The 72,089-nt window shown below is 44.6% G+C and overlaps 2 pseudogenes across 2 annotated transcripts in view; both read right to left on the bottom strand.

Annotated features, from left to right (window-relative positions):
• Positions 1-26,874: 26,874 nt before the first annotated feature.
• On the bottom strand, positions 26,875-37,663 carry LOC311126326 (ferritin, lower subunit-like; annotated as a pseudogene). The gene is made up of 5 exons: positions 37,579-37,663; positions 31,916-32,019; positions 31,546-31,691; positions 28,112-28,237; positions 26,875-27,821 (listed from the first exon to the last, which is right to left on the bottom strand). The product of its transcript is annotated as a ferritin, lower subunit-like (transcript).
• A 33,936-nt stretch (positions 37,664-71,599) lies between these two features.
• Positions 71,600-72,089, bottom strand: part of LOC311126325 (ferritin, lower subunit-like) — a 9,070-nt pseudogene continuing 8,580 nt past the window's right edge. The window contains exon 5 of the transcript in view: positions 71,600-71,920. The product of the transcript in view is annotated as a ferritin, lower subunit-like (transcript). The remainder of the gene's footprint in view (positions 71,921-72,089) is intronic.

Below are 72,089 nucleotides of genomic sequence, written 5' to 3'. Positions count from 1 at the left end.
ACCAAGGTGCAGTGTGAAATGCAAACATACTTTATTATCAATAGTGATAACACGATAAACAAAACAACAAACGATAACGTGACGTCCTAGATATAACACAACCAACACGGAACAAGATCCCACAACTACTGTGGGAAAACAGCCTGTCTAAATGTGGTTCCCAATCAGAGACAACCAGCAACAGCTGACACTCGTTGCCTCTGATTGAGAACCACTCTGGCCAACATAGAAATAGAACAACTAGATAATTAACATAGAACACAAAACACATAGAATCTACACACCCTGGCTCAACATATAGAGTCCCCAGAACCAGGGTGTGACAACTACGTCACATATGTGCAGATACAGTGCCTTCAGAATGTATTCATACCCCTTGACTTAATCCACATTTTGTTGTGTTACAGCCTGAATTCAAAATGGATTAAATAGATTTTTTCTCACCCATCTACACAACATACAGAAATATCTAATTTGCATAAGTATTCACACCCCTGAGTCAATACATGTTATAGTGGTCTTCTGTAGCTCAGCTGGTAGAGCATTGCGCTTGTAACGCCAGGGTAGTGGGTTCGATCCCCGGGACCACCCATACACAAAAATGTATGCACGCACGACTGTAAGTCGCTTTGGATAAAAGCGTCTGCTAAATGGCATATTATATTATATTATTATATATAATCACCTTTGGCAGCAATTACAGATGTGAGTCTTTCTAGGTAAGCCTCTAAGAGCTTTGCACACCTCGATTGTATGATATTTGCACATTATTATTTTAAAAAATCTTCATGCTCTGTCAAATTGATTGTTGATCATTGCTAGACAACCATTTAAGTCTTGCCATATTTCTTATTTTATTTGTAAAAAAAATTACCCCCTTTTTCTCCCCAATTTCGTGATATCCAATTGCGATCCAATTACAATCTTGTCTCATTGCTGCAACTCCCCAACGGGCTCGGGAGAGGCGACGGTCGAGTAATGTGTCCTCCGAAACGTGACCCACCAAACCGCGCTCCTTAACACCCGCCCACTTAACCCGGAAGCCAGCCGCACCAATGTGTCGGAGGAAACACCGTTCCTTGCCATAGGTTTTCAAGCAGATTCAAGTCAAAACTGTAACTCGGCCACTCAGGAACATTCACTGTCTTCTTGGTAAGAAACTCCAGTGTAGATTTGGCTTTGTGTTGTAGGTTATTGTCCTGCTGAAAGGTGAATTAATATCCCAGTGTCTGGTGGAAAGCAGACTGAACCAGGTTTTTGTCTAGGATCTTGCCTGTGCTTAGCTCCATTCCCTTTCTTTTTTATCCTGCAAAACTCCCCAGTCCTTAACGATTACAAGCATACACATAACATGATGCAGCCACCACTATGCTTGAAAATATGAAGAGTGGTACTCAGTAATTTGTTGTATTGGATTTCCCCCAAATATAACGCTTCACTATGCTTGAAAATATGAAGAGTGGTACTCAGTAATTTGTTGTATTGGATTTCCCCCAAATATAACGCTTTGTATTCAGGACAAAAAGTGAATTGCTTTGCCATATTTTTTGCAGTATTACTTTAGTGCCTTGTTGCAAACAGGATGTATGTTTTGGAATATTTTTTATTCTGTACAGGCTTCCTTCTTTTCAATCTGTCAATTAGGTTAGTATTGTGGAGTAACTACAATGTTGTTGATCCATCCTCCATCACAGCCGTTAAACTCTGTAACTGTTTTTAAGTCACCATTGGCCTCATGGTGAAATCCCTCAGCGGTTTCCTTCCTCTCCAGCAACTGAGTTAGGAAGGACGCCTGTATCTTTGTAGTGACTGGGTGTATTGATACACCATCCAAAGTGTCATTGATAACTTCACCACGCTCAAAAGGATATTCAATGTCTGCTTTTTCAATTTTTACCCATCTACCAATAGGTGCCCTTCTTTGCGAGGCATTGGAAAACCTCCCTGGTCTTTGTGGTTGAATCTGTGTTTGAAATTCACTGCTCGACTGAGGTACCTTACTGATAATTGTATGTGTTGGGTACAGAGATGAGGTAGTAATTCAAAAATCATGTTAAACACTAGTATTGCACACAGAGTCCATGCAACTTATTATGTGGCTTGTTAAGCAAATGTTTACTCCTGAACTTATTTAGGCTTGCCATAACAAAGGGGTTGAATACTTAGTGACTCAAGACATTTCAACTTTTCATTTGTTATTAATTTGTAAAAAATTTGAAAAACATAATTCCACTTTGACATTATGAGGTATTGTGTGTAGGCCAGTGACACAAAATCTCAATTTAATAAATTTTAAATTCAGGTTGTAACACAACAAAATGTGGCAAAAGTCAGTGGTGTGAATACTTTCTGAAGGCACTGTATGTGCAACAAGTCATCTCTCTCTCTCTCTCTCTCTCTCTCTCTCTCTCTCTCTCTCTCTGAAAAGTAATTCTTCCCTCAGATTATGCATGTATGAACTAGACATTGAAGCATCCAGCCCAAAGTGAGAGGTTTAAAACATACTTTCTTAGTCACCAAAGTGCCATGTCTTTAAACATTTGGTTTCCAGGGGGGCAGTGCGGGCCATGAGGAAGGCCAAAAAGTGTCTCACTCCCTGGGTCAGAAAGCTCATAATTAGCTGGGTCATCGCAAGCACCAGCACCAGTGTAGATACTACCATGACCTGGTAGTATATGAGGAGCTGTAGGTCACGGGGGCATTTGCCAAAGTCGTAGGAGAAAGCAGTTTAGGGACAGGGACTGCACGTCAAACTAATTGCCAAATGTAACCAAAGAGAAAAATTAATGAATTATCTGAATTAATGAATACAATGAGGAGCAGGTTACAACATTCTGGAACTCGTGATGTTATAATCAGATTCTTCTATTACATCATGTTGGGTCCATATCTTGTGTATGTTTGACAGTGAACAGTAAACCAATTCACTTTTACAAAGCACAGCTAGCCAACTAGTAGTTTGACTTGTAATTTGTACTGCCTACTTTTGAAAGACGATTTCTTTAATCAAAATGGCACAGCTCTCCCAGAAGGGTGGGCTGTGCAACATGAAGATGTTATTGTTGGTTGTTATTTTCTGTCTCCTTTCGCCTGTTGCTGCAAATGTGTTGGTGTCTTCAGAGCACAAGACTTTGATGCCAGTGAAGGACCACCCTATTCTGAACAACCCTGATGCTACAAAAGAACAAGTTGATAGTTTACGGGTGAAAGACGATTCTTCTCCAGGTAATGTGGGCCAGTTGACAAAAGGATATTCCTCAAAAAATGTCAAAGACCCCCCGGACTTTGTAGAGCCCCTGATTTCTGTTCCAGAGCACAAGCCGTTGATGCCAGTGAAGGACCACTCTGTTCAGAACAACCCTGATGCTACAAAAGAGACCAATTTTAAGTCATTGCTGGAACAACTTGAGAGTTTACGGGTGAAAGACGATTCTTCTCCAGGTAACGTGGGCCAGTTGACAAAAGGATATTCCTCAAAAAATTCTAAAGAGCCCTCAGAGCTTGTAGAGCCCCTGATTTCTGTTCCAGAGCACAGGCCTTTGATGCCAGTGAAGGACCACCCTGTTCAGGACATCCCCAATGTTGCAAAATGGACCAAAATGGTGCAAGTGGACCAGATGCTGGAACAACTTCAGAGGATGAAAGATGATACTTTCCCAGGTAAAGCTAAAGTCCCACAGATGATTGTGGAGAAACTTATTCCTTATCTACAGGCTTACAAACAAAAAGCATTGCAAGGTGACAACAACGTCTTCAAAGAAAATCTTCAGGCTCCAGCTCCAAAAGCTCAGAAGAGCACCCTGAAGATCAAACCCAGAGTCAACATATTGACTGATCCTTCTTACTCCGAGCCACTTGTGAAGGTGAACCTGATTTTGGGGCTCGTTTTCTATGGCTTCATCGTAATAGTGGTTCTCTATGATGCTGTGAGAATCTCCAAGGAGGCTAGAAGGCGATCTGATGCTATTGCCACTGCCAGGTTGAAGAAAAGGGAACCAGCCACCGCTGAACCACAGACACTGGCATCCAGAGTTCGGGAGAGCATCTCTTCACGGTTTGGTTTGAAACAAGCATCATCCACACCACAGTGTGCCCCCATTTCTGACGATTCTGCAAAAGAGTTGCAGAAGTCAAAGGAGTTCATCTCCACTAAGGACAAATCTGAGTCGGAAAAGAGACCTGGAAAGAGTGCTGTCAGCCTGAGAGAGTGTGAGCCGCCTCTGCCTAGCATCCCAGATAACTTCCTTGTGCCTGACTCTGAGCCTACCATCCAGGTGGCATTGAACCCATTCGACACCAAGCTAGCCAAAGTTGTATCTGACAATGCTGAGGCATCCAACTACGAGGCAACCGAGAAGCCCTGCTACACACAGTCTGGGCTCACTGAGGTTTGCGTCAATTAAGACTGAGGACTACTTCTTAAACCAAGTGATATTGAATAAAAGCTGCAGATATTACATCTCCAAATGAGATCACATGGAGACTGCCACCTTTGAATACTTCCATTTTCTGTTTGTAATTTAATTTCTTTAGAATAGTAATAAAAATATATTGCATTTAAAACATATGTTTCAAGTTATTTTGGGGGTATTTTGATTTGTTGTTGTACTGTTGTGTTGTAAATGCAATAGGCAACATTATTTAATTTATAAAATACTATATTTTTCAGAGAAAAAAAAATAGTTAAACATTAGAGATTCTTCTGTACTTTTGTATACTTTTTTGCCAGTAGTTCTGAAAGTAGCACTCACGAGCCAAAAGTGTTCCCCGAGAATTGCGTACTACGTCACATATGTGCAGATACAGTGCCTTCAGAATGTATTCATACCCCTTGACTTAATCCACATTTTGTTGTGTTACAGCCTGAATTCAAAATGGATTAAATAGATTTTTTCTCACCCATCTACACAACATACAGAAATATCTAATTTGCATAAGTATTCACACCCCTGAGTCAATACATGTTATAATCACCTTTGGCAGCAATTACAGGTGTGAGTCTTTCTAGGTAAGCCTCTAGAGCATGAACCTGCAGGATTGGGTCACCGCTTTGATGTTAGCGGAGAACGACAGGGTGTTGTCCAGGGTCACACCAAGGTTCTTTGCACTCTGGGAGGAGGACACAATGGAGTTGTCAACCGTGATGGCGAGATCATGGGAGGAAGAGCAGCTCCGTCTTGCCGAGGTTCAGCTTGAGGTGGTGATCCGACATCCACACTGATATGTCTGCCAGACATGCAGAGATGCGATTCGCTACCTGGTTATCAGGTGTTGTATAGTGGCTTTGCTGGCATGCATTTTAAAAAATGATTTGAGTTTGCCCCACCAAGATTTACATGATAAAATCGCCACTGCTTGTTTTTACCATATGTTCCTGGTTTCAAGGAGCACCAAAAACTACACTAACCATGAGCCTTAGCGTTTCTGCCGCCACAGAAACAGACCATTTTTACAGTCTATGGTCTGTTCGGTCAAAGATTGTCTATTATATTGACAAGATATTCGAGTGGCCGCTCTAACAATGGAAATACATGTCCTCAAAGATGGAAGGCAGGCGGGAGGAGGCGAGATCAGGTCCAATGAGAGGGCAGATAAGTGTGTGAACAACAGGCCATAGACATAGATAGAGGAATCATCTTTGTATCTGTTCCATTAAAGAGTATGTGACCGCATAGGCAGCGCCATTGAGGCTATCTCCATTTTAAAGAAGTCAATTTTCTTCTTCTTCATTTGTAACAACCTAACTATTACAAAACTTATATTCGATCAAATAAGCCTCACGTAGCAAATTATCAATTACATTTTTTGCTGGGCGTGGACAGATTTTGGGTGGACTAAAACCTCTCGCTTTGCCTCTTCCTCTCTAGTTCGGTTCTAAGCGACAAGTTACCATGACACGGAACTACCGCAAGAGTTTGGAATTAAGTACTAATAATGTTGGGTGAACATTTGCTTGTATGCGTGTGCTTACTGTGTCACCCTGATATTGGCTACACTAAACGTGTAAAAACTGTAAAATGCAGTGCAGTCATGGACTCCGGAGCGATGGTTACAGCAAAGATATTTATAACTAACCCAAGATAGTTAATCAGTGTCGTTTACAGTGGGAGCAAATTAAGCATAGTGGGCTTAACAAGCATGGAGGTGGGCAAAGCCAAGCATGAGCTAGCAATATCCTATTGGCACGTTGTAGCATATTTCTGTTAGGGAACGCCTCCTCTCTGAAACGCAATTCGACCTTGCACTCCTTCTAAACAATGTTTTTCTTGTATTTTATTTTACTTTGGCAAGGCAGCAAGTCTATAAAACATAATGCACTGTGTTCGTAACAGATTCTAGTTTTGGGAACAGAAACATATATTGAGATCAGATGTTTCATTGTTGAGAAAATTAGCAGAATGTCGGCACAGTTTCACCTAGTTCCATCCTCTCCCACTACCCTCGACTACCATATTCTGTGGTGAGAAAACGTTCTAAACGGATGCTTCAGCTTTATAGCCCCTGTGACATGTCTGTGGTTACAGTCTGGGACAAAATACTGGACCATGGCTGTGTTGTTCGTCTCGGGCCTAACAACACCCGTGGCAATATATCCTCCAAACACCGGCTTCTCAGGCATTATTACTTAATTAGCTAGCTGACAGAAATTGGAAATGCAACACCTCGCCTAACCACCAACCACCATGTTTCTCAAAATTTCAAAGGAACTAGTCCAGTGGTTACGTGACTTGTATCTGCTCTGTGATTGGACAATACAGACTGCAATGCTGTACGTCAGGGTTCTTCAATTCTGGTCCTGGAGGGCCGAAACACTTCTGTTTTTTATTTCTACCTGGTAGTTAATTGCACTCACCTGGTGTCCCAGGTCTGAATTAGCCCCTGATTAGAATGAGAGGATGAAAAACAGAGGTGTTTCGGCCCTCCAGGACCGGAATTGAAGAACCCTGCTGTATGGGATGAGTAGTTTTTTTGCCCACAGTCTTGTACCCTTGACTCTTTTTAAATCTTTCACAGTTTTTTAAAATCCATTTCTAATCTTTTGAATGAATGGTTCACCCCGGAGATCTTTGTACCTATTCAATGTTTGGAACCACGATTCTCCAAGTGGGTAGCTGCAGCCCAATATGGCAACTGGAGTATGGGCGAGTGGGTGTGTCGAAAGGAGTGGGTGTATGGAAAGCGAATCAGACAATTGGGCAGGTTTGTTGCCACTCAAGACAGTTTGGCGTGGCTGATTGGGCTGCACGACGAAATAAGCCGGTGACCAGTGCACTGGTGTTGTATAGACGTGCCTGCCGACTTGAAGTGCTTCTTACTGGGTATCAGGGTCGTGTCGCTGGCGGTAGCTAACGTGGCCATTTATTTTTCTCTCACATGATTTTATTTCAAGTAGGATAGCAGCCTACACAATAAATAACTAATATTGGTAACCAAGGTGATAGTCACCTTGATCCATACAGTCTACTACTCAATGGGGAGGGTATGAAAGGCAACAACACCAGGACACTGTGCCCTTCGCTCACGCTTGACAAGCACTACTGTCCGGCAACGGCGTGGGAAATAGCTACCTAGTAGCCAATATCAGGGTGACAGTCACAGTAAGCATACGCATACAACGCATGAAGCAACAGTACACCCATCATAAATACTTTTAATCAAAACAAACAATCGTCAGTTTTATAACAGAAAATGTACAATTATTTGTGTAAAACTAACAGTGAAATTTGACTCAAGATTCATCCTCTCGCTTAAAAACAGAAGTACAAACTCTCGCGGTATGGTAGCTCAATGTACGGTAGTTGCCAGGTAAGAAATTGAAGAAAAACAACACCACTCAATAAAAACTGCCTAACCTACAGCAGAGCGCTTTCGACACACCCACTCCTTTCCACACGCCTACTACTTTCCTTACGACACACCCCGGTCGCCATATTGGGATGCAGCCTCCGATTACCAGCGTGTTCTTCTTTGTCTTCAGTGAGGTTTATCGGCGGTTGGCATCCAACGTTATGGTGCATTACCGCCACCTACTGTACTGGAGTGTGGGCCAGAGACAGGGAGAAACTAAATCCTACCTGCCAGCCCCGTTTCTCTTAAAAAATAACAAAATATTTTAGACTATATCTAATGACGTTTTACTCAATATACTCTTTAAACTAATTGCCTGTATCCCCTTCTCCCTCATACTAGATCTCATCCTCTCTCTTTCCCTCTGACACTGCCCACACTGTAGCGATACATGCTCCACGGTCTCTGTTTCCTGACAATAATCACACTTTCCTGTTGGATGCTTTCCTATCACATTTAATGTTTTATTCAACTGGCTGTGTCCCACCCTTAATCTTGTAAAAATAGCCTCCTCTCTTCTTTTTATTTATTTTTTATTTCACCTTTATTTAACCAGGTAAGCCAGTTGAGAACAAGTTCTCATTTACAACTACGACCTGGCCAAGATAAAGCAAAGCAGTGCGATAAAAACAACACAGAGTTACATATGGGGTAAAACAAAACAAAGTCAAAAATACAACAGAAAATAAATATACAGTGTGTGCAAATGTAGCAAGTTATGGAGGTAAGGCAATAAATAGGCCATAGTGAAAAATAATTACAATTAGTATTAACACTGGAATGATAGATGTGCAAGAGATGATGTGCAAATAGAGATACTGGGGTGCAAATGAGCAAATAACAATATGGGGATGAGGTAGTTGGGTGGGCTAATTTCAGATGGGCTGTGTACAGGTGCAGTGATCAGTAAGGTGCTCTGACAACTGACACTTAAAGTTAGTGAGGGAGATAAGAGTCTCCAGCTTCAGAGATTTTTGCAGTTCGTTCCAGTCATTGGCAGCAGAGAACTGGAAGGAATGGCGGCCAAAGGTGGTGTTGGCTTTGGGGATGACCAGTGAGATATACCTGCTGGAGCGCATACTACGGGTGGGTGTTGCTATGGTGACCAATGAGCTAAGATAAGGCGGGGATTTGCCTAGCAGTGATTTATAGATGGCCTGGAGCCAGTGGGTTTGGCGACGAATATGTAGTGAGGACCAGCCAACAAGAGCGTACAGGTCACAGTGGTGGGTAGTATATGGGGCTTTGGTGACAAAACGGATGGCACTGTGATAGACTACATCCAATTTGCTGAGTAGAGGCTATTTTGTAAATGACATCGCCGAAGTCAAGGATCGGTAAGATAGTCAGTTTTACGAGGGCATGTTTGGCAGCATGAGTGAAGGAGGCTTTGTTGCGAAATAGGAAGCAGATTCTAGATTTAACTTTGGATTGGAGATGCTTAATGTGAGTCTGGAAGGAGAGTTTACAGTCTAACCAGACACCTAGGTATTTGTAGTTGTCCACATACTCTAGGTCAGACCCGTGGAGAGTAGTGATTCTAGTCGGGTGGGCGGGTGCCAGCAGCGTTCGATTGAAGAGCATGCATTTAGTTTTACTAGTGTTTAAGAGCAGTTGGAGGCTACGGAAGGAGTGTTGTATGGCATTGAAGCTCGTTTGGAGGTTTGTTAACACAGTGTCCAATGAAGGGCCAGATGTATACAAAATGGTGTCGTCTGCGTAGAGGTGGATCTGAAAGTCACCAGCAGCAAGAGCGACATCATTGATATACACGGAGAAAAGAGTTGGCCCAAGAATTGAACCCTGTGGCACCCCCATAGACTGTCATAGGTCCAGACAACAGGCCCTCCGATTTGACACATTGAACTCTATCTGAGAAGTAGTTGGTGAACCAGGCGAGGCAGTCATTTGAGAAAGCAAGGCTATTTAGTCTGCCAATAAAAATGCGGTGGTTGACAGAGTCGAATGCCTTGGCCAGGTCGATGAAGACGGCTGCACAGTCCTGTCTATTATCGATCGCGGTTATAATATCGTTTAGGACCTTGAGCGTGGCTGAGGTGCACGCATGACCAGCTCGGAAACCGGATTGCATAGCGGAGAAGGTACGGTGTTATTCAAAATGGTCAGTGATCTGTTGGTTAACTTGGCTTTCAAATACTTTCGAAAGGCAGGGCAGGATGGATATAGGTCTGTAACAGTTTGGATCTAGAGTGTCACCCCCTTTGAAGAGGGGGATGACCGCGGCAGCTTTCCAATCTCTGGGGATCTCAGACGTTCCGAAAGAGATGTTGAACAGGCTAGTAATAGGGGTTGCGACAATTTCGGCAGCTATTTTTAGAAAGAAAGGGTCCAGATTGTCTAGCCCAGATGATTTGTAGGGGTCCAGATTTTGCAGCTCTTTCAGAACATCAGCTGTCTGAATTTGTGTGAAGGAGAAGCGGGGGGGGGGGCATGGGCAAGTTGCAGCGGAATGTGCAGAGCTGGTGGCTGGGGTAGTGGTAGCCAGGTGGAAAGCATGGCCAGCCGTAGCAAAATGCTTGTTGAAATTCTTGATTATTGTAGATTTATCGGTGGTGATAGTGTTTCCCAGCCTCATTGCAGTGGGCAGCTGGGAGGAGGTGCTCTTATTCTCCATGGACTTTACAGTGTCCCAAAACTTTTTGGAGTTAGTGCTACAGGATGCACATTTCTGTTTGAAAAAGCTAGCCTTTGCTTTCCTAACTGCTTGTGTAAATTGGTTCCTAACTTCCCTGAAAAGTTGCATATCGCGGGGGCTATTCGATGCTAATGCAGTACGCCACAGGATGTTTTTGTGCTGGCCAAGGGCAGTCAAGTCTGAGGAGAACCAGGGGCTATATCTGTTCTTAGTTCTGCATTTTTTGAACGGGGCATGCTTATTTAAGATTGAGAGGAAAGCACTTTTATAGAACAACCAGGCATCCTCTACTGACGGAATGAGATCGATATCCATCCAGGATACCTGGGCCAGGTCAATTAGGAAGGCCTGCTCTCTAAAGTGTTTTAGGGAGCGTTTGACAGTGATGAGGGGTGGTCGTTTGACCTCGGACCCGTTACGGACACAGGCAATAAGGCAGTGATCGCTGAGATCCTAGTTGAAGACAGCGGAGGTGTATTTAGAGGGTAAGTTAGTCAGGATGATATCTATGAGGGTGCCCATGTTTACGGATTTAGGGTTGTACCTGGTAGGTTCCTTGATAATTTGTGTGAGATTGAGGGCATTGTGTGAGATTGAGGGATTTTTAGAAGTAGGAGCTCAAACTGTTTGGGCACAGACCTGGATAGTATGATAGAGCTCTGCAGGCTCTCTACAGTAGATTGCAACTCCACCCCCTTTGGCAGTTCTATCTAGACGGAAATAGTTGTAGTTGGGTATGGACATTTCTGAATTTTTGGTGGCCTTCCTAAGCCAGGATTCATACACTGCTAGAACATCAGGGTTGGCGGAGTGTGCTAACGCAGTGAATAACTAAAACTTAGGAAGGAGGCTTCTGATGTTAACGTGCTACCACTACCCCAGCCACCAGCTCTGCACATTCCGGCAGAAAATCCGATGTTCTGGGTGAAAACCGCCAACAGTGGCTAATAGCAAGTAGCTAGTTATCTAGTTAGCTGGCTAGCTATTTTCAACTGGAGATTCTAGATTCAGTGATTCCGGCAGAAAATCCTAAATGCTCTGGGTCGATAGCACGCTGTGCAGACTGGCCGATAATTGTCCAGGCTAAAGCTGGCTGGTAGGTAGTGCAGGCCACGGACAGTGGTGAAGACCGCTAACGGTGGCTAATAGCAATAGCTAATAGCAAGTAGCTAGTTAGCTGGCTAGTTTCAGCCGTGGGTTCTTGATAAAAGGTATGAAGAAATAATAGAATCTGTTCCACATTGGGTGAGGCGGGTTGCAGGAAAGTATATTTAGTTAAGGATGGAAAGTGAGAGAGAAATATATATGAAAAAAGACAACAAAAAAACTGGCTATTTACACGAGGACACAACATAATACACGACGCACTGCTATGCCATCTTGGATTTTGGATCTTCTGTCCCTTCCTGCCGTCCTCCCTGACTTTCCTCTGTACTTGAAATAAATGCCTTCCCTTATTATCTCTATTCCACTGCTCCTGCCATCACTGTATATATCAATATTTTTGCCTCTGCCTTGCTCATTGAAACTTCAACATCCCCACTACTAAGTGCTCGTTTAGCCTGTTCATCTACTGCCTCGTTCCCCTCCACCCCCACATGGGCTGGGACCCAAGTAAATCTTATCTGAATACCCATCTGTTTAATCCTGCCATGGGTTTGTAGCTCATCATAAAGCAGGTATTGTCTGCTACGTGAGCTAAAGGACTGGAGACTCATTAACTCTGCACATGAATCAGAGGAAATAACTACCCTGTCTTGTTTGACTTCCTCCACCCACTGCAATGCCAACAGTATGGCCATCAGCTCTGCCGTATATACAGCCAGATGATCTGTAATACGTTTCCTGACTTCCACTCCACATTACTGCACTTCAAATGCTGACCCAGTACGTCCTGTCCTTGGATCTTTGAACCATCTGTGTAAATGGCCACAAAATCCTGATACACAGTTTCCAGATGTCTCTTAAAGAAATCAGCTGGATCAACACCCTCCCTATCTTTCTGTAGTCTCTCCAACACTTCTGGAGGCGGGAGTAGCCATGGTGGATTTACAGGAATAACTACCGTTGGACTAAACTCCCTTCCATACAGTCCCATCTCCTTCGCCTGGGTATTACCCACCCACCCAAAGCTTGGGTTTGCTCATGTTCCCAGCATGCCTGTAGAATCCCTTTCGCAGGATGAGACACCCCATGTCCTTGTAGGTTGACCCAATAATTCATTGCCAGCTGCTGTCTCCTAATCTGCAATGGCATATCCCCCATCTCCACCTGTAATGCAGCCACTGGGGATGTCCGAAACGCCCCACTACATATTCCGAGTCCTTGCCCCTGTATGACATCTAGCCTTTCCAGTGAGGTCCGGGCTGCCGAACAATATGCTATACTGCCATAGTCTATTACAGATGAGATCAATGCAACATACATGGTCTTCAATGAGGAACGCCCAGCCCCCCACTCCTTCCAAGTCAGACAGCGCATCACATTTACCACCTTCTTACACTTTCCCACCACTCTCAATGTGTTCTGCCCAGGTCAGTCTAGTGTCAAAGCATACCCCAAGGAACCTGAAGGCCCACACCCTCTCCAAGTTTCTCCCATATAACCTCAAGCATACCTAATCTCCCACCTTCCTCCTGGTAAAGAACACTGTTTTCTCTACAGAGAACCTGAATCCCCACATTAATGGCCACTGCTCTACCTCATCAATTGCTTCCTGTACCTTCCTGACTATGTATGGCACATTTCTTCCCCTCTTCCATAAGGCCCCATCATCTGCAAATAACGACCTCCCTATATCCGGAAGTACATGAGAGTAAACATCATTGATCATGATTGAGAACAACAAAGGACTAATCACGCTCCCCTGTGGTGTATCATTATCCACCAAGTAGCTGCCTGATAAAGACTTCCCCACCCTCACCTGGATAGACCTTCCAAACAGGAAGTTGTACGTTCTTCCTCCTACCCCCATATTATCAAGCTTGATTAACAACCCCTCCTTCCACATCCTATCATACGCCTTCTCCACATCAAAAAAGACAGCTACAACAGTCTCCTTGTTCACCTGAGCCTTCCTGACCTCTGCTTCTAAGCAGATTACTGGATCCATAGTTCCCCTACCCTACCCTTCCTGAACTCACTCTGATGTGACGATACTAGCCCTCTGCTCTCCAGGAAGTAAATTAGCCTTTCCGTAATCATACGTTCCATAATCTTACATACAGTTGAAGTCAGAAGTTTACATACACCTTAGCCAAATACATTTAAACTCAGTTTTTCACATTTCCTGACATTTAATCCTAGTACAAATTCCCTGTCTTAGGTCAGTTAGGATCACCACTTTATTTTAAGAATGTGAAATGTCAGAATAATAGTAGAGAGAATGATTTATTTAAGCTTTTATTTCTTTCATCACATTCCCAGTGGGTCAGACGTTTACATACACTCAATTAGTCTTTGGTAGCATTGCCTTTAAATTGTTTAACTTGGGTCAAACGTTTCGGGTAGCCTTCCACAAGCTTCCCACAATAAGTTGGGTGAATTTTGGCACATTCCTCCTGACAGAGCTGGTGTAACTGAGTCAGGTTTGTAGGCCTCCTTGCTCGCACATACTTTTTCAGTTCTGCCCATCAAATGTTCTATAGGATTGAGGTCAAGGCTTTGTGATGGCCACTCCAATACCTTGACTTTGTTGTCCTTAAGCCATTTTGCCACAACATTGGACGTATGCTTGGGGTCATTGTCCATTTGGAAGAGCCATTTGCGACCAAGCTTTAACTTCCTGACTGATGTCTTGAGATGTTGCTTCAATATATCCACATAATTTTCATTCCTCATGAGGCCATCTATTCTGTGAAGTGCACCAATCCCTCCTACAGCAAAGCACCCCCACAGAATGATGCTGCCACCCCTGTGCTTCACGGTTGGGATGGTGTTCTTCGGCTTGCAAGCACCACCTTTTTCCTCCAAACATAACGATGGTCATTATGGCCAAACAGTTATATTTTTGTTTCATCAGACCAGAGGACATTTCTCCTCTCATCTCTAGGAGGCAGAACGCGTCTCCTTCCTGAGCGGTATGACGGCTGCGTGGTCCCATGGTGTTTATACTTGCGTACTATTGTTTGTACAGATGAACGTGGTACCTTCAGGCGTTTGGAAATTGCTCCGAAGGATGAACCAGACATGTGGAGGTCTACAATTTTTTTCCTGAGGTCTTGGCTGATTTCTTTTGATTTTCCAATGATGTCAAGCAAAGAGGCACTGAGTTTGAAGGTAGGCCTTGAAATACATCCACAGGTACACCTCCAATTGACTCAAATGATGTCAATTAGCCTATCAGAAGCTTCTAAAGCCATTACATCATTTTCTGGAATTTTCCAAGCTGTTTAAAGGCACAGTCAACTTAGTGTATGTAAACTTCTGACCCACTGGAATTGTGATACAGTGAATTATAAGTGAAATAATCTGTCTGTAAACAATTGTTGGAAAAATTACTTGTGTCATGTACAAAGTAGATGTCTTAACCGACTTGCCAAAACTATAGTTTGTTAACAAGACATTTGTGGAGTGGTTGAAAGGTGTGTTTTAATGACTCCAACCTAAGTGTATGTAAACTTCCGACTTCAACTGTATTACTGGATCTTAGTTATGGTGGTAGTTCTACAATGGAATGCTTGAAGCATGTTGGCTAATGGGCAGGAGTTCAAGCAGTTCATTGTTGATATGCTAGCTAAGCCTGATGTGATTTGTGTGCAGGAAACATGGCTCAAACCGACTGTGGAGTTTATCATACAGGGATATGTAGTGGTTTGTAGGGACCGAGATATAGGGGTAGGGGGGGTGTGCCACCTTCATAAAGCAAGGAATTCCCTACAAGATGATAGGCAAAGGTATTGTGTACGAGTCGGGAGAGGTCGTGTTTTTCTCTAGCTGGAGGTAAGCAGGAGGTAAGCTTCTCATATGGTGTTGAGTAAAGCTTAACCATGTATTAGATCGTAGGTAGGTAGTTAGCTGTAGTTAGGTATTGTATTTATTATAGGTTAGTATTGTTGTTATTGTAGGTTTCCGTAGGTAATTGTAGGTTAGTATCGAAGCACGAGGCTAGCTAGCTAGCGGGTAGCTACTGGTAACGACTAGCAACGCTGGAGAGCTGGTTCCAATGTTAATGTAGTCCTAGCCAACGTTTAATTTTTTGCTTAACCATGTATTAGATCGTAGGTAGGTAGTTAGCTGTAGTTAGGTATTGTATTTATTATAGGTTAGTATTGTTGTTATTGTAGGTTTCCGTAGGTAATTGTAGGTTAGTATCGAAGCACGAGGCTAGCTAGCTAGCGGGTAGCTACTGGTAACGATTAGCAACGCTGGAGAGCTGGTTCCAATGTTAATGTAGTCCTAGCCAACGTTTAATTTTTTGCTTAACCATGTATTAGATCGTAGGTAGGTAGTTAGCTGTAGTTAGGTATTGTATTTATTATAGGTTAGTATTGTTGTTATTGTAGGTTTCCGTAGGTAATTGTAGGTTAGTATCGAAGCACGAGGCTAGCTAGCTAGCGGGTAGCTACTGGTAACGATTAGCAACGCTGGAGAGCTGTTTCCAATGTTAATGTAGTCCTAGCCAACGTTTAATTTTTTGCTGCGTTATGCGTTATGAAAGGGACTAGACACGGACTTGAATTATCTGTTTAGTGTGCTAACACACTCTTGGCAGTTTGTTGTAACCAAGTATTGATGCTAAATTGTGTGTTAATGGATGCTAGCTTGCAAGTTAGCTACGGCGTCATAGCTAGGCTTCGTGGGTTGTTGTGGGTAGTTACTGTGTCTTGGCAGTGTCCTCGGCCGTGCCGGCTGTAGCACGAAGCTAGCTAGCTAGCCGTTCTTCAAACAAAGTCAACACAGTGGCCATTGCTAGCTCCCCAACACGACCAGCTAGCTGTACTGTAGTAGCTAACTACAATATACTTGTCCTAGCTAGCCAACGTCTAATCATTGCTGCGTCATGAAAGGAACTTGACACAGACACGAATTATCTGTTTAGTGTGTTATCACATTATTGGTGGTTTGTTGTGACCAAGTGTTGGTGCTAAACGGTGTGTTATTGTTATTGGATGCTAGCTTGCTAGTTGGCTATGGTGTCATAGTTGGCTAGCTGAATAAAGTGGGTTGAGTCTATTCCTTTAAAAATTGAACCGCTGTGGTTCACAACAATTCTGATTTCTAAAGGCGGAAGTTGGGAGAGTTTTTGTTCGGGTGGTTCAGTGAAACAATTTTAGTTTCTGAGGTAGAAGTTTTTGGTGAGGGAGGCCCTGCTCTCTCCGCTCCCAGATGCTTAGCCCATTTCATTCCGATCTCCTCTGCATTTTTGTAGCCATTTGCTACAGCCTGTCAACTATGCCTCTGCCTATCCCTGTTCTCTCCTCTCTGCACAGGCTACACAAACGCACCACACCGCGTGGCTGCTGCCTCTCTAACCTGGTGGTCCCTGCACGCACCACCCACGTGGAGTTCCAGGTCGCAGGCAGCCTCTGGAACTGCCGTTCTGCTGCCAACAAAGCTGACTTCATCCCAGCCTATGCCAACCTCCAGTCCCTCGACTTCCTGGCGCTGACGGAAACATGGATCACCACTGAAAACACTGCTACTCCTACTGCTCTCTCCTCGTCTGACCATGTGTTCTCGCATACCCCGAGAGCATCTGGTCAGAGGGGTGGTGGTACAGGAATCCTCATCTCTCCCAAGTGGACATTCTCAATTTTTCCCCTAACCCATCTGTCTATCTCCTCATTTGAATTCCATGCTGTCACAGTCACTAGCCCATTTAAGCTTAATATCCTTGTCATCTATCGCCCTCCAGGTTCCCTTGGAGAGTTCATCAATGAGCTTGACGCCTTGATAAGTTCCTTCCCTGAGGATGGCTCACCCCTCACAGTTTTGGGGGATTTCAACCTCCCTATGTCCACATTTGACTCATTTCTCTCTGCCTCCTTCTTTCCACTCCTCTCCTCTTTTGACCTCACCCTCTCACCGTCCCCCCCTACTCACAAGGCAGGCAATACGCTTGACCTCATCTTCACTAGATGCTGCTCCTCTACTAATCTCACTGCAACTCCCCTCCATGTCTCCGACCACTACTTTGTTTCCTTTTCTCTCTCACTCTCCTCCCACACTACTCACTCTGCCCCTACACAGATGGTAATGCGCCGCCGCAACCTTCGCTCTCTCTCTCCCACTACTCTCTCCTCTTCCATCCTATCATCTCTTCCCTCTGCTCAATCCTTCTCCCTCCAATCTCCTGATTCTGCCTCCTCAACCCTCCTCTCCTCCCTTTCTGCATCCTTTGACTCTCTGTGTCCCCTATCCTCCCGGCCGGCTCGGTCCTCCCCTCCAGCTCCGTGGCTTGATGACTCATTGCGAGCTCACAGAACAGAGCTCCGGGCAGCGGAGCGGAAATGGAAGAAAACTAAACTCCCTGCCGACCTGGCATCTTTTCACTCCCTCCTCTCTACATTTTCTTCATCTGTTTCTGCTGCTAAGGCCACCTTCTACCACTCTAAATTCCAAGCATCTGCCTCTAACCCTAGGAAGCTCTTTGCCACATTTTCCTCCCTCCTGAATCCTCCCCCCCCCCTCCTCTCTCTCTGTGGATGACTTCGTCAACCACTTTGAAAAGAAGGTTGACGACATCCGATCCTCGTTTGTTAAGTCTAATGACACTGCTGGTCCTGCTCACACTGCCCTACCCTATGCTTTGACTTCTTTCTCCCCTCTCTCTCCAGATAAAATCCTGCGACTTGTGACTGCAGGCCGCCCAACAACCTGCCCGCTTGACCCCATCCCCTCCTCCCTTCTCCAGACCATCTCCGGTGACCTTCTCCCCTACCTCACCTCGCTGATCAACTCATCCTTGACCGCTGGCCATGTCCCTTCCGTCTTCAAGAGAGCGAGAGTTGCTCCCCTTCTCAAAAAACCAACACTCGACCCCACTGATGTCAACAACTACAGACCAGTATCCCTTCTTTCTTTTCTTTCCAAAACTATTGAGCGTGCCGTCTTTAGCCAACTCTCTTGCTATCTCTCTCAGAATGATCTTCTTGATCCAAACCAATCAGGTTTCAGGACTGGTCATTCAACTGAGACTGCTCTTCTCTGTGTCACGGAGACTCTCCGCACTGCTAAAGCTAACTCTCTCTCCTCTGCTCTTGTCCTTCTAGACCTGTCTGCTGCCTTTGATACTGTGAACCATCAGATCCTCCTCTCCACCCTCTCCGAGCTGGGCATCTCCGGCGCGGCTCACTCCTGGATTGCGTCCTACCTGACCGGTCGCTCCTACCAAGTGGCGTGGCGGGAAGCTGTCTCCGCACCACGTGCTCTCACCACTGGTGTCCCCCAGGGCTCGGTTCTAGGCCCTCTCCTTTTCTCCCTATACACCAAGTCACTTGGCTCTGTCATATCCTCACATGGCCTTTCCTATCATTGCTACGCTGACGATACACAACTAATCTTCTCCTTTCCCCCTTCTGATAACCAGGTGGCGAATCGCATCTCTGCATGTCTGGCAGACATATCAGTATGGATGACGGATCACCACCTCAAGCTGAACCCTGGCAAGACGGAGCTGCTCTTCCTCCCGGGGAAGGACTGCCCGTTCCATGATCTCGCCATCACGGTTGACAACTCCGCTGTGTCCTCCTCCCAGAGTGCGAAGAGCCTAGGCGTGACCCTGGACAACACCCTGTCGTTCTCCGCCAACATCAAGGCGGTGACCCGCTCCTGCAGGTTCATGCTCTACAACATTCGGAGAGTGCGACCCTGCCTTACACAGGAAGCGGCGCAGGTCCTGGTCCAGGCACTTGTCATCTCCCATCTGGACTACTGCAACTCGCTGTTGGCTGGCCTCCCTGCCTGTGCCATTAAACCCCTACAACTCATCCAGAATGCCGCAGCCCGTCTGGTGTTCAACCTTCCCAAGTTCTCTCACGTCACCCCCCTCCTCCGCACACTCCACTGGCTTCCAGTTGAAGCTCGCATCCGCTACAAGACCATGGTGCTTGCCTATGGAGCAGTGAGGGGAACGGCACCTCTGTACCTTCAGGCTCTGATCAGTCCCTACACCCAAACGAGGGCATTGCGTTCATCCACCTCTGGCCTGCTGGCTCCCCTTCCTCTGCGGAAGCATAGCTCCCGCTCAGCCCAGTCAAAACTGTTCGCTGCTCTGGCACCCCAATGGTGGAACAAGCTCCCTCACGACGCCAGGACAGCGGAGTCACTCACCACCTTCCGGAGACATTTGAAACCCCACCTCTTTAAGGAATACCTGGGATAGGATAAAGTATTCCTTCTAACCCCCCCCCAAATTGTAAAGTGGTTATCCCACTGGCTATAGGGTGAACGCACCAATTTGTGAGTCGCTCTGGCTAAGAGCGTCTGCTAAATGACGTTAATGTGCCCTTGAGCAAGGCACTTAACCCTAATTGCTCCTGTAAGTCGCTCTGGATAAGAGCGTCTGCTAAATGACTAAAATGTAAATGTAAATATGTGATGGTGGAGGTGTGGCTGAGAGGAGGGGTGCTAGTGGTTGTGAACTACTATAATCCGTGTCAGATATTGGACATGGAAGTGCTGGAGAGGGTGGAGGGCCAGGAAAGAAGTAAGGTAATGTGGTGTGGGTATTTTAACACCCACAACACGCTTTGGGGGTGGAAATGGGTGGATGGAAATGGCCAAGTGATGAAAAATTTGATAGAAAATAAAGATCTGGTGTGCCTGAATGATGGCAGAGGGACCAGGATTGATGTAGCCACAGGGAAAGAGTCTGCCCTGGACCTCACTTTGGTATCTAGTGCGATGGCAGGAAATGTGAGTGGGAGGTATGAGAGGAGTCGAAAGTAGGGAGTGATCATTACCCCATAGTATGCACAGTATGCTGGAGGGAGGAGGAGGTGTCAGTGGATGGCGTAGGCAGGTGGGTGTTTGGAAGGGCAAAGTGGGATCAGTTTCAGGAGCTGAGTGAGCAGGTGATGGCTTGGGTGGATATAAGAGGGGATGTGGATAGTATGAATAACTGGGTGAGAACAGCGTTAGTGGGGGCAGCTACTGAGGCTATACCTAAGAGTTCAGGGAGGAGGAGGAAAGCAGTCCCATGGTGGATGGAGGAATGTGGGGCAATGGTGAGGAGTAGGAACAGGGCATTTAGAGTACTGAAAAGGACGCATAACTTCCAACATCTGATTCAGTATAAGCAGGCCCAGGCCATAGTAAGAAGAACTATCCGTCGACCTCCACAAGTCTGGTTCATCCTTGGGAGCAATTTCCAAATGCCTGAAGGTACCACGTTCATCTGTACAAACAATAGTATGCAAGTATAAACACCATGGGACCATGCAGCCGTCATACGCTCAGGAAGGAGACGCGTTCAGTCTCCTAGAGATGAACGTACTTTGGTGCGAAAAGTGCAAATCAATCTCAGAACAACAGCAAAGGACCTTGTGAAGATGCTGGAGGAAACAGGTACTAAAGTATCTATATCCACAGTAAAACAAGTCCTATATCGACATAACCTGAAAGGCCGCTCAGCAAGGAAGAAGCCACTGCCTTAAAACCGCCATAAAAAAGCCAGACTACGGTTTGCAACTGCACATTGGGACAAAGATCGTACTTTTTGGAGAAATGTCCTCTGGTCGGATGAAACAAAAATATAACTGTTTGCCATAATGACCATCGTTATGTTTGGAGGAAAAAGGGGGTTGCTTGCAAGCAGAAGAACACCATCCCAACCGTGAAACACGGGGGTGGCAGCATCATGCTGTGGGGGTGCTTTGCTGCAGGAGGGACTGGTGCACTTCACAGAATAGATGGCATCATGAGGAAGGAAAAGTATGTGGATATATGAAGCAACATCTCAAGACATCAGTCAGGAAGTTAAAGCTTGGTCGCAAATGGGTCTTCCAAATGGACAATGACCCCAAGCATACTTCCAATGTTGTGGCAAAATGGCTTAAGGACAACAATGTCAAGGTATTGGAGTGGCCATCATAAAGCCATGCCCAAACCTATAGCAAATTTGTGGGCAGAACTGAAAAAGCGTGTGCGATCAAGGAGGCCTTCAAACCTTACTCAGTTACACCAGCTCTGCCAGGAGGAATGTGCCAAAATTCACCCAACTTATTGTGGGAAGCTTGTGGAAGGCTACCCGAAACGTTTGACCCAAGTTAAACAATTTAAAGGCAATGCTACCAATTACTAATTGAGTGTATGTAAACTTCTGACCCACTGGAAATGTGATGAAATAAATAAAAGCTTAAATAAATCACTCTCTAGTATTATTCTGACATTTCACATTCTTAAAATAAAGTGGTGATCCTAACTGACCTAAAACAGGGTATTTTCACTAGGATTAAATGTCAGGAATTGTGAAAAACTTAGTTTAAATGTATAAGGTGTATGTAAACTTCCGACTTCAACTGTACATGACTCCACCATCGGCTGATTGAGGTCATCACGAACCTCTTCCCATGTCAACCCTGTCATACTCAAATGTCTCCCAGCAGCTTTCACTATTAGCTTAATCCTCTGTTTTAGACTACTTTATCAGTGCTACTGATAGTTCCTGCTTTGAACGTCACCAGCTTTCTCTTTTCTTTCTATACCATATCGCTGCCCACCTGCCCCGTAATCCCCGGTCTAGATGCTCCTACCCATCTCTCCCTTGAACCTGTATCTCCCTGGACCTGGACCACCCTCACTGCCTCAGCATATGACACCCTTCTCTCCACTCTCACTTGTTGCACCTCCACTGCCTGCTTCATAGCCTCACACACACTATATGCCACACTATGAGCACCCCCACAGTTGAAGCACTTTGGTTGTACACCATCTCCACACTTCCCATACTCATGCTCCCCTCCACACCTGGCACACATCTTTTTCTCTTTACAGACTGGTGCCACATGCTCAAACCTCTGGCATTTATAACATCTTAAAGGCTTCTGTACATAAGCCCTCACATAATAACTAATATATCCTATTGTTACTTTATTTGGCAGTACCCGGTCCTTGAAATGTAACAGAATAGACGTGCTATCTACCCTAACTCCACCCCTTGTTGCTTGCAATCTTTGTACATTCACTAGAACGCCTCCTCTCAAATTGTCCCTTACCTCTTTAGTGCTAACACTCACAGACCATCCTGTTATCACCCCTTTAATCCACTGATTCCCTGCTTGATCAGTCCAGCTGCTCGACCTTACACTTCCCTATTTGCTTCACTCAGAGCTTTTTCCCTCTGCGCCATGTCCTTACAGAACACCAACAAGCTCCCATCTCTTAACACTTTAGCATTGACAACTTCCCCAATCAACTCTTTTATCACAGCCGTCAACCTAATCGGACTCATCGCCCCAACTCCACCTTCCTCCCTAAACTTCAGAATCACTTTATGCTCCTCCTCACCTCCATGCTCCCCTTGCATCTTATCTTGCCCTTCCTCTGCACATTCTACCTCCGAACTTCCGCTAGCGTTGGAAGCTAAGTTGCGCTCCTCAAACTTCCTTTTCTGCCTCCATAGACCTCTCGCTCCCCTTCATACCCCTACTCCCGTTCTCTCCCGCTTTCTTTTTCTCTTTCTTACTCCCTCCTTTATTTGTACCGCTATGTTCCATACTTGCTTCACTTTCTTCTCCATCACTATATCCTACCATCTCTGACCCATTCACAGCACAGCCGTGCCGAACCACCGCCACAGAGTAAAGTTTGTTTGTTTTTCAACGATTTATCCCACCTACTCTTGTAACCTTCTCCAAACACAACCTTCCTCGACCGCGCAAGCTAGCCTGAACCTGAAGTTACGACCTTGTCAACAGCCAGACTGTCTGGTTAGCTGTGCTGTTTTTCAGACAGACAAATACCTCCTAGAAAAATCGACCCTACCAGCATGTTGCGGAAATGTGTATGCTAAAACTGAGTGGGGTGTCAGTTACGGAACCATAACTGTGGGAAGATGGGCGCGGCCCGTCGGAGCCCTATTGGCCATCATTTAATTTGAGCAAATCACACGAATGCGAGGCGTGGCTCCAAATGGAGGCAGGACCCGGGCAAGAACTTGTTGTGTGCTAGCAAAAACATTCCTCCTGACCTCAAAGGGAGAAAAAAACAATACCTTCCAGCTAGCTAATGGCTTCCCGAGAAGAAAAAAGCCTGATACACCTGTAAAATCTGTGGTCGATGTGTGTCGCCCTTTTGGTGAAAACTATCCCATAAGAAGTACAAACGCCATCTCTTTATTGTTGCCAAGACGTCGGCCTGATACGATTATACTATAGGGCACTAAAGGAGATAACTGGTCCCATCGCTGAGGTGGATGATCTCGCTAAATCAGTCTGTGAAAAGTGTTGCACACTTTTAACAAGGCACTACAAAAGTAGTGGCGAGACTTGGGAGTTTATTTCGGGAGAGAGCCAATACTGTGCCGAAAATACGACAGACGAGGTGCTCCCTCACAACGGGCATACAGGAGGAACGTAAACAGAGGTGCACAAGACATGTACGGGGAGGGTCATTTCTGACTTGAAAACTCGTTGTAGGAAAATGAGCTCAGTTCCCCACTTGGAAAATATCAGAAATGACCAATAGGAAGCTCTACGCAAAAAAACATATGGCTTGTCATGACAATACGCCATGCAAGTTATACGCTCCTACGTCATATTTCCGTGTTTATGTCCCTGGTCTTTTGAATGGGCTTCAAGATTATTTCAAATTCATGAAAATGCCCTCATAAGATATACACAATTATGTTTGTGTTTGAATTTACTTCTGCCAGATGCCTTTTATTAAGTTTTTGCCACTAAAAGCCTACAAAAGTTCAACTACAAGGCTACTTGCCGAGTCACTTGCATGGCGTATTAAACTGGCATACGAAATGCAGTGTATGTAAATTAACGCTCATTTCACACTGATGTCTCCTCCCCGTGTAATTGTATTTTAGGGGGAAGGTGTTGTGGGAGATGATTGGTTGGTAGATTAAGCCAATGAGGGAGTTCTATTAAGCTGCCCTGAGTTGAACCGGGCTATGGCCTGTCACGTGACCAGGCGAAGCCAATGAGGGAGGCGCGCCCTGCTCAAATCGAACTGTAATGAGCGCCGCTCGTTCATATTGGTCGTGTTCCCCTGCTCAGACGTTGCTGACGCATGCCAGATGTTACAACGTTTTGATTTGTATTTCACGTATCAGCTAACAACATGTTATAGCAATGTGGTGCCCGACGGCACAGTCGATTATGTGGCACGCAACCATTGGTTGATGCATGGGACAAGACCATCGTCAACAATGCAGCATGGTGCATCATTCAGAAACATCTCTTTTCCATAAAACATGTTTGAATTTTCAAAATAGTTTTCATTAGGGAGGCAGAAAGCGATCACTTTTGCATGTGAAAACACAGATTCCTACGTCACTTTTGTTTTGGGACGACTGCTGTCAGCCAGAACAGGCACTTGACTCACGCCCGGGAGGCAGCCCGGTTCGAAATAGAATACAATCAACGCTAACTCTGTTCACCGGGGGCATTAATAGAATCCCCTCACTGCCTATGCGTCGGGTAGATCCTCACAATCTTTTTATTGGCTAACGAAGGCCAAGTTTGACACGTTGGTCCACCAGACCTTTCGGGCATTTGGGCAGAATTAGCTGGGAACGAGATTAGTGCATAGGTGGAACTTAAGGTGATCTTCTTGTCAAAAATTGTGCTGAATAGGGTTTGACTCACAATTTTCCAGACCTACAGTACCAGTCAAATGTTTGGACAAACCTATTCATTCCAGGGTTTTTCTTTATTTTTACTATTTTCTACATTGTAGAATAATAGTGAAGACATCAAAACTATGAAATAACACATATGGAATCATGTCGTAACCAAAAAAGTGTTGGCACTCTTGCCATTCTCTCAACCAGCTTCACTTGGAATGCTTTTCCAACAGTCTTGAAGGAGTTCCCACATATATTAGCACTTGTTGGCTGCTTTTTCTTCACTCTGCGTTCCGACTCATCCCAAACCATCTCAATTGGGATAGAGGTCGGGGGATTGTGCAGGCCAGGTCATCTGATGCAGCACTCCATCACTCTCCTTCTTGGTAAAATAGCCCTTACACAGCCTGGAGGTGTGTTGGGTCAATGTCCTGTTGAAAAACAAATGATAGTCCCACTAAGCCCAAACCAGATGGGATGGCGTATCACTGCAGAATGCTGTGGTAGCCATGCTGGTTAAGTGTGCCTTGAATTCTAAATGAATCACAGTGTCACCAGCAAAGCACCCCCACACCATAACACCACCTCCTCCATGCTTCACGATAGGAAATACACATGCAGAGATCATCCGTTCACCCACACCACGTCTCACAAAGACACGGCGGTTGGAACCAAAAATCTCTCCACCGGTCTAATGTCCATTGCTCGTGTTTCTTGGCCCAAGCAAGTCTTTTCCTATTATTGGTGTCCTTTAGTAGTGGTTTCTTTGCAGCAACTCGACCATGAAGGCCTGATTCACACAGTCTCCTCTGAACAGTTGATGTTGAGATGTGTCTGTTACTTGAAATCTGTGAAGCATTTATTTGGGCTGCGATTTCTGAGGCTGGTAACTCTAATGAACTTATCCTCTGCAGCAGAGGTAACTCTCGGTCTTCCATTCCTGTGGCGGTCCTCATGACAGCCAGTTTCATCATAGCGCTTGATGGTTTTTGTGACTGAAATCGAAATGTTCCATATTGACTGCCCTTCATGTCTTAAAGTAATGATGGACGTTTCTCTTTGCTTATTTGAGCTGTTCTTGCCCTAATATGGACTTGGTCTTTTACCAAATAGGGCTATCTTCTGTATACCACCCCTACCTTGTCACAACACAACTGATTGGCTCAAACGCATTAAGAAGGAAATAAATTCCACAAATTAACTTTTAAGAAGGCACACCTGTTAATTGAAATGCATTCCAGGTGACTACCTCATGAAGCTGGTTGAGAGAATGCCAAGAGTGTGCAAAGCTGTCATCAAGGCAAAGGGAGGCTATTTGAAGAATCTCAAATATATTTTGATTTGTTTAACACTTTTTTGGTTACTACATGATTCCATGTGTTATTTCATAGTTTTGATGTCTTCACTATTATTCTCTAATGTCAAAAATTGTAAAAATAAAGAAAAACCCTTGAATGAGTAAGTGTGTCCAAACTTTTGACTGGTAGTGTATATTTTCTTTGCGGTTATACTTAAACATTTTTTTATAACAATCTACCACAGGCTGTATGGCAGTCGCAAGTAAAACAAACCTTCGCTCGACAGTGACCCAGGAATACCAGGACCCCCCCAAAATAAGACAACGCCATCTATACCAGTAGTGTTACTTTTATTCAAATTAAACTAGATTAAATCCTTCAGAACATATTTAATGATATGCTGCTTTTTAAAAATGAAACTAGGTGTAACACAGCATTGATTCATAAATATGTAGGAATGCACAACACAATGAAGCATATATATTGCTGGAATGCTTGATCAACTACGGCAGAAACCAAGTTGACTTATAGCACCAGGGTTGTTTAGGTGAACAGACACCTGGGGCGGTTGATTTGTGAGTTGCCCTTCATGCCCGCTCCCATACCCTATAATTCTGTATTTCTTTGTGACTCATTTGTATACAAGTAGGCCAGAAAAGCCACATCCCTGATTGGCAGATGAGTGGCAACCCTGATTAGAAGCACCTGCTGCACATCGTTTGTTCTTTAAAAATGCTGTTTTGAATTAAAAGAAAACTGTACCTACACACTTAAGGATGTAAAGCCGAAACGTCTGTGTACGCTATCCCTGATGCAGTGAAAATAAAGCGTACTATTTTATGTTCTAAAGTATGTGATTTTTTTTTTAGTGCGAACCCATTACACCTTTTGTCAGTGGTAACCACTGTTCACATCAGAAGTGGTAAACGGGTGTTATTGAGGTATTCAACTGTTCCATTATCTTGCATTGTTCTCTGTACGTACTGTAAAAGAGGTATGTGGTTCTGTTGCTAAATCACACTTTAGTGCTACTTGTAACGGAAATGCATGCACAGTTAGAAAGGACGTTCTGCCCAGCACAAGACTCCAGTCCCTGTTTGAAAGCTGTGCTCTCTTCTTGCTGTGGGTCTTACAGGGTGTGTTTGTCAAACAGGTATTCTCCCATGGAGCCATGGGTCTCAGAGGAAGTGAGGCGGGTCAGGCTGCCCAGATGGTCGCCCAGCTTCTTGATGGTGTCGTGGCTGTCGGACAGGAAGTGCTGCTCTAGGAAGTCAGACAGCTAATGAGGAAGTAAATTAAAAGTAAGATTGTATTGTAATGCCCGGTTGCAACAGACACAGCACAGCATTGATATCATAGTGGTAGATGCATCCTGCAGGTATTCCTTCAACATTCGATCTGTTCCTCCTTCTCCATATTTGATCTGTTCAAATCACTAACAGACCAACATAGCTGTTATGAGCTTCAGTTATACATAGCTATCATATACATCTGATCTAATAACACTGTAAACATCCATTAAAATATGCACAGCAGTTAATCACAATGGGATAATTATCATGAACTTACATGGGGGTCAGTGTGAGTATTGGCACCACGGTGCACCTCGAGGAGGGACGTGTTGAGGGTTTTCTGAAACTCCAGGGAGAAGGTGATGGCCTCCAGGCCACTTCGCCAGTCCTCCCTGCTGGGTTTCTGAAACAGAGAGACAGACAGCGCATTTCAAGGAATCAGTTTGAGCAAGGCAAGGCCCAGAACCGCTAATCTAGATCACAGAGTAGTTATTTGGGATGCATCAAGCAAAGTTATTTGTATATTAGTGATTCTTCACAGTTCTCCTGCAATGTAGTCAAACAGGCACAGTGACTTGGGTATCACAACTGCATGTAGGGCCCTGACAAATCCGCGTTGAGGAACACGCTGACGGAATAACGGAATCCAAACATTAAAACGGAATACAGTCAATGCATTCTAGCGCCTCCCACATTCCATTCCACTTTTTAAGAGGTTTTAAAAATAGGTTATATTTGACTCAACATTCCATTACATACATTAAGGCATTGTTGGCAGAATAGATGGATGCAGCTCAATACATTTCTTGATAGTCCCAAAAATATTGCTATCAGGTTGTAAATCCCAGCTGGCCTGGTACCTTGTTTGCTGCCTCCATTCGGGATGCACTGATCAACAGGACTAAAGTTCCCAAAATGTAAGAGGACTCCTGTGGTATTGACATACATGCAGAAATCCAGTCGCTGCACAGCTATTTTCAGGTCTCTCCAGAGGTGTTCGATCAGGTTCAAGTCCGGGCTCTGGCTGGGCCACTCAAGGACATTCAGAGACTTGTCCCGAAGCCACTCCTGTGTTGTCTTGGCTGTGTGCTTAGGGTCATTGTCCTGTTAGAAGGTGAACCTTTGCCCCAGTCTGAGGTCCTGAGCGCTCTTGAGCAGGTTTTCATCAAGGATCTCTCTATACTTTGCTCCGTTCATCTTTCCCTAGATCCTGACTAGTCTCCCAGTCCCTGCTGCTGAAAAACATCCCCACAACATGATTCTGCCACCACCATGCTTCACCGTAGGGATGGTGCCAGGTTTCCTCCAGATGTGACGCTTTGCATTCAGGCCAAAGAGTTCAATCTTGGTTTCATCAGACCAAAGAATCTTGTTTCTCATGGTCTGAGAGTCCTTTAGCTGCCTTTTGGCAAACTCCAAGTGGGCTGTCATGTGCCTTTTACTGAGGAGTGGCTTCCGTCTGGCCAATCTACCATAAAGGCCTGATTGGTAAAATGCTGCAAAGATGGTTGTCCTTTTGAAAGATTCTCCCATCGCCACAGAGGAACCCTGGAGCTCTGTCAGTGACCATCGGGTTCTTGGTCACCTCCCTGACCAAGGCCCTTCTCCCCCGATTGCTCAGTTTGGCCGGGCGGACAGCTATAGGAAGAGTCTTGGTGGTTCAAACTTCTTCCATTTAAGAATGATGGAGGCCACTGTGTTCTTGGGGACCTTCAATGCTGCAGAAATGTTTTGAAACCCTTCCCCAGATCTGTGCCTCAACACAATCCTGTCTCGGAGCTCTACGGACAATTCCTTCGACCTCATGGTTTGGTTTTTGTTCTCACATGTACTGTCAACTGTGGGACCTTATATAGACAGGTGTGTGCCTTTCCAAATCATGTCCAATCAATTTAATTTACCACAGGTGGACTTCAAGTTGTAGAAACATCTCAAGGATGATAATTGGAAACAGGATGCACCTGAACTAAATTTCGAGTCTCATAGCAAAGGGTCTGAATAATTATGTTAATAAGGTATTTATTTATTTTTATACATTTGCACACATTTCTAAAAAACGGTTTTGGCTTCGTCATTATGAGGTATTGTGTGTAGATTGAGGACATTTTGATTGAATCCATTTTAGAATAAGGCTTTAACGTAACAAAATGTGGAAAAAGGGAAGGGGTCTGAATACTTTCCGAATGCACTGTATATGGAAAAATACACGTTTTAAAATGTAGACCAATCGATTGGTCGAAAGAACAGACTACTTTCGTACAACCAATATATTTTTGGGTCAGGGAAAGCCCTACAGAGAAGTAACACTAAGCTAGCTAGGATAACATTAGATATTTGCATGTTATGTACTGGACGAGGGCTAGCAAGCGGTTTTCAAAACAACGGGATTACCAACTTGAGCAATAAGATCTCAGCTTGCTAGATAGCAAAGCCAACCGAATATACACCTTAGCAAACAATCATTTTGTAAACTAATGTTAGCTTCAACTAACATGACAAGTACATAGACCTATTTCTTTGTAAAACAATGTTAGACAAAGTCTATGATATTAGCCAGAAGGCTCTGCTGCTAGCTAGCTAACCAGTCAAGTCTTTTGAAGAAGCTAGCTATCTTGCATCATCTTTGTAGTGGTTATAATACATGCTGAAACACTAGTTTTCAAATTTCTAAATTTTCACAAGAGCATTGCTGTAGCGTTTAAATTCTGTGAATGCCATTTAGTAATTTTAACGAATTCTATCCATATTTAACGAGATCTCCCTGTTGGCAATGCCTGACAACGCACTGGAAATGGCTCCCCTGATAAGAAGAGGGCTTGGAACATTAGAGCGTGAAATTTGCATTGAGGGAATTCGACAATATTCAAAAATGTATTGAACTTAGTAGGAAATCAACTAAATGTATATATAATAATTCATTAAATTTGCCCAAGTTAACCCTATCAGTCCCTAGACCCCAGCAAAATTGGCTTTTGATTTATCTGACTTTCATTTATTTGCATGCACTACAGAAACACTGGTAACCAAACAATGGTCTCTGGCTGGTGGGCATTGCATTTACGTCATTTAGCAGACGCTCTTATCCAGAGCGACTTACAAATTGGTGCATTCACCTTATAGCCAGTGGGATAACCACTTTACAAAATGTTTTTTTTTTTTTTTTTGGGGGGGGGTGGGGGTAGAAGGATTACTTTATCCTATCCCAGGTATTCCTTAAAGAGGTGGGGTTTCAAGTGTCTCCGGAAGGTGGTGAGTGACTCCGCTGTCCTAGCGTCGTGAGGGAGCTTGTTCCACCATTGGGGTGCCAGAGCAAGGCCAATGCCTACCTGGGTAACTACATTTCTTACATTTTTCTCAGATCTCAAAAGTGGTCTCCTGATGTGATTTAAGCATTGTTGTAGACTTAGAAAAACAACAAAACTGGATGTTCTATAAAAAAAAAATAGATTTTGCGATCAAACCTGAAAACAAAAATTGAAAAAATGGTCCTGGGAAAACAAAAATGGAGAAAAGCGGAATTTGGGAAAAAACTTAATCAGGCCAAACATTTAACTGATTTTATAGGGCCCTATACATGGGTAAATTATGATAGTGAGGGAGAGGGCAATTCCAGGACAGTAAATTCAGCTGCCAGTCTCAGGTACAAAGGCCTTAAAAGCAAAATAGGAGTGAGCATGTTTTGTAGTTAACCGGGGAGAAATAGTGACTTACAGCGATGGTCTGAAGGAGAACGCGACCACCTCTCATATTCTGGTATTCCAGCAATTTCTCTGCTTGCACCCTCTCCTTCACAGAGCACTCCAGGAAAAACTAGAGAAGCTGGGCAAAGCCACGTCGTCCCTGTCGAAATACATCCCCTAGGAGAGAACAGAGAAATAAAACATGAAATACACATTGGATAAAAACAGGTCAGTAACATCAACAGATCACATGTTTTTATAACATGCAGGAGCACAGAGGAGAAAATAGCCAGTGACATCAATAAGGGATCATTGCTTTCACCTGGATTCACCTGGTCAGTCTGTCATGGAAAGAGCAGGTGTTCTTAATATTTTGTATATACATATTATATAGATCATACCAGGGAGAGGTATGTGTAGGATGCAGTCAGCTTGATGTTCACCAGCTTGTTGATGTTCACCTCACTCTCTGGGTGGAAGTTGTGATTTACCTGCGACTGCATCTCTGAAATGGCAAAATAGACATGAAATTAACTAAAAGATAAATAGGTCACTGGTATGAAATATATATTGACTAATTTAATAAACCATATGTTCACCCACACCATTACTAGTAACTAGCAACTTTCTTTTCTGCAATGAAACAAAGGCATCGATTTTAAATAATAAGCGTAGTCTTTGGAGTTATGAAATCATAGCTAATATAACTCATGTCTACATGAAGCGGAGTCCGTGCAGCTGTATGTATAGCCTACTCATTGTAAATGTTGCAATTACACTAGGCAGCCCTAGTATTTATATATCATATCAGGGTTTCCGGCAGCATTTTAATTTAATGGGCATTTGAGGAATTTACTGGACCCATAACCCAATTAGGGTCGCACCCACGGTGCTCAGAATGACAGAAATCACATTTACATTATGGTTATTCATCTTAACAGAACATGCAACTCAAGGATGCAACGGTGTGTGTCCTTCTTACCGAATTCCGATGCGCACTTTGACGATAGAATAACTGCCACATTTACTTTTCCTCAGCCAACAAGACGAGTAACGAACAGCAAAATCACTAGCCTATGTCAATCTAATATCCCCTATAGTAGAAAAGTTGACATTCTATTGGTCAGCTTGTCGTTTTGTGCGAGAAAGAAATGGCCTATTCCAAACAGACTCTGGGACAGTTGTGGGACGATAAAAGCAATAAGGCTGATGCAATAGATCAGAACGATTAGCTTAAAATGTTGATAAATTTATTTATTCACGTTATAAGCGCAGCAATGAGCACAGGCAGTAGGCTACGTGCAAATGTTTGTTCCATAATACAATTGGCGGGAAAACATCGGGCAAAAGCGCACCAACACATTGTCAAAAGCGCACCGCACTGCAAGCGGTTTCATGTGACAGAGATGAAAATATCCGTTAGAAATTTTGAAAGAGGGGAGATCTAAAGATGCAACAACTAGCGTGGGTTGCTAATATGACTATTACATACACTTGAATGGGAAGCACACTTCAATTACCAGTTGAGAAATAAATAGTAGGCCTAGCCCTTTTTAATTGTTGCCATCAAAACTGTTTTTAACCTCTTATGGATCTGACCCTTTTTTTTTTCAATTTGCCTAAAATGACATACCCAAATCTAACTGCCTGTAGCTCAGGACCTGAAGCAAGGATATCCATATTCTTGATACCATTTGAAAGGAAACACTTTGAAATTTGTGGAAATGTGAAACTAATGTAGGAGAATATAACACATTAGATCTGGTAAAAGAAAAAAGTGTTTTCTATTTATTTTTTTGTTCCGTCATCTTTGAAATGCAAGAGAAAGGCCACAATATAATATTGCAGTTTAGGCGGAATTTAGATTTTGGCCACTAGATGGCAGCAGTGTGTGTGCAAAGTTTCAGATTGATTCAGTGAACCATTGCAATACTGGACTATTTTGTATCAAGTCTGCCAAAATGTGCAGAATTGGTCAAATTATACATTTATGTACACAACTATAGAGAACATAGAAAAGTGATATGGTAATAGAAAATGTACGTTTACACACTACCAGGAATGTCATACATGATGGATCATTAGCTTATACACTAACTTTCACACATCTAGATGGCCGTGCAGGGTGGGTGGGGAGCCAGAGACAGCAGGGGTTCAACTGTACAACCCAGTTCCTACATTTGAATATAAAAATTGATTTTATCCAACAAAACTATGCTACATTTTATCTCTGGTGGTCCTCTGTAGCTCAGCTGGTAGAGCACGGCGCTTGTAACGCCAAGGTAGTGGGTTCGATCCCCGGGACCACCCATACACAAAAATGTATGCACGCATGACTAAGTCGCTTTGGATAAAAGCGTCTGCTAAATGGCATATAATAATGATAATCTCTGGGACCCTTAGGATGACAAATCAGAGCAAGATTGCTGAATGTAAGTACATTATTTACCTTCAGAGGTGAATGTATCAAACCAGTTGCCGTGATAATTAAATAGAAATTAAACTAAAAATGACTTATGAATTCATTTTTAGAAACACGAGTTTGGCCAGTCTGTGGCTTCAGGCTCATGCAATGGTGCCTTGAGAGCAGGCCCGCAGCGGAGAATATCCTCGCCACACTTGCAGAGCCACTGGGAATGCTAAACACCCTTTTGGCCACTATTGCCAGGCTGGGCAGAGATGTAGAGTTGTTTTTTTATTTTTAGGTAGGCCTAAAAGGTTTTTAGGCTAAATAACCCAATCAAAACAGAAAGCTCCTTGAACGTGGGAATATGCCAGGCCAATTGGGCCAAAATCAATGATGGCCTATTGTATAGATGTAGTAAGTACACCATCATGCTTTTGGGATACATGTCTTTTCACATTCCACAATGATTTTTTAGTTGTGGACACTAGATCACTGCACTACCTCTCTTGGTCCTCATCTTTGTAAGTCACCTTGATTTTGCACCTGTGTGTTTTATCAGTTTCTTTATGAAAACATTTAGCGAACTCCATGACAGTAGCTAAAGCAAGGGGCTATAGCAGCACACAAGTAGACTACAAATGCATGCTGGGCCGGGCATGCCCTGAGCCATGAAGTGAGCGCTACTGGAGCGAAATTGGAAAGGGTGAGAAGACCGACGTTCCAGCCTTTGGGAATCTTGCTCCGTGCTACAGTGAAATTGGGCACGCTCCGCTCCAGCTTCGCTCACATACTCTGATAGGTGGATCGCGGTCCGTATTCTGACCCAGAACGGACCGCGGGTCCAGATAAAAAAAAAGGAACAAATGTGGTAGTGCAGGGCAGTTTTTATTTTGTTATGTCATTCACTGACAGACAGAACTGATTATAACCGGTCAGAAATGTCCAGCTGATCCACTAACCAATATTAGCTAGGTAGGTAAGTTAGGCTAAGCAGCTATCTAAATCTTGTGGTTCTCATTGCCAAGTCAAATACCCAGGGCCCTATTGATGTTTTGTTTTTTTGGGGGGGGGGGGGGTTACTCAAGTATATCAATACACAAGACATGGCAGGAAATGTGCTTTAAAGTTGCTAAATGTTCTCTCAGCCCCATGGCAAAATGTGAAACTGCTGGAAATTAGTTTTGAAACTGCATAAAAATAAAATCAGCCAACAAGATGTGTTAATAGTGAACAGTTTGGGGTCGCATTGTTGCGAGGTGGGGGTTTCTTACTACACTGATAAATTAAAATATCCATCTGGACCTTTGCCATCTAGCTAACCCAAAGGCCGGCAGATGGCCACTTTGAGTCGTTTCATCTTACCGTCCACAGGGAATGCATGCAGCTAGCTATACATGTATCAACGTGGACCGGTTCGTATTGAAAAAGCATTCTCCATTCAGGCTGCAAATCCGACGATTTCCTCGTTAATGGCGAGAAGGCAGAAAAAAATGCGGGAAATAAGCCTACCATTCCACCACCATGGATAATGGGTTATGCCTAGGAATGCTAGTCCCGGATGTTGCTATTGCGTTCAGCCAATCAGGTTGCAGGAACCTGTTTACCCCAGGCTGAATGTGGGGCGCAAAATCAGGATTTAGCATGGTGGTGGAAAATCGTGTTTCGCAAAGAAAATACGCATATTTCCCGCATTCTTGCCATTAAATCGAGTTAAGGAGGAAGTCGACGCATTTGCAGTCTCTATGGAGAACGAAAACCGGTACACCTGGGATGTGAGTGTATAGCCGGCTGCAGTGGCGGCTCCTGAAAAAATTCTCAGGGGGGGCAATTTTTCTGATGATTTAGGTGACCTACACACATTTTAAAAAAGATATGTCCAGCAACAACATGAAGACAGGGGCAGCATATAAGTCAATACCAGAAGCATTTATTGACTGATCTCAAAAGTGTTGGCTTACCAGGGTTGGTGGAGCCCTCAGTTTCATCTTTGCCTCGCAAAGCTAACTCAAACACTCCGCAAAACTTCACACACTGGATTAGCCGGCTGAGGATGTGGCGGTTCTTGCTAATGTCGTAGTAAATATATTTGTTATAGTGAATATGGAATATGATATGTTGAGTAAAATGTTGTGCTAAGATCTATTTAGGTCAGGAGCTGGTTATAAGTTCTGTTCCTATCCAATAACAATGGACAAAAGGGTCCTATCTTGTCAGCCTTGTCAGTTTCAGTTCTCCAGTAAACTTGTGATTATCAACACTAACCTCATCGTTGTGGCGGCGGACAGCTAGCCTGTATCCCTCATCCAGTTGAGTGGGAATGTTCACTCTCCCCAAAGCAGACAATCTCAAACAGCTATCCATGTGGGTCTTTGACAGCTCATGTTTCTTAATCTTTCCTGAAAGATGGTGCATGTCCGTTACACACCAGTCGCTGTCCAAGCGGTGCTGTCTGCCGTGCCGCCTTCAGGGTGAAAGAGTAAGCAGGGGGTAGCAGAAGACTGCATTAGCTACATCGCAGCCTGCTAGCCAGGTTTTTCGTTCGTACCAATTTTTGGAAAATCCTCGGGTGTAGGACTTCCCCCCTTTAGTAGAAACCTGTTGAATTATTAAATTTGGTCTGGGAGGTCCTAATTGTTTCGTTGCCAATTTATCTTCATTTGTTCGCCGACAAAAAGGAACTTCTTTCAAAGACACGATCGAGTTGCACTGAAGCCTAGCCATTTTGATAGTAGTAGTGAATTGATTGACGCTCACGCTGCTACCCGCTCTTTTCTTAGTTACGTTCATGGTTATGTTACGTATGACGAAAGCGCGTAAGTGCAAGCCCTCAGAAACCCATAGAGATTGTATTGAAAGCTCTGATATTTGAAAAAAATAGATTTTACATGGGAGTCTATGACAGACTTCTGGGCGATTTTCAACCTGACTGAAATCGCCCCAAAAGGGGGGGGGGGGGGGCATTTGAAGCACGACTTTAGCCTGATTGGACATTTAGTGGCAGATCAGACGTCTAGATTACAACACTGATAACTACTGTTGCCGTGATATAATTGATTAGAAAAAAAATCCCTTCCTTTTCCCGTTTGGCAGTGCGTCGCCCATATCGCCCTATTGAACACACCGCCCCTGGCCGGCTGCATCTATTCCCTTTGGACGGTTAGATTAAACGTCTCGATATCTGCCGGCCTTTGGGCTACCACTTAGCTAGGATAAGAGTGACCGGGACTTCTAAAATAGTACTTAAGTACCCCTGGTCTAACATATCTCGAATCCTGGACTTAACAAATAAAGGCATGCCCATACATTGCAAAGTTTGGCAGGTTGGCACTTGCCAAGCAGTCTAAGTAATGCGCGACAGTGAGTGTAGTGACCTACAGTACAGTAACGGTAGCTCGCTAACAGACAAAAACGAGGAATGCAGATCAAGACAAACTAGCTTTCTAACTGGCTAGGTCACCAACACGGGTGTACTTCTCTGATAAGGAACGTTAAAGATAGTCGTTAGCTACCTAGCTAGCTTGTTGGTGTTACCCAAATCAATATTAGCTATCCACAGTAAACAACTTAAATAATGTCTCACAGCTAACGTTAGCTTGTAAACCTCCAGCTAATTGCATTGACGTATCAAATACTGAAGTACCAGAATGTTGTACTTACTTTCTCCCTTTTGTTTCTAATCACTACCAGAGCAGCTAGTTAGTTGACCTGAGAAACAGCGCTTTCCTCTTCGATTAGGTTTTACGGCGGTTGGCATCCAATAAATGTTGCATTACCGCCACCTACTAGACTGGAGTATAACTCCCTTATACTTTGCTTAATTTTTTTATTTTAAATACCATACCATCTAACACTACACACAAAAAAAGAAAAAATAACTATAATAATAATAATAACTACCATACTCCACTATTTAAAACTATTTATTCCTACTTCATGCCAACAGCCTTACTGGGCTATCAGTTACTTGTCAACAACACTTAAGATGTACTTCTGGGTCACATTATGTCATACATTTTCCTAATAAAAGTCATTAACCTGTATTTATTAATGATGTATGAAAAATAATTGTCTAAACATGAACAATTATTCATATTTTGTCATATTTAGGTGACATTTGCATAAATGTTTGGTTTTAAAACATGTTCCGAGGTCAAATAAATGCCCCCAATGCAAATCACTGTATATCAGTGGAGGCTGCTGGCGGGAGGACTGCTCATAATATAGGCTGGAACAGAGTGTTCTGTCTGGAAAGAACACTCCGTTCCAGCCATTATTATGAGCCGTCCTACCCTCAGCAGCCTCCACTGCTGTATTGCCATTACATATTGGCTTATAGAGAAAAAACTATTATTTGTGCCAATGTAAAAGTGGGCTGGAGTGTACTCGGTAAGGTCTGTAGAATCTATATATGGTGTCATTTCATGGGGCTCTGAATAATATGGAGTGTTGCTGGCCTGGTCAAACAGCTTAAAAATGGGTGCCTGGACACTATATGGTACAAATATAGCACTGTACAGGAAAACAATCCATTGTGTGTATATAAAACCTGTGTCCAGTCTACTCACTTGAGTCCCTAGAATACAAAACAGATGGGTTTGAACAAAAAGCTAGGTCATAAGAAGTGTTGCTGGACTTTTACTGTGTTCAAACAACTTAAAGTGAGGTGCCTGGACACTACAGTGCCTTCAGAATGTATTCATACCCCTTGACTTATTCAACATTTTGTTGTGTTACAGCCTGAATTCAAAATGGATTAAATAAATAAAAAATTCACCCATCTACACACAATACCCCATAATGAAAAAATGGAAACATGTTTTTATACATTTTTGTAAATGTATTGAAAATGAAATACAGAAATATCTACCAGTCAAAAGTTTTGACACACTTACTCATTCAAGGGTTTTTCTTTATTTTTACTATTTTTTACATTGTAGAATAATAGTAAAAACATCAAAACTATTAAATAACACACATGGAATCATGTAGTAACCAAAAACGTGTTAAACAAATCAAAATATATTTTATATTTGAGATTCTTCAAATAGCCACCCTTTGACTTGATGACAGCTTTGCACACTCTTGGCATTCTCTCAACCAGCTTCATGAGGTAGTCACCTGGAATGCTTTTCAATTAACAGGTGTGCCTTCTTAAAAGTTAATTTGTGGAATTTATTTCCTTCTTAATGCGTTTGAGCCAATCAGTTGTGTTGTGACAAGGTAGGGGGGTATACAGAAGATAGCCCTATTTGGTAAAAGACCAAGTCCATATTATGGCAAGAACAGCTCAAATAAGCAAAGAGAAACGACAGTCCATCATTACTTTAAGACATGAAGGTCAGTCAATATGCAGTCGCAAAAACCATCAAGCGCTATGATGAAACTGGCTCTCATGAGGACCGCCACAGGAATGGAAGACCCAGAGTTACCTCTGCTGCAGAGGACAAGTTCATTAGAGTCATCAGCCTCAGAAATTGCAGGCCAAATAAATGCTTCACAGAGTTCAAGTAACAGACACATCTCAACATCAACTGTTCAGAGGGGACTGTGTGAATCAGGTCTTCATGGTCGAATTGCTGCAAAGAAACCACTACTAAAGGACACCAATATGAAGACGAGACCTGCTTTGGCCAAGGAACACGACCAATGGACATTAGATCGGTGGAAATGTGTCCTTTGGTCTGGAGTCCAAATTTGAGATTTTTGGTTCAAACCGCTGTGTCTTTGTGAGATGCGGTGTGGGTGAACGGATGATCTCCGCATGTGTAGTTCCCACCGTAAAGCATGGAGGAGGAGGCGTTATGGTGTGGGGGTGCTTTGCTGGTCACACTGTCTGTGATTTATTTAGAATTCAAGGCACACTTAACCAGCATGGCTACCACGGCATTCTGCAGAGCTACGCCATCCCATCTGGTTTGGGCTTAGTGGGACTATCATTTGTTTTTCAACAGGACAATGACCCAACACACCTCCAGGCTGTGTAAGGGCTATTTGACCAAGAAGGAGAGTGATGGAGTGCTGCATCAGATGACCTGGCCTCCACAATCCCCGACCTCAACCCAATTGAGATGGTTTGGGATGAGTCGGACGGCAGAGTGAAGGAAAAGCAGCCAACAAGTGCTCAGCATATGTGGGAACTCCTACAAGACTGTTGGAAAAGCATTCCAGGTGAAGCTGGTTGAGAGAATGCCAAGAGTGTGCAAAGCTGTCATAATAATAATAATAATATGCCATTTAGCAGACGCTTTTATCCAAAGCGACTTACAGTCATGCGTGCATACATTTCTTGTGTATGGGTGGTCCCGGGTATCGAACCCACTACCTTGGCGTTACAAGCGCCGTGCTCTACCAGCTGAGCTACAGAGGACCACAATAGGCAAAGGGTGACTATTTGAAGAATCTCAAATATAAAATATATTTTGATTTGTTTAACACTTCTTTGGTTACTACATGATGTGTTATTTCATAGTTTTGATGTCTTCACTATTATTCTACAATGTAAAAATAAAGAAAAACCCTTGAATGAGTAGGTGTGTCCAAACTTTTGACTGGTACTGTAAGTATTCACACTCCTGAGTCAATACTTTGTAGAAGCACCATTGGCGGCGTCTTTTTGAGTAAGTCTCTAAGAGCTTTGAACACCTGGATTGTACAATATTTGCCAAATATTATTTTTAGAATTCTTCAAGCTCTGTCAAGTTGATTGTTGATATTGCTAGACAGACGTTTTCAAATCTTGCCATATATTTTCTAGCCGATTTAGGTCAAAACTGTAACTAGGCCATCCAGGAACATTATGCAACTCCAGTGTAGATTTGGCCTTGTGTTTTAGGTTGTTGTCTTGCTGAAAGGTGAATTTGTCTCCCAGTGTCTGTTGGAAAGCAGTCTGAACCAGGTTTTCCTCTAGGATTTTGCCTGTGCTTATAGCTGTATTCAGTTTATTTTTATCCCCCCCAAATATCCCTAGCTGATGACAAGCATACCCATAACATGATGCAGCCACCACCATGCTTGAAAATATGAAGTGTGGTACTCAGTGATGTGTTGTGTTGGATTTGTCCCAAACATAAGACTTTGTATTCAGGACCAAAAGTTCATTTCTTTGCCACATTTCTTGCAGAATTACTTAAGTGCCTTGTTGCAAACAGGATGCATGTTTTGAAATATTTTATTCTGTACAGGCTTCCTTCTTTTCACTGTGTCATTTAGGTTAGTATTGTAGAGTAACTACAATGTTGTGGTCCTCTGTAGCTCAGCTGGTAGAGCACGGCGCTTGTAACGCCAAGGTAGTGGGTTCGATCCCCGGGACCACCCATACACAAAAATGTATGCACACACGACTGTAAGTCGCTTTGGATAAAAGCGTCTGCTAAATGGCATATTATTATTATATTATTATTGTTGATCCATCCTCAGTTTTCTCATATCACAACAATTAAACTATGTAACTGTTCACCATTGGCCTCATGGTGAAATCCCTGAGCAGTTTCCTTCCTCTCCTGCATCTGAGATGGAAGGACACCTATATCTTTGTAGTGACTGTGTGTATTAATACACCATCCAAAGCCTAATTAATAACTTCACCATGCTCAAAGGTGCAGTATATTCTGTTTCTGCTTTTTTAATTTTTTACCCATCTACCAATCAGTGCCCTTCTTTGCGAGGCATTGAAAAACGTCCCTGGTCTTTGTGGTTGAATCTGTGCTTGAAATTCAATATTCGATTGAGGACTTTAGCAGAGACGGGTAGCACGTTTTTCTCTCTACTGTCCAATATGTGTAGGGTACAGAGATGGTGTAGTCATTTAAAAATCATGTTAACCACTATTATTGCAACTTTTTATACAATTTGTTAAGCAAATTATTTAGGCTTGCCATAAAAAAGGGGTTGAATACTTATTGGTTCAAGACATTTCAGCTTTTCATTTTGTATTAATAAAAAATAAAATAAAATACAAACAAAATTCCACTTTGACATTATGGGGTATTGTGTGTAGATCAGTGGCACATAATCTCAATTTAATCACTTTTAAATGTAGGCTGTAACACAACAAAACGTGGAAAAAATAAAGCAGTTTGAATACTTTCTGAAGGCACTGTAGATCAGATTCAATGAGTATAATGGTGAACACCTTGAAATAAGGTGTTCACCATTGTACATTGTCAAAAGAAGAAAAATCTGCAATGATGTGATTAATTGGTGTAACCTGCACATGTACTATGGTTCTGAGATTGTTTGGTGTATTTCATGAGCTGATATCCTGAACCCTGATCATGCATATAATTCTAAACTTCTGTGTAACTGTTGATGATCAATTTGATTAATTAACTTCATTGTGATATTTGTTATGAATAAAGCATGCTTTTTGGGCCAAATTTAATTGCATCTCTCTTGACTTTTTGAATAAACATATTGTACTATGTTGTATATTTTTGGTATGACAATGTGTCCTATGACACATTGCTATATTTCAGGGGTGTCAAACGTCCGGCCCGCGGGCCGCATCAGGCCTGCAAACGGGTTTAATCCGGCCCGCGAGATGATAAAAAAAAATAAAAAATAATAATAATAATAATAATAATTTTGTAAAGTATAAAAATGCGCTGCAATTTTTCAATAAAATAAACTGCTGTTCCAATTGCGTCCACTGGATGGCGCAATAGCAATTGTGTTAAGCAAGCAAACTGTTTATACCGGGGCAGAGCAAGTAGGTCAAGCACGTGCAGCCAATGAGCTACTTTGTTTTGCCCGCGATATTTATTACGGCTTCTACTTTTAACATTATGTGCTTTGGCACCCTCATTGCCCATATATCTCTGTCAAAAAAGAGAAAAGTGGACGCAGAGTGCAGAGTGTTCCAAGAAAAATGGTCATCCTATTTATTCACAGAATTGAATGGGAAAGCTGTATGTTTGGTGTGTTCAGAGCATGTTGCAGTGCTGAAAGAATATAACCTTCGTCGCCACTATGTGAGTCTTCATGCCGACAAATATGACAACTTTCAAGGACAGCGGAGATGAGAGAAGGTGAATGAACTGTTGGCGGGTCTGAAGAAACAGCAGTCTGTGTTTACTCACAGCCGAGACATCAGTGATGCTGCAGTGAAAGCTAGCTACCTCATTGCTAATGAAATCGCAGTGGCTTCAAAACCATTTAGTGAGGGTGAATTTGTAAAAACATGCATGATGAAGGCAGCGGAGATTGTGTGCCCTGAAAAGCGGCAGGCTTTTGCAAATATCAGCCTGACAAGAAACACAGTTGCAGACAGGATTTCCGATCTTTCAGTGGATTTGGACAGCCAGTTGAAGCAAAAAGTAAAGTCATTTATTGCGTTTTCGGTTGCAATTGATGAAAGCACGGACATTACAGATGTTGCACAACTGGCCATTTTCATCCGCGGAGTTGATGACACATTGACCGTCACCGAGGAGTTGGTGCCGATGACAGATACAACGACAGCAGCTGATATTTTTACCGCACTCGTCGGCGCGCTGGACAGGGTCGGAGGGGACTGGTCCCGCGCTGTCAGCCTGGCTACAGATGGTGCGCCCTCAATGATCGGGAAAAAAGCAGGCGTTGTGACAAAGTTCAGAGAGAAAGTGCAATCTGCAAATGGAGGACGTGATTTTTTGACTTTTCACTGTATTTTGCACCAGGAGGCTTTGTGTTGCAAGTCATTAAAGATGGATAACGTCATGAAGGTGGTCATCCAAACTGTTAATTTCATCCGATTCAGAAGCCTGAATCACCGTCAGTTTGACAGCCTTCTCAGAGAGAAAGACCACATCAAGACCACATCTATGGCCTGCCATACCACACTGGGGTAAGATGGTTAAGCCGAGGTGCTGTGCTGAGGCGTTTCTTTGATTTACGAGAAGAAATTGAACAGTTCATGGAAGAAAAGGGCAAACCAGTGTTAGAATTTCATTCCGCAGAATGGATGCAGGACCTTGCATTTATGGTGGATGTTACAGAGCACCTGAATAACTTGAACAAACAGCTGCAAGGGCGCAACAAAGTTGTCACGCAGTATTATGACAGCATACGTTCTTTCAAGTTGAAGCTGTCATTGTGGGAGACGCAACTTGCCGGTGGTGATGCAGCTCACTTCCCCTGTCTGAAAAATGTGTGCGCGACCCAACATGTGGCAGACATGAAGCGGTTCAAAGATAAAATAACGGGACTGTTACGGGAGTTTGAGCAACGCTTTCAGATTTATGTTTATATGTTTTTATGTTGATGTGCTATTGTTTTTAATTGATTTTATTTTATTTGTATATTTAACCTATTCTTGACTCTGTGGTTCTTGCACTTGTTTGGGGAACAGGATTTCATAATTTTTATCTACATTTCTGCCTGAGAAATGACACCCTGATATAGTTCTGTGATCTGTGAAACAGTTCTGTTAATCACTGAGGCATTGTGTGTTTGTGTGTTCTTTTTCTTTAGAATTTTCAAATAAACTTGACGTGTTTTATGATTAATAGTGATGTTGTGCTTGTACTATTTTGGACACACTGTCCTCAGGCTCCAGCTTTATGTTGTATGTTGATCGTATTAAAACAAAGAAAACAATCTGAAGTTGTTGTTTTTAAGTTATATATACCATGATTTTTCCGGTCCGGCCCACTTGGGAATAGATTTTCCTCCATGTGGCCCCTGAGCTAAAACGAGTTTGACACCCCTGCTCTAAGACCTTTGCACACCTCGATTGTACGATATTTGCGCATTATTATTTAAAAAAATCTTCAAGCTCTGTCAAATTGATTGTTGATCATTGCTAGACAACCATTTAAGTCTTGCCATATTTCTTATTTTATTTGTAAAAAAAATTAACCCCTTTTTCTCCCCAATTTCGTGATATCCAATTGCGATCCAATTACAATCTTGTCTCATTGCTGCAACTCCCCAACGGGGTCGGGAGAGGCGACGGTTGAGTAATGTGTCCTCCGAAACGTGACCCACCAAACCGCGCTCCTAACACCCGCCCACTTGACCCGGAAGCCAGCCGCACCAATGTGTCGGAGGAAACACCGTTCCTTGCCATAGGTTTTCAAGCAGATTTAAGTCAAAACTGTAACTCGGCCACTCAGGAACATTCACTGTCTTCTTGGTAAGAAACTCCAGTGTAGATTTGGCTTTGTGTTGTAGGTTATTGTCCTGCTGAAAGGTGAATTAATCTCCCAGTGTCTGGTGGAAAGCAGACTGAACCAGGTTTTTGTCTAGGATCTTGCCTGTGCTTAGCTCCATTCCCTTTCTTTTTTATCCTGCAAAACTCCCCAGTCCTTAACGATTACAAGCATACACATAACATGATGCAGCCACCACTATGCTTGAAAATATGAAGAGTGGTACTCAGTAATTTGTTGTATTGGATTTCCCCCAAATATAACGCTTCACTATGCTTGAAAATATGAAGAGTGGTACTCAGTAATTTGTTGTATTGGATTTCCCCCAAATATAACGCTTTGTATTCAGGACAAAAAGTGAATTGCTTTGCCACATTTTTTGCAGTATTACTTTAGTGCCTTGTTGCAAACAGGATGTATGTTTTGGAATATTTTTTTTTCTGTACAGGCTTCCTTCTTTTCAATCTGTCAATTAGGTTAGTATTGTGGAGTAACTACAATGTTGTTGATCCATCCTCCATCACAGCCATTAAACTCTGTAACTGTTTTTAAGTCACCATTGGCCTCATGGTGAAATCCCTGAGCGGTTTCCTTCCTCTCCAGCAACTGAGTTAGGAAGGACGCCTGTATCTTTGTAGTGAATGGGTGTATTGATACACCATCCAAAGTGTCATTGATAACTTCACCACGCTCAAAAGGATATTCAATGTCTGCTTTTTCAATTTTTACCCATCTACCAATAGGTGCCCTTCTTTGCGAGGCATTGGAAAACCTCCCTGGTCTTTGTGGTTGAATCTGTGTTTGAAATTCACTGCTCGACTGAGGTACCTTACTGATAATTGTATGTGTTGGGTACAGAGATGAGGTAGTAATTCAAAAATCATGTTAAACACTATTATTGCACACAGAGTCCATGCAACTTATTATGTGGCTTGTTAAGCAAACGTTTACTCCTGAACTTATTTAGGCTTGCCATAACAAAGGGGTTGAATACTTAGTGACTCAAGACATTTCAACTTTTCATTTGTTATTAATTTGTAAAAAATTTGAAAAACATAATTCCACTTTGACATTATGAGGTATTGTGTGTAGGCCAGTGACACAAAATCTCAATTTAATAAATGTTAAATTCAGGCTGTAACACAACAAAATGTGGCAAAAGTCAGGGGTGTGAATACTTTCTGAAGGCACTGTATGATCAACAAGTCATCTCTCTCTCTCTCTCTCTCTCTCTCTCTCTGAACAGTAATTCTTCCCTCAGATTATGCATGTATGAACTAGACATTGAAGAATCCAGCCCAAAGTGAGAGGTTTAAAAAATACTTTCTTAGTCACCAAAGTACCATGTCTTTAAACATTTGGTTTCCAGGGGGGCAGTGCGGGCCATGAGGAAGGCCAAAAAGTGTCTCACTCCCTGGGTCAGAAAGCTCATAATTAGCTGGGTCATCGCAAGCACCAGCACCAGTGTAGATACTACCATGACCTGGTAGTATATGAGGAGCTGTAGGTCACGGGGGCATTTGCCAAAGTCGTAGGAGAAAGCAGTTTAGAGACAGGGACTGCACGTCAAACTAATTGCCAAATGTATCCAAAGAGATGAATTAATGAATTATCTGAATTAATGAATACAATGAGGAGCAGGTTACAACATTCTGGAACTCGTGATGTTATAATCAGATTCTTCTATTACATCATGTTGGGTCCATATCTTGTGTATGTTTGACAGTGAACAGTAAACCAATTCACTTTTACAAAGCACAGCTAGCCAACTAGTAGTTTGACTTGGAATTTGTACTGCCTACTTTTGAAAGACAATTTCTTTAATCAAAATGGCACAGCTCTCCCAGAAGGGTGTGCTGTGCAACATGAAGATGTTATTGTTGGCTGTTATTTTCTGTCTCCTTTCGCTTGTTGCTGCAAATGTGTTGGTGTCTTCAGAGCACATGACTTTGATGCCAGGGAAGGACCACCCTATTCTGAACAACCCTGATGCTACAAAAGAACAAGTTGATAGTTTACGGGTGAAAGACGATTCTTCTCCAGGTAACGTGGGCCAGTTGACAAAAGGATATTCCTCAAAAAATGTCAAAGACCCCCCGGACTTTGTAGAGCCCCTGATTTATGTTCCAGAGCACAAGCCGTTGATGCCAGTGAAGGACCACTCTGTTCAGAACAACCCTGATGCTACAAAGGAGACCAATTTTAAGTCATTGCTGGAACAACTTGAGAGTTTACGGGTGAAAGACGATTCTTCTCCAGGTAACGTGGGCCAGTTGACAAAAGGATATTCCTCAAAAAATTCTAAAGAGCCCTCGGAGCTTGTAGAGCCCCTGATTTCTGTTCCAGAGCACAAGCCTTTGATGCCAGTGAAGGACCACCCTGTTCAGGACATCCCCAATGTTGCAAAATGGACCAAAATGGTGCAAGTGGACCAGATGCTGGAACAACTTCAGAGGATGAAAGATGATACTTTCCCAGGTAAAGCTAAAGTCCCACAGATGATTGTGGAGAAACGTATTCCTTATCTACAGGCTTACAAGCAAAAAGCATTGCAAGGTGACAACAACGTCTTCAAAGAAAATCTTCAGGCTCCAGCTCCAAAAGCTCAGAAGAGCACCCTGAAGATCAAACCCAGAGTCAACATATTGACTGACCCTTCTTACTCCGAGCCACTTGTGAAGGTGAACCTGATTTTGGGGCTCGTTTTCTATGGCTTCATCGTAATAGTGGTTCTCTATGATGCTGTGAGAATCTCCAAGGAGGCTAGAAGGCGATCTGATGCTATTGCCACTGCCAGGTTGAAGAAGAGGGAACCAGCCACCGCTGAACCACAGACACTGGCATCCAGAGTTCGGGAGAGTATCTCTTCACGGTTTGGTTTGAAACAAGCATCATCCACACCACAGTGTGCCCCCATTTCTGACGATTCTGCAAAAGAGTTGCAGAAGTCAAAGGAGTTCATCTCCACTAAGGACAAATCTGAGTCGGAAAAGAGACCTGGAAAGAGTGCTGTCAGCCTGAGAGAGTGTGAGCCGCCTCTGCCTAGCATCCCAGATAACTTCCTTGTGCCTGACTCTGAGCCTGCCATCCAGGTGGCATTGAACCCATTCGAAACTAAGCTAGCGAAAGTTGTATCTGAAAATGCTGAGGCATCCAACTACGAGGCAACCGAGAAGCCCTGCTACACACAGTCTGGGCTCACTGAGGTTTGCGTCAATTAAGACTGAGGACTACTTCTTAAACCAAGTGATATTGAATAAAAGCTGCAGATATTAAATCTCCAAATGAGATCACATGGAGACTGCCACCTTTGAAGACTTCCATTTTCTGTTTGTAATTTAATGTCTTTAGAATAGTAATAAAAATATATTGCATTTAAAACATATGTTTCAAGTTATTTTTGGGGTATTTTGATTTGTTGTTGTACTGTTGTGTTGTAAATGCAATATGCAACATTATTTAATTGATAAAATAATATATTTTTCAGAGAAAAAAAATAGTTAAACATTAAAGAGATTCTTCTGTACTTTTTAATACTTTTTGCCAGTAGTTCTGAAAGTAGCACTCACGAGCCAAAAGTGTTCCCCGAGATTTGCGTACTACTGTCACGATCGTCGAAGGAGGAGGACCAAGGTGCAGCGTGACATGCAAACATACTTTATTATCAATAGTGATAACACGATAAACAAAACAACAAACGATAACGTGACGTCCTAGGTATAATACAACCAACACGGAACAAGATCCCACAACTACTGTGGGAAAACAGCCTGTCTAAATGTGGTTCCCAATCAGAGACAACCAGCAACAGCTGACACTCGTTGCCTCTGATTGAGAACCACTCTGGCCAACATAGAAATAGAACAACTAGATAATTAACATAGAACACAAAACACATAGAATCTACACACCCTGGCTCAACATATAGAGTCCCCAGAACCAGGGTGTGACAGTACCCCCCCCCCCCAAAGGCGCGGACTGCGACCGCGCCTAAAAATAAACAAAACAGGGGAGGGCTGGGTAGGCATTCCTCCTCGGAGGCGGTTCCGGCTCCGGGCTTGACCACCACCCTCCAACAATCCCCCCGTAGCGCCCCTGGTCCGGTCTGGCCCCGCTGGCTGGAGCTGGACTGGACATCGTAGGAGCGGATTGCTTAGGCTCCGGTGTGGAGCAGCTGACCGGTACCTGACCAGGCACCGGTGACCCAGGCACGGGTTGTGCCGGACTGACGACGCGCACCCCTGGCTTGGTGCGTGGAGCAGGAACGGGCCGGACCGGGCTGACGATGCGCACCCCAGGCTTGGTGCATGGAGCAGCAACGGGCCGTACCGGGCTGACGATGCGCACCCCTGGCTTCGTGCGTGGAGCAGGAACGGGCCGTACTGGGCTGACGACTCGCACCCCTGGCTTAGTGCGAGTGGCAGGAACAGGCCGTACCGGGCTGACGACTCGCACCCCTGGCTTAGTGCAAGTGGCAGGAACAGGCCGGGCCGGGCTGGCGACGCGCACCGTAGGCTTGGTGCGGGGAGCAGGAACTGGCCGGGCCGGGCTGGCGACGCGCACCATTAGCTTGGTGCGGGGAGCAGGAACAGGCCGGGCCGAGCTGGCGACGCGCACCGTAGGCTTGGTGCGAGGGGCAGGAACAGGCCGGGCCGGGCTGGCGACGCGCACCATTAGCTTGGTGCGGGGAGCAGGAACGGGCCGGGCTGGCGACGCGCACCGTAGGCTTGGTGCGAGGGGCAGGAACAGGCCGGGTCGGGCTGGCGACGCGCACCATTAGCTTGGTGCGGGGATCAGGAACAGGCCGGGCCGGGCTGGCGACGCGCACCGTAGGCTTGGTGCGAGGAGCAGGAACAGGCCGGGCCGGGCTGGCGACGCGCACCGTAGTCTTAGTGCGAGGGGCAGGAACGGGCCGTACCAGGCTGGAGACGCGCACCATTAGCTTGGTGCGGGGAGCAGGAACAGGCCGGGCCGGGCTGGCGACGCGCACCGTAGGCTTGGTGCGAGGGGCTGGAACAGGCCGGGCCGGGCTGGCGACGCGCACCATTAGCTTGGTGCGGGGAACAGGCCGGGCCGGGCTGGCGACGCGCACCGTAGGCTTGGTGCGAGGGGCAGGAACAGGCCGGGCCGGGCTGGCGACGCGCACCATTAGCTTGGTGCGGGGAGCAGGAACAGGCCGGGCCGGGCTGGCGACGCGCACCGTAGGCTTGGTGCGAGGAGCAGGAACAGGCCGGGCCGGGCTGGCGACGCGCACCGTAGGCTTGGTGCGACGGGCAGGAACGGGCCGTACCAGGCTGGAGACGCGCACCATTAGCTTGGTGCGGGGAGCAGGAACAGGCCGGGCCGGGCTGGCGACGCGCACCGTAGGCTTGGTGCGAGGGACAGGAACAGGCCGGGCCGGGCTGGCGACGCGCACCATTAGCTTGGTGCGGGGAGCAGGAACAGGCTGGGCCGGGCTGGCGACGCGCACCGTAGGCTTGGTGCGAGGGGCAGGAACAGGCCGGGCCGGGCTGGCGACGCGCACCATTAGCTTGGTGCGGGGAGCAGGAACAGGCCGGGCCGGGCTGGCGACGCGCACCGTAGGCTTGGTGCGAGGAGCAGGAACAGGCCGGGCCGGGCTGGCGACGCGCACCGTAGGCTTGGTGCGACGGGCAGGAATGGGCCGTACCAGGCTGGAGACGCGCACCATTAGCTTGGTGCGGGGAGCAGGAACAGGCCGGGCCGGGCTGGCGACGCGCACCGTAGGCTTGGTGCGAGGGGCAGGAACAGGCCGGGCCGGGCTGGCGACGCGCACCGTAGGCTTGGTGCGAGGGGCAGGAACAGGCCGGGCCGGGCTGGCGACGCGCACCATTAGCTTGGTGCGGGGAGCAGGAACAGGCTGGGCCGGGCTGGCGACGCGCACCGTAGGCTTGGTGCGAGGGGCAGGAACAGGCCGGGCCGGGCTGGCGACGCGCACCGTAGGCTTGGTGCGAGGAGCAGGAACAGGCCGGGCCGGGCTGGCGACGCGCACCGTAGGCTTGGTGCGAGGGGCAGGAACAGGCCGGGCCGGGCTGGCGACGCGCACCATCAACTTAGTGCGGGGAGCAGGAACGGGCCGGACCGGACTGGTGACACACACCACTTGCTTGGTGTGAGGAGCGGGACTGGGTTTCTTCATAACCCTCCGCTCCCTCAGCTGCCTACACAGTTCCTCTCGCCGTGCCTCTACTTTCTCCTTCTCCCTTATCGCCTCCAGTAGCTCCTCCCTCTGAACCACTAACTCCTGCTCCCTCTGGACCAATAGCCCCCTTAACCTGGTGGCCTCCTCACCTAACCTCCCAATACGCCCTGTAGCTGCCTCCTGCTGCCCCGTCGCCCATGCCGTGTGCCCCCCTCCTAAAAATATTTTGGGGTTGCCTCTCGTCCGTCCGCCGACAACACTGTTGACGCCGTTGCTCCTCTCCTGCCTGGGTCTCCCCCTTCATAGCCTTCCGATACCGGACGGCCTCCTCCTCCGTAATCTGCCCCCAACCGAGGACATCCACTAGAGTTACCTCCTGCGTGTGTTCCTGGACACGCTGCTTGGTCCTGGTATGGTGGGATCTTCTGTCACGATCGTCGAAGGAGGAGGACCAAGGTGCAGTGTGAAATGCAAACATACTTTATTATCAATAGTGATAACACGATAAACAAAACAACAAACGATAACGTGACGTCCTAGGTATAACACAACCAAAACGGAACAAGATCCCACAACTACTGTGGGAAAACAGCCTGTCTAAATGTGGTTCCCAATCAGAGACAACCAGCAACAGCTGACACTCGTTGCCTCTGATTGAGAACCACTCTGGCCAACATAGAAATAGAACAACTAGATAATTAACATAGAACACAAAACACATAGAATCTACACACCCTGGCTCAACATATAGAGTCCCCAGAACCAGGGTGTGACAACTACGTCACATATGTGCAGATACAGTGCCTTCAGAATGTATTCATACCCCTTGACTTAATCCACATTTTGTTGTGTTACAGCCTGAATTCAAAATGGATTAAATATATTTTTTCTCACCCATCTACACAACATACAGAAATATCTAATTTGCATAAGTATTCACACCCCTGAGTCAATACATGTTATAATCACCTTTGGCAGCAATTACAGGTGTGAGTCTTTCTAGGTAAGCCTCTAGAGCATGAACCTGCAGGATTGGGTCACCGCTTTGATGTTAGCGGAGAACGACAGAGTGTTGTCCAGGGTCACGCCAAGGTTCTTTGCACTCTGGGAGGAGGACACAATGGAGTTGTCAACCGTGATGGCGAGATCATGGGAGGAAGAGCAGCTCCGTCTTGCCGAGGTTCAGCTTGAGGTGGTGATCCGACATCCACACTGATATGTCTGCCAGACATGCAGAAATGCGATTCGCTACCTGGTTATCAGGTGTTGTATAGTGGCTTTGCTGGCATGCATTTTAAAAAATGATTTGAGTTTGCCCCACCAAGATTTACATGATAAAATCGCCACTGCTTGTTTTTACCATACGTTCCTGGTTTCAAGGAGCACCAAAAACTACACTAACCATGAGCCTTAGCGTTTCTGCCGCCACAGAAACAGACCATTTTTACAGTCTATGGTCTGTTCGGTCAAAGATTGTCTATTATATTGACAAGATATTCGAGTGGCCGCTCTAACAATGGAAATACATGTCCTCAAAGATGGAAGGCAGGCGGGAGGAGGCGAGATCAGGTCCAATGAGAGGGCAGATAAGTGTGTGAACAACAGGCCATAGACATAGATAGAGGACTCATCTTTGTATCTGTTCCATTAAAGAGTATGTGACCGCATAGGCAGCGCCATTGAGGCTATCTCCATTTTAAAGAAGTCAATTTTCTTCTTCTTCATTTGTAACAACCTAACTATTACAAAACTTCTATTCGATCAAATAAGCCTCACGTAGCAAATTATCAATTACATTTTTTGCTGGGCGTGGATAGATTTTGGGTGGACTAAAACCTCTCGCTTTGCCTCTTCCTCTCTAGTTCGGTTCTAAGCGACAAGTTACCATGACACGGAACTACCGCAAGAGTTTGGAATTAAGTACTAATAATGTTGGGTGAACATTTGCTTGTATGCGTGTGCTTACTGTGTCACCCTGATATTGGCTACACTAAACGTGTACAAACTGTAAAATGCAGTGCAGTCATGGACTCCGGAGCGATGGTTACAGCAAAGATATTTATAACTAACCCAAGATAGTTAATCAGTGTCGTTTACAGTGGGAGCAAATTAAGCATAGTGGGCTTAACAAGCATGGAGGTGGGCAAAGCCAAGCATGAGCTAGCAAGATCCTATTGGCACGTTGTAGCATATTTCTGTTAGGGAACGCCTCCTCTCTGAAACGCAATTCGACCTTGCACTCCTTCTAAACAATGTTTTTCTTGTATTTTATTTTACTTTGGCAAGGCAGCAAGTCTATAAAACTTAATGCACTGTGTTCGTAACAGATTCTAGTTTTGGGAACAGAAACATATATTGAGATCAGATGTTTCATTGTTGAGAAAATTAGCAGAATGTCGGCACAGTTTCACCTAGTTCCATCCTCTCCCACTACCCTCGACTACCATATTCTGTGGTGAGAAAACGTTCTAAACGGATGCTTCAGCTTTATAGCCCCTGTGACATGTCTGTGGTTACAGTCTGGGACAAAATACTGGACCATGGCTGTGTTGTTCGTCTCGAGCCTAACAACACCCGTGGCAATATATCCTCCAAACACCGGCTTCTCAGGCATTATTACTTAATTAGCTAGCTGACAGAAATTGGAAATGCAACACCTCGCCTAACCACCAACCACCATGTTTCTCAAAATTTCAAAGGAACTAGTCCAGTGGTTACGTGACTTGTATCTGCTCTGTGATTGGACAATACAGACTGCAATGCTGTACGGCAGGGTTCTTCAATTCTGGTCCTGGAGGGCCGAAACACTTCTGTTTTTTATTTCTACCTGGTAGTTAATTGCACTCACCTGGTGTCCCAGGTCTGAATTAGCCCCTGATTAGAATGAGAGGATGAAAAACAGAGGTGTTTCGGCCCTCCAGGACTGGAATTGAAGAACCCTGCTGTATGGGATGAGTAGTTTTTTTGCCCACAGTCTTGTACCCTTGACTCTTTTAAAATCTTTTACAGTTTTTTAAAATCCATTTCTAATCTTTTGAATGAATGGTTCACCCCGGAGATCTTTGTATCTATTCAATGTTTGGAACCACGATTCTCCAAGTGGGTAGCTGCAGCCCAATATGGCAACTGGAGTATGGGCGAGTGGGTGTGTCGAAAGGAGTGGGTGTATGGAAAGCGAATCAGACAATTGGGCAGGTTTGTTGCCACTCAAGACAGTTTGGCGTGGCTGATTGGGCTGCACGACGAAATAAGCCGGTGACCAGTGCACTGGTGTTGTATAGACGTGCCTGCCGACTTGAAGTGCTTCTTACTGGGTATCAGGGTCGTGTCGCTGGCGGTAGCTAACGTGGCCATTTATTTTTCTCTCACATGATTTTATTTCAAGTAGGATAGCAGCCTACACAATAAATAACTAATATTGGTAACCAAGGTGATAGTCACCTTGATCCATACAGTCTACTACTCAATGGGGAGGGCATGAAAGGCAACAACACCAGGACACTGTGCCCTTCGCTCACGCTTGACAAGCACTACTGTCCGGCAACGGCGTGGGAAATAGCTACCTAGTAGCCAATATCAGGGTGACAGTCACAGTAAGCATACGCATACAACGCATGAAGCAACAGTACACCCATCATAAATACTTTTAATCAAAACAAACAATCGTCAGTTTTATAACAGAAAATGTACAATTATTTGTGTAAAACTAACAGTGAAATTTGACTCAAGATTCATCCTCTCGCTTAAAAACAGAAGTACAAACTCTCGCGGTATGGTAGCTCAATGTACGGTAGTTGCCAGGTAAGAAATTGAAGAAAAACAACACCACTCAATAAAAACTGCCTAACCTACAGCAGAGCGCTTTCGACACACCCACTCCTTTCCACACGCCTACTACTTTCCTTACGACACACCCCGGTCGCCATATTGGGATGCAGCCTCCGATTACCAGCGTGTTCTTCTTTGTCTTCAGTGAGGTTTATCGGCGGTTGGCATCCAACGTTATGGTGCATTACCGCCACCTACTGTACTGGAGTGTGGGCCAGAGACAGGGAGAAACTAAATCCTACCTGCCAGCCCCGTTTCTCTTAAAAAATAACAAAATATTTGAGACTATATCTAATGACGTTTTACTCAATATACTCTTTAAACTAATTGCCTGTATCCCCTTCTCCCTCATACTCGATCTCATCCTCTCTCTTTCCCTCTGATACTGCCCACACTGTAGCAATACATGCTCCACGGTCTCTGTTTCCTGACAATAATCACACTTTCCTGTTGGATGCTTTCCTATCACATTTAATGTTTTATTCAACTGGCTGTGTCCCACCCTTAATCTTGTAAAAATAGCCTCCTCTCTTCTTTTTATTTATTTTTTATTTCACCTTTATTTAACCAGGTAAGCCAGTTGAGAACAAGTTCTCATTTACAACTACGACCTGGCCAAGATAAAGCAAAGCAGTGCGATAAAAACAACACAGAGTTACATATGGGGTAAAACAAAACAAAGTCAAAAATACAACAGAAAATAAATATACAGTGTGTGCAAATGTAGCAAGTTATGGAGGTAAGGCAATAAATAGGCCATAGTGAAAAATAATTACAATTAGTATTAACACTGGAATGATAGATGTGCAAGAGATGATGTGCAAATAGAGATACTGGGGTGCAAATGAGCAAATAACAATATGGGGATGAGGTAGTTGGGTGGGCTAATTTCAGATGGGCTGTGTACAGGTGCAGTGATCAGTAAGGTGCTCTGACAACTGACACTTAAAGTTAGTGAGGGAGATAAGAGTCTCCAGCTTCAGAGATTTTTGCAGTTCGTTCCAGTCATTGGCAGCAGAGAACTGGAAGGAATGGCGGCCAAAGGTGGTGTTGGCTTTGGGGATGACCAGTGAGATATACCCGCTGGAGCGCATACTACGGGTGGGTGTTGCTATGGTGACCAATGAGCTAAGATAAGGCGGGGATTTGCCTAGCAGTGATTTATAGATGGCCTGGAGCCAGTGGGTTTGGCGACTAATATGTAGTGAGGACCAGCCAACAAGAGCGTACAGGTCACAGTGGTGGGTAGTATATGGGGCTTTGGTGACAAAACGGATGGCACTGTGAAAGACTACATCCAATTTGCTGAGTAGAGTGTTGGAGGCTATTTTGTAAATGACATCGCCGAAGTCAAGGATCGGTAAGATAGTCAGTTTTACGAGGGCATGTTTGGCAGCATGAGTGAAGGAGGCTTTGTTTTGCGAAAAAGGAAGCAGATTCTAGATTTAACTTTGGATTGGAGATGCTTAATGTGAGTCTGGAAGGAGAGTTTACAGTCTAACCAGACACCTAGGTATTTGTAGTTGTCCACATACTCTAGGTCAGACCCGTGGAGAGTAGTGATTCTAGTCGGGTGGGCGGGTGCCAGCAGCGTTCGATTGAAGAGCATGCATTTAGTTTTACTAGTGTTTAAGAGCAGTTGGAGGCTACGGAAGGAGTGTTGTATGGCATTGAAGCTCGTTTGGAGGTTTGTTAACACAGTGTCCAATGAAGGGCCAGATGTATACAAAATGGTGTCGTCTGCGTAGAGGTGGATCTGAAAGTCACCAGCAGCAAGAGCGACATCATTGATATACACGGAGAAAAGAGTTGGCCCAAGAATTGAACCCTGTGGCACCCCCATAGACTGTCATAGGTCCAGACAACAGGCCCTCCGATTTGACACATTGAACTCTATCTGAGAAGTAGTTGGTGAACCAGGCGAGGCAGTCATTTGAGAAAGCAAGGCTATTTAGTCTGCCAATAAGAATGCGGTGGTTGACAGAGTCGAATGCCTTGGCCAGGTCGATGAAGACGGCTGCACAGTCCTGTCTATTATCGATCGCGGTTATAATATCGTTTAGGACCTTGAGCGTGGCTGAGGTGCACGCATGACCAGCTCGGAAACCGGATTGCATAGCGGAGAAGGTACGGTGTTATTCAAAATGGTCAGTGATCTGTTGGTTAACTTGGCTTTCAAATACTTTCGAAAGGCAGGGCAGGATGGATATAGGTCTGTAACAGTTTGGATCTAGAGTGTCACCCCCTTTGAAGAGGGGGATGACCGCGGCAGCTTTCCAATCTCTGGGGATCTCAGACGTTCCGAAAGAGATGTTGAACAGGCTAGTAATAGGGGTTGCGACAATTTCGGCAGCTATTTTTAGAAAGAAAGGGTCCAGATTGTCTAGCCCAGATGATTTGTAGGGGTCCAGATTTTGCAGCTCTTTCAGAACATCAGCTGTCTGAATTTGTGTGAAGGAGAAGCGGGGGGGGGGGCATGGGCAAGTTGCAGCGGAATGTGCAGAGCTGGTGGCTGGGGTAGTGGTAGCCAGGTGGAAAGCATGGCCAGCCGTAGCAAAATGCTTGTTGAAATTCTTGATTATTGTAGATTTATCGGTGGTGATAGTGTTTCCCAGCCTCATTGCAGTGGGCAGCTGGGAGGAGGTGCTCTTATTCTCCATGGACTTTACAGTGTCCCAAAACTTTTTGGAGTTAGTGCTACAGGATGCACATTTCTGTTTGAAAAAGCTAGCCTTTGCTTTCCTAACTGCTTGTGTAAATTGGTTCCTAACTTCCCTGAAAAGTTGCATATCGCGGGGGCTATTCGATGCTAATGCAGTACGCCACAGGATGTTTTTGTGCTGGTCAAGGGCAGTCAAGTCTGAGGAGAACCAGGGGCTATATCTGTTCTTAGTTCTGCATTTTTTGAATGGGGCATGCTTATTTAAGATTGAGAGGAAAGCACTTTTAAAGAACAACCAGGCATCCTCTACTGACGGAATGAGATCGATATCCATCCAGGATACCTGGGCCAGGTCAATTAGGAAGGCCTGCTCTCTAAAGTGTTTTAGAGAGCGTTTGACAGTGATGAGGGGTGGTCGTTTGACCTCGGACCCGTTACGGACACAGGCAATAAGGCAGTGATCGCTGAGATCCTAGTTGAAGACAGCGGAGGTGTATTTAGAGGGTAAGTTAGTCAGGATGATATCTATGAGGGTGCCCATGTTTACGGATTTAGGGTTGTACCTGGTAGGTTCCTTGATAATTTGTGTGAGATTGAGGGCATCTAGTTTGGATTGTGGATGGCCGGGGTGTTAAGCATATCCCAGTTTAGGTCACCAAGCAGTACGAAATCTGAGGATAGATGGGGAGCAATCAATTCACATATGGTGTCCAGGGCACAGCTGGGGGCTGAGGGGGGGCTGTAGCAAGCGGCAACAGTGAGAGACTTATTTCTGGAAAGGTGGATTTTTAGAAGTAGGAGCTCAAACTGTTTGGGCACAGACCTGGATAGTATGATAGAGCTCTGCAGGCTCTCTACAGTAGATTGCAACTCCACCCCCTTTGGCAGTTCTATCTAGACGGAAAAAGTTGTAGTTGGGTATGGACATTTCTGAATTTTTGGTGGCCTTCCTAAGCCAGGATTCATACACTGCTAGAACATCAGGGTTGGCGGAGTGTGCTAACGCAGTGAATAACTAAAACTTAGGAAGGAGGCTTCTGATGTTAACGTGCAGAAAACTAAGGCTTTTACGGTTACAGAAGTCAACAAATGATAGCTCCTGGGGAGTAGGAGTGATACTGGGGGCTGCAGGGCCTGGGTTAGCCTCTACATCACCAGAGGAACAGAGGAGGACTAGAATAAGGATACGGCTAAAGGCTTTAAGAACTGGTCTTCTAGTGCGTTGGGTACAGAGAATAAAGGGGGCAGATTTCCGGGCATTGTAGAATAGATTCAGGGATATAATAATAATAATAAGCCATTTAGCAGACGCTTTTATAATATGGAAGGATATGAGTACAGTGGAGGTAAACCTAAGCGATGGGCAACATTGAAAGAGATAGCATCACTGGAGGCACTGATTGAGCCGGTCTCGGTGTGTATGGGGGGTGGAACAAAGGAGCTATTTGAGGCAGTTTGAGAGGGACTTGGGGTTCTACAGTGAAATTTTATAATAAGAACTAACTGGAACAGCAATAGGCAAGGCATATTGACATAGGAGAGAGGCATAAAGCAATCACAGGTGTTATTAGAGAGAGCTAAGACAACAACTGGTAATGGCGATGAAAGTTTGGGCTGAGGCTAAACAGATAAACAGGACAGGGTACCGTGTAAAGGAACAGTCCAGCAGGCATCAGCTGTGCAGCTGAGTGATCATAAGGTCCAGTGAACAGCAATATGTGAGTCCGAGAGCAAGTTCGAATTGGTGCTACAGCACAGCGAGCAGGAAGTACGGCTGTTGTTTGCGTGTGCTAGCGGTCTGGGGCTAGCAGATGGATCTTCGTGGTCGTCGCAACGGGAAGCCTGTTGAAACCACAGACGATTACGTTGGCAGACCAGTCGTGATGGATCCGCGGGGCTCCGTGTCGACTCTAGGAGGTCCTGTCCGGTTGACAGAGAGGTAGATAGCCGGGAGATGTGCCTGACTCGAGGCTAGCTCAAGGCTGATTAGCCAACAACAACATCCATTTGGTTGCAGCTAGCTAGTTGCGATGATCCAGTGTTAAAGGTCCAGTGATTCAGTGATTCCGGCAGAAAATCCGATATGTTCTGGGTCGATAACGCGCTGTGCAGACAGTGCAGACTGGCCGATAATAGTCCAGGCTAGAGCTGGCTGGTAGGTAGTGCAGGCCACGGACAATGGTGAAAAACCGCTAACGGTAGCTAATAGCAAGTAGCTAGTTAGCTGGCTACTCCCGTCCGGTAGACAAAGAGGTAGATAGCCGGGATATGGGCCTGGCTCGAGGCTAGCTCAAGGCTAACTGGTGCTTGCTTCGGGGGCAGTGGTGATTAGCCTACAGCAACATCCATTCGGTTGCGGCTAGCTAGTTGCGATCCGGTGAGCTAGTTGATGTCCAGTGATTCAGTTATTCCGGCAGAAAATCCGATGTTCTGGGTGAAAACCGCCAACAGTGGCTAATAACAAGTAGCTAGTTATCTAGTTAGCTGGCTAGCTATTTTCAACTGGAGATTCTAGATTCAGTGATTCCGGCAGAAAATCCTAAATGCTCTGGGTCGATAGCACGCTGTGCAGACTGGCCGATAATTGTCCAGGCTAAAGCTGGCTGGTAGGTAGTGCAGGCCACGGACAGTGGTGAAGACCGCTAACGGTGGCTAATAGCAATAGCTAATAGCAAGTAGCTAGTTAGCTGGCTAGTTTCAGCCGTGGGTTCTTGATAAAAGGTATGAAGAAATAATAGAATCTGTTCCACATTGGGTGAGGCGGGTTGCAGGAAAGTATATTTAGTTAAGGATGGAAAGTGAGAGAGAAATATATATGAAAAAAGACAACAAAAAAACTGGCTATTTACACGAGGACACAACATAATACACGACGCACTGCTATGCCATCTTGGATTTTGGATCTTCTGTCCCTTCCTGCCTTCCTCCCTGACTTTCCTCTGTACTTGAAATAAATGCCTTCCCTTATTATCTCTATTCCACTGCTCCTGCCATCACTGTATATATCAATATTTTTGCCTCTGCCTTGCTCATTGAAACTTCAACATCCCCACTACTAAGTGCTCGTTTAGCCTGTTCATCTACTGCCTCGTTCCCCTCCACCCCCACATGGGCTGGGACCCAAGTAAATCTTATCTGAATACCCATCTTTTTAATCCTGCCATGGGTTTGTAGCTCATCATAAAGCAGGTATTGTCTGCTACGTGAGCTAAAGGACTGGAGACTCATTAACTCTGCACATGAATCAGAGGAAATAACTACCCTGTCTTGTTTGACTTCCTCCACCCACTGCAATGCCAACAGTATGGCCATCAGCTCTGCCGTATATACAGCCAGATGATCTATAATACGTTTCCTGACTTCCACTCCACATTACTGCACTTCAAATGCTGACCCAGTACGTCCTGTCCTTGGATCTTTGAACCATCTGTGTAAATGGCCACAAAATCCTGATACACAGTTTCCAGATGTCTCTTAAAGAAATCAGCTGGATCAACACCCTCCCTATGTTTCTGTAGTCTCTCCAACACTTCTGGAGGCAGGAGTAGCCATGGTGGATTTACAGGAATAACTACCGTTGGACTAAACTCCCTTCCATACAGTCCCATCTCCTTCGCCTGGGTATTACCCACCCACCCAAAGCTTGTGTTCTTTCGCTCATGTTCCCAGCATGCCTGTAGAATCCCTTTCGCAGGATGAGACACCCCATGTCCTTGTAGGTTGACCCAATAATTCATTGCCAGCTGCTGTCTCCTAATCTGCAATGGCATATCCCCCATCTCCACCTGTAATGCAGCCACTGGGGATGTCCGAAACGCCCCACTACATATTCTGAGTCCTTGCCCCTGTATGACATCTAGCCTTTCCAGTGAGGTCCGGGCTGCCGAACAATATGCTATACTGCCATAGTCTATTACAGATGAGATCAATGCAACATACATGGTCTTCAATGAGGAACGCCCAGCCCCCCACTCCTTCCAAGTCAGACAGCGCATCACATTTACCACCTTCTTACACTTTCCCACCACTCTCAATGTGTTCTGCCCAGGTCAGTCTAGTGTCAAAGCATACCCCAAGGAACCTGAAGGCCCACACCCTCTCCAAGTTTCTCCCATATAACCTCAAGCATACCTAATCTCCCACCTTCCTCCTGGTAAAGAACACTGTTTTCTCTACAGAGAACCTGAATCCCCACATTAATGGCCACTGCTCTACCTCATCAATTGCTTCCTGTACCTTCCTGACTATGTATGGCACATTTCTTCCCCTCTTCCATAAGGCCCCATCATCTGCAAATAACGACCTCCCTATATCCGGCAGTACATGAGAGTAAACATCATTGATCATGATTGAGAACAACAAAGGACTAATCACGCTCCCCTGTGGTGTATCGTTATCCACCAAGTAGCTGCCTGATAAAGACTTCCCCACCCTCACCTGGATAGACCTTCCAAACAGGAAGTTGTACGTTCTTCCTCCTACCCCCATATTATCAAGCTTGATTAACAACCCCTCCTTCCACATCCTATCATACGCCTTCTCCACATAAAAAAAGACAGCTACAACAGTCTCCTTGTTCACCTGAGCCTTCCTGACCTCTGCTTTTAAGCAGATTACTGGATCCATAGTTCCCCTACCCTACCCTTCCTGAACTCACTCTGATGTGACGATACTAGCCCTCTGCTCTCCAGGAAGTAAATTAGCCTTTCCGTAATCATACGTTCCATAATCTTACATACAGTTGAAGTCAGAAGTTTACATACACCTTAGCCAAATACATTTAAACTCAGTTTTTCACATTTCCTGACATTTAATCCTAGTACAAATTCCCTGTCTTAGGTCAGTTAGGATCACCACTTTATTTTAAGAATGTGAAATGTCAGAATAATAGTAGAGAGAATGATTTATTTAAGCTTTTATTTCTTTCATCACATTCCCAGTGGGTCAGAAGTTTACATACACTCAATTAGTCTTTGGTAGCATTGCCTTTAAATTGTTTAACTTGGGTCAAACGTTTCGGGTAGCCTTCCACAAGCTTCCCACAATAAGTTGGGTGAATTTTGGCACATTCCTCCTGACAGAGCTGGTGTAACTGAGTCAGGTTTGTAGGCCTCCTTGCTCGCACATACTTTTTCAGTTCTGCCCATCAAATGTTCTATAGGATTGAGGTCAAGGCTTTGTGATGGCCACTCCAATACCTTGACTTTGTTGTCCTTAAGCCATTTTGCCACAACATTGGACGTATGCTTGGGGTCATTGTCCATTTGGAAGAGCCATTTGCGACCAAGCTTTAACTTCCTGACTGATGTCTTGAGATGTTGCTTCAATATATCCACATAATTTTCATTCCTCATGAGGCCATCTATTCTGTGAAGTGCACCAGTCCCTCCTACAGCAAAGCACCCCCACAGAATGATGCTGCCACCCCTGTGCTTCACGGTTGGGATGGTGTTCTTCGGCTTGCAAGCACCACCTTTTTCCTCCAAACATAACGATGGTCATTATGGCCAAACAGTTATATTTTTGTTTCATCAGACCAGAGGACATTTCTCCTCTCATCTCTAGGAGACAGAACGCGTCTCCTTCCTGAGCGGTATGACGGCTGCGTGGTCCCATGGTGTTTATACTTGCGTACTATTGTTTGTACAGATGAACGTGGTACCTTCAGGCGTTTGGAAATTGCTCCGAAGGATCAACCAGACATGTGGAGGTCTACAATTTTTTTCCTGAGGTCTTGGCTGATTTCTTTTGATTTTCCAATGATGTCAAGCAAAGAGGCACTGAGTTTGAAGGTAGGCCTTGAAATACATCCACAGGTACACCTCCAATTGACTCAAATTATGTCAATTAGCCTATCAGAAGCTTCTAAAGCCATTACATAATTTTCTGGAATTTTCCAAGCTGTTTAAAGGCACAGTCAACTTAGTGTATGTAAACTTCTGACCCACTGGAATTGTGATACAGTGAATTATAAGTGAAATAATCTGTCTGTAAACAATTGTTGGAAAAATTACTTGTGTCATGTACAAAGTAGATGTCTTAACCGACTTGCCAAAACTATAGTTTGTTAACAATACATTTGTGGAGTGGTTGAAAGGTGTGTTTTAATGACTCCAACCTAAGTGTATGTAAACTTCCGACTTCAACTGTATTACTGGATCTTAGTTATGGTGGTAGTTCTACAATGGAATGCTTGAAGCATGTTGGCTAATGGGCAGGAGTTCAAGCAGTTCATTGTTGATATGCTAGCTAAGCCTGATGTGATTTGTGTGCAGGAAACATGGCTCAAACCGACTGTGGAGTTTATCATACAGGGATATGTAGTGGTTTGTAGGGACCGAGATATAGGGGTAGGGGGGGTGTGCCACCTTCATAAAGCAAGGAATTCCCTACAAGATGATAGGCAAAGGTATTGAACAGCAATATGTGATGGTGGAGGTGTGGCTGAGAGGAGGGGTGCTAGTGGTTGTGAACTACTATAATCCGTGTCAGATATTGGACATGGAAGTGCTGGAGAGGGTGGAGGGCCAGGAAAGAAGTAAGGTAATGTGGTGTGGGTATTTTAACACCCACAACACGCTTTGGGGGTGGAAATGGGTGGATGGAAATGGCCAAGTGATGAAAAATTTGATAGAAAATAAAGATCTGGTGTGCCTGAATGATGGCAGAGGGACCAGGATTGATGTAGCCACAGGGAAAGAGTCTGCCCTGGACCTCACTTTGGTATCTAGTGCGATGGCAGGAAATGTGTGTGGGAGGTATGAGAGGAGTCGAAAGTAGGGAGTGATCATTACCCCATAGTATGCACAGTATGCTGGAGGGAGGAGGAGGAGGTGTCAGTGGATGGAGTAGGCAGGTGGGTGTTTGGAAGGGCAAAGTGGGATCAGTTTCAGGAGCTGAGTGAGCAGGTGATGGCTTGGGTGGATATAAGAGGGGATGCGGATAGTATGAATAACTGGGTGAGAACAGCGTTAGTGGGGGCAGCTACTGAGGCTATACCTAAGAGTTCAGGGAGGAGGAGGAAAGCAGTCCCATGGTGGATGGAGGAATGTGGGGCAATGGTGAGGAGTAGGAACAGGGCATTTAGAGTACTGAAAAGGACGCATAACTTCCAACATCTGATTCAGTATAAGCAGGCCCAGGCCATAGTAAGGAGAACTATCCGTCGACCTCCACAAGTCTGGTTCAGAACCAAGTCTGGTTCATCCTTGGGAGCAATTTCCAAATGCCTGAAGGTACCACGTTCATCTGTACAAACAATAGTATGCAAGTATAAACACCATGGGACCATGCAGCCGTCATACGCTCAGGAAGGAGACGCGTTCAGTCTCCTAGAGATGAACGTACTTTGGTGCGAAAAGTGCAAATCAATCTCAGAACAACAGCAAAGGACCTTGTGAAGATGCTGGAGGAAACAGGTACTAAAGTATCTATATCCACAGTAAAACAAGTCCTATATCGACATAACCTGAAAGGCCGCTCAGCAAGGAAGAAGCCACTGCCTTAAAACCGCCATAAAAAAGCCAGACTACGGTTTGCAACTGCACATTGGGACAAAGATCGTACTTTTTGGAGAAATGTCCTCTGGTCTGATGAAACAAAAATATAACTGTTTGCCATAATGACCATCGTTATGTTTGGAGGAAAAAGGGGGTTGCTTGCAAGCAGAAGAACACCATCCCAACCGTGAAACACGGGGGTGGCAGCATCATGCTGTGGGGGTGCTTTGCTGCAGGAGGGACTGGTGCACTTCACAGAATAGATGGCATCATGAGGAAGGAAAATTATGTGGATATATGAAGCAACATCTCAAGACATCAGTCAGGAAGTTAAAGCTTGGTCGCAAATGGGTCTTCCAAATGGACAGTGACCCCAAGCATACTTCCAATGTTGTGGCAAAATGGCTTAAGGACAACAATGTCAAGGTATTGGAGTGGCCATCATAAAGCCATGACCTCAAACCTATAGCAAATTTGTGGGCAGAACTGAAAAAGCGTGTGCGATCAAGGAGGCCTTCAAACCTTACTCAGTTACACCAGCTCTGCCAGGAGGAATGTGCCAAAATTCACCCAACTTATTGTGGGAAGCTTGTGGAAGGCTACCCGAAACGTTTGACCCAAGTTAAACAATTTAAAGGCAATGCTACCAAATACTAATTGAGTGTATGTAAACTTCTGACCCACTGGAAATGTGATGAAATAAATAAAAGCTTAAATAAATCACTCTCTAGTATTATTCTGACATTTCACATTCTTAAAATAAAGTGGTGATCCTAACTGACCTAAAACAGGGTATTTTCACTAGGATTAAATGTCAGGAATTGTGAAAAACTTAGTTTAAATGTATAAGGTGTATGTAAACTTCCGACTTCAACTGTACATGACTCCACCATCGGCTGATTGAGGTCATCACGAACCTCTTCCCATGTCAACCCTGTCATACTCAAATGTCTCCCAGCAGCTTTCACTATTAGCTTAATCCTCTGTTTTAGACTACTTTATCAGTGCTACTGATAGTTCCTGCTTTGAACGTCACCAGCTTTCTCTTTTCTTTCTATACCATATCGCTGCCCACCTGCCCCGTAATCCCCGGTCTAGATGCTCCTACCCATCTCTCCCTTGAACCTGTATCTCCCTGGACCTGGACCACCCTCACTGCCTCAGCATATGACACCCTTCTCTCCACTCTCACTTGTTGCACCTCCACTGCCTGCTTCATAGCCTCACACACACTATATGCCACACTATGAGCACCCCCACAGTTGAAGCACTTTGGTTGTACACCATCTCCACACTTCCCATACTCATGCTCCCCTCCACACCTGGCACACCTCTTTTTCTCTTTACAGACTGGTGCCACATGCCCAAACCTCTGGCATTTATAACATCTTAAAGGCTTCTGTACATAAGCCCTCACATAATAACTAATATATCCTATTGTTACTTTATTTGGCAGTACCCGGTCCTTGAAATGTAACAGAATAGACGTGCTATCTACCCTAACTCCACCCCTTGTTGCTTGCAATCTTTGTACATTCACTAGAACGCCTCCTCTCAAATTGTCCCTTACCTCTTTAGTGCTAACACTCACAGACCATCCTGTTATCACCCCTTTAATCCACTGATTCCCTGCTTGATCAGTCCAGCTGCTCGACCTTACACTTCCCTATTTGCTTCACTCAGAGCTTTTTCCCTCTGCGCCATGTCCTTACAGAACACCAACAAGCTCCCATCTCTTAACACTTTAGCATTGACAACTTCCCCAATCAACTCTTTTATCACAGCCGTCAACCTAATCGGACTCATCGCCCCAACTCCACCTTCCTCCCTAAACTTCAGAATCACTTTATGCTCCTCCTCACCTCCATGCTCCCCTTGCATCTTATCTTGCCCTTCCTCTGCACATTCTACCTCCGAACTTCCGCTAGCGTTGGAAGCTAAGTTGCGCTCCTCAAACGTCCTTTTCTGCCTCCATAGACCTCTCGCTCCCCTTCATACCCCTACTCCCGTTCTCTCCCGCTTTCTTTTTCTCTTTCTTACTCCCTCCTTTATTTGTACCGCTATGTTCCATACTTGCTTCACTTTCTTCTCCATCACTATATCCTACCATCTCTGACCCATTCACAGCACAGCCGTGCCGAACCACCGCCACAGAGTAAAGTTTGTTTGTTTTTCAACGATTTATCCCACCTACTCTTGTAACCTTCTCCAAACACAACCTTCCTCGACCGCGCAAGCTAGCCTGAACCTGAAGTTACGACCTTGTCAACAGCCAGACTGTCTGGTTAGCTGTGCTGTTTTTCAGACAGACAAATACCTCCTAGAAAAATCGACCCTACCAGCATGTTGCAGAAATGTGTATGCTAAAACTGAGTGGGGTGTCAGTTACGGAACCATAACCGTGGGAAGATGGGCGCGGCCCGTCGGAGCCCTATTGGCCATCATTTAATTTGAGCAAATCACACGAATGCGAGGCGTGGCTCCAAATGGAGGCAGGACCCGGGCAAGAACTTGTTGTGTGCTAGCAAAAACATTCCTCCTGACCTCAAAGGGAGAAAAAAACAATACCTTCCAGCTAGCTAATGGCTTCCCGAGAAGAAAAAAGCCTGATACACCTGTAAAATCTGTGGTCGATGTGTGTCACCCTTTTGGTGAAAACTATCCCATAAGAAGTACAAACGCCATCTCTTTATTGTTGCCAAGACGTCGGCCTGATACGATTATACTATAGGGCACTAAAGGAGATAACTGGTCCCATCGCTGAGGTGGATGATCTCGCTAAATCAGTCTGTGAAAAGTGTTGCACACTTTTAACAAGGCACTACAAAAGTAGTGGCGAGACTTGGGAGTTTATTTCGGGAGAGAGCCAATACTGTGCCGAAAATACGACAGACGAGGTGCTCCCTCACAACGGGCATACAGGAGGAACGTAAACAGAGGTGCACAAGACATGTACGGGGGAGGGTCATTTCTGACTTGAAAACTCGTTGTAGGAAAATGAGCTCAGTTCCCCACTTGGAAAATATCAGAAATGACCAATAGGAAGCTCTACGCAAAAAAACATATGGCTTGTCATGACAATACGCCATGCAAGTTATACGCTCCTACGTCATATTTCAGTGTTTATGTCCCTGGTCTTTTGAATGGGCTTCAAGATTATTTCAAATTCATGAAAATGCCCTCATAAGATATACACAATTATGTTTGTGTTTGAATTTACTTCTGCCAGATGCCTTTTATTAAGTTTTTGCCATTAAAAGCCTACAAAAGTTCAACTACAAGGCTACTTGCCGAGTCACTTGCATGGCGTATTAAACTGGCATACGAAATGCAGTGTATGTAAATTAACGCTCATTTCACACTGATGTCTCCTCCCCGTGTAATTGTGTTTTAGGGGGAAGGTGTTGTGGGAGATGATTGGTTGGTAGATTAAGCCAATGAGGGAGTTCTATTAAGCTGCCCTGGGTTGAACCGGGCTATGGCCTGTCACGTGACCAGGCGAAGCCAATGAGGGAGGCGCGCCCTGCTCAAATCGAACTGTAATGAGCGCCGCTCGTTCATATTGGTCGTGTTCCCCTGCTCAGACGTTGCTGACGCATGCCAGATGTTACAACGTTTGGATTTGTATTTTACGTATCAGCTAACAACATGTTATAGCAATGTGGTGCCCGACGGCACAGTCGATTATGTGGCACGCAACCATTGGTTGATGCATGGGACAAGACCATCGTCAACAATGCAGCATGGTGCATCATTCAGAAACATCTCTTTTCCATAAAACATGTTTGAATTTTCAAAATAGTTTTCATTAGGGAGGCAGAAAGCGATCACTTTTGCATGTGAAAACACAGATTCCTACGTCACTTTTGTTTTGGGACGACTGCTGTCAGCCAGAACAGGCACTTGACTCACGCCCGGGAGGCAGCCCGGTTCGAAATAGAATACAATCAACGCTAACTCTGTTCACCGGGGGAATTAATAGAATCCCCTCACTGCCTATGCGTCGGGTAGATCCTCACAATCTTTTTATTGGCTAACGAAGGCCAAGTTTGACACGTTGGTCCACCAGACCTTTCGGGCATTTGGGCAGAATTAGCTGGGAACGAGATTAGTGCATAGGTGGAACTTAAGGTGATCTTCTTGTCAAAAATTGTGCTGAATAGGGTTTGACTCACAATTTTCCAGACCTACAGTACCAGTCAAATGTTTGGACAAACCTATTCATTCCAGGGTTTTTCTTTATTTTTACTATTTTCTACATTGTAGAATAATAGTGAAGACATCAAAACTATGAAATAACACATATGGAATCATGTCGTAACCAAAAAAGTGTTGGCACTCTTGCCATTCTCTCAACCAGCTTCACTTGGAATGCTTTTCCAACAGTCTTGAAGGAGTTCCCACATATATTAGCACTTGTTGGCTGCTTTTTCTTCACTCTGCGTTCCGACTCATCCCAAACCATCTCAATTGGGATAGAGGTCGGGGGATTGTGCAGGCCAGGTCATCTGATGCAGCACTCCATCACTCTCCTTCTTGGTAAAATAGCCCTTACACTAGCCCTCACACAGCCTGGAGGTGTGTTGGGTCAATGTCCTGTTGAAAAACAAATGATAGTCCCACTAAGCCCAAACCAGATGGGATGGCGTATCACTGCAGAATGCTGTGGTAGCCATGCTGGTTAAGTGTGCCTTGAATTCTAAATGAATCACAGTGTCACCAGCAAAGCACCCCCACACCATAACACCACCTCCTCCATGCTTCACGATAGGAAATACACATGCAGAGATCATCCGTTCACCCACACCACGTCTCACAAAGACACGGCGGTTGGAACCAAAAATCTCTCCACCGGTCTAATGTCCATTGCTCGTGTTTCTTGGCCCAAGCAAGTCTTTTCCTATTATTGGTGTCCTTTAGTAGTGGTTTCTTTGCAGCAACTCGACCATGAAGGCCTGATTCACACAGTCTCCTCTGAACAGTTGATGTTGAGATGTGTCTGTTACTTGAAATCTGTGAAGCATTTATTTGGGCTGCGATTTCTGAGGCTGGTAACTCTAATGAACTTATCCTCTGCAGCAGAGGTAACTCTCGGTCTTCCATTCCTGTGGCGGTCCTCATGACAGCCAGTTTCATCATAGCGCTTGATGGTTTTTGTGACTGAAATCGAAATGTTCCATATTGACTGCCCTTCATGTCTTAAAGTAATGATGGACGTTTCTCTTTGCTTATTTGAGCTGTTCTTGCCCTAATATGGACTTGGTCTTTTACCAAATAGGGCTATCTTCTGTATACCACCCCTACCTTGTCACAACACAACTGATTGGCTCAAACGCATTAAGAAGGAAATAAATTCCACAAATTAACTTTTAAGAAGGCACACCTGTTAATTGAAATGCATTCCAGGTGACTACCTCATGAAGCTGGTTGAGAGAATGCCAAGAGTGTGCAAAGCTGTCATCAAGGCAAAGGGAGGCTATTTGATTTGTTTAACATTTTTTTGGTTACTACATGATTCCATGTGTTATTTCATAGTTTTGATGTCTTCACTATTATTCTCTAATGTCAAAAATTGTAAAAATAAAGAAAAACCCTTGAATGAGTAAGTGTGTCCAAACTTTTGACTGGTAGTGTATATTTTCTTTGCGGTTATACTTAAACATTTTTTTATAACAATCTACCACAGGCTGTATGGCAGTCGCAAGTAAAACAAACCTTCGCTCGACAGTGACCCAGGAATACCAGGACCCCCCCAAAATAAGACAACGCCATCTATACCAGTAGTGTTACTTTTATTCAAATTAAACTAGATTAAATCCTTCAGAACATATTTAATGATATGCTGCTTTTTAAAAATGAAACTAGGTGTAACACAGCATTGATTCATAAATATGTAGGAATGCACAACACAATGAAGCATATATATTGCTGGAATGCTTGATCAACTACGGCAGAAACCAAGTTGACTTATAGCACCAGGGTTGTTTAGGTGAACAGACACCTGGGGCGGTTGATTTGTGAGTTGCCCTTCATGCCCGCTCCCATACCCTATAATTCTGTATTTCTTTGTGACTCATTTGTATACAAGTAGGCCAGAAAAGCCACATCCCTGATTGGCAGATGAGTGGCAACCCTGATTAGAAGCACCTGCTGCACATCGTTTGTTCTTTAAAAATGCTGTTTTGAATTAAAAGAAAACTGTACCTACACACTTAAGGATGTAAAGCCGAAACGTCTGTGTACGCTATCCCTGATGCAGTGAAAATAAAGCGTACTATTTTATGTTCTAAAGTATGTGATTTTTTTTTTAGTGCGAACCCATTACACCTTTTGTCAGTGGTAACCACTGTTCACATCAGAAGTGGTAAACGGGTGTTATTGAGGTATTCAACTGTTCCATTATCTTGCATTGTTCTCTGTACGTACTGTAAAAGAGGTATGTGGTTCTGTTGCTAAATCACACTTTAGTGCTACTTGTAACGGAAATGCATGCACAGTTAGAAAGGACGTTCTGCCCAGCACAAGACTCCAGTCCCTGTTTGAAAGCTGTGCTCTCTTCTTGCTGTGGGTCTTACAGGGTGTGTTTGTCAAACAGGTATTCTCCCATGGAGCCATGGGTCTCAGAGGAAGTGAGGCGGGTCAGGCTGCCCAGATGGTCGCCCAGCTTCTTGATGGTGTCGTGGCTGTCGGACAGGAAGTGCTGCTCTAGGAAGTCAGACAGCTAATGAGGAAGTAAATTAAAAGTAAGATTGTATTGTAATGCCCGGTTGCAACAGACACAGCACAGCATTGATATCATAGTGGTAGATGCATCCTGCAGGTATTCCTTCAACATTCGATCTGTTCCTCCTTCTCCATATTTGATCTGTTCAAATCACTAACAGACCAAC

This window comes from Coregonus lavaretus (genome assembly GCF_964263955.1).
Source record: "Coregonus lavaretus genome assembly, contig: HAP1_SCAFFOLD_316, whole genome shotgun sequence".
NCBI lineage: Eukaryota > Metazoa > Chordata > Actinopteri > Salmoniformes > Salmonidae > Coregonus > Coregonus lavaretus.
Note: the sequence above shows the minus strand (reverse complement) of the source record. Positions and strands in the feature narration are given on the sequence as shown.